Raw genomic sequence first — 72,089 nt, 5'->3', positions numbered from 1 at the left:
CTTGTGAAAAAGTTCCAATTAAAGGTATCTTGTATATAAACATGTGTGAACTTGGCGCCTGACCCGTGAAGATCCAGGGTAGAATATGTCTTCAGCAACCCATGCTTGCCGTAAAAGGCGACTATGCTTGTCGTAAGAGGCGACTAACGGGATCGGGTGATCAGGCTCGCTGACTTGGTTGAAGCATGTCATCGTATCCCAATTGCATGGATTGATCTGTGGAACAAGACCAGCTTCCAATTTGTATCTGCTTGTGAGATTGCTAGTCTTGTTTCTATATTTCCCCGATGATCTTCGTTGGTTATTGAATTACAAATGTTGCAATTTGATACAACTCAGCTAATAAATGTAAATCAATGCATCATGTCATTCCTTCATAGACATTGACCAGCGTCTTCAACGGGTGTACCTGTTGTTAACCACAGCTTCAAAATAGGTTAGCATAGTATTTTGACATCGACTAGGGTAAATAATGTTTCAAAACGCACGACCGGTTAGTCATCCATTTCTCCATTCTATTGTGATAAATATGCTTGGTCTATTCGCTGCCAAAGCTTTGTTATGGAAATGACGTCATCATCTTAACCTTCAAGTTTCCTATAAGTAACGTTTTCACTTTTGCACAATTTTTTCACGCGCTCAATAGTGTAATTTGATTTGATGGCTATTTTAGCATCTTTAAATTTAAAGCTAATGCAGCGAACAGGTTCACAGTATTTATTGTGATAGATTATAGATATGTTACAGTCGGTGTGTAAGATCAGTCAAGGTGTAAAATGACTGAAATTTTCACTTAAGCAAGTTACAAAATGCGACAATATTTCAGCCGTTAAACCATTATTTATATATTTTGTATATTACGATAACGAATTTCAAACATGTTTATGTTCTATTTCATCTCCAGTGACGGAAAAAGATAGGATTAAAAGAAAGCGAAAGTCATTGTATATTTTTTAATTTATTGGCTTCTCTAATCCTGTCATAATTAGTCTTCTGTGATGTTTTTGAGCCATTTTGAACTTCTTAATAACTTTAGTCAATCTGACGGAAATGATCTTTGTAAATTGCCTACACCTTGACTGCAACATATCTACAGAAATAATGGAGGATACTGTTTCTGATGTATCTTATGTTTAAATAACAACACATGCCAGTTCGAGAGAAAGTTCACGACTTATTCTGCCCACACGGATTATTAACTGTTGCATTGTAAGAGACGTTTTTCACTGTTCAAATATCTTTGTTCGTAAAGTCATTGTGAGTGAATGTGTCAGTACGCGTTTTCCTAATAATAATGACTGTATTTATGTCACGCTAGCCCCAATACACTTGATCCATGCTCAACGTACTAACACTATTTCCCCGGTCACTGGATAAGTGTGAAAACGACTTTCATGCTCATCTCCCTGGGGAGTATACAATCCAAGCTGCCCGTGGGGCGCTGGACGGTTAACAGTCATATTACCATTTCATCCTACCGGGTATCCATTTTACTGCGAAGTGAACGGAGGGTAAGCAGACACCTCATATGCTACATGTGTTTTAGTGTGGGGTCGGACAGAAGCCCCAGAAACAATCACCCGAAAACGGTCACCCATCCAACTTTCACCGCGACCGTAAGTAATACAGCCCGTCCCATGTGGATTCCGGGTAATAATTGGTTCCTGGATACCTGTACTTGTCATGAGAGGCGACTAAATGGATCGGTTACTTGGTTTATCGCGTGTCATTATACCCCAATGATGCGGGTCGTAGCTCATAATTTTTAAAAAACTGGATTTGGGTCAGACTCGATTATTTATAACCCACCCTCAAATAGCTGGAAGATTACTAAGGAATACAGCCACATGGCAACTATTTGTTCAATGTACCTTCGTGAGGTGCAATACAACGTTATAGTCAAGTAGCTGTTGTACATTTTCAACAAATGTGGGCGTTTGTTCTTCGTTAACAGTGTGTACACTTGCTGCTTCTTGTATACATGTAGCTGTGACAGGGTACGTGACTGGCACATAGACTGCGTTAGATTCACATTCATCAGACCGTTGACAATACACGGGGAACAACTCCCCACCAGCCAGGTACGTTCATGTACATGCCCTGTACGGTGTGTGTACAACACAATCAGGGTGGCCTGTCTTTTTATGCATAGTTACTTGTTGCGATTCATAGTAAACATGGCTTGTTTATGTGTCTTCCCTTACCTTGATATACATACATACAGTGAATACAGTACATCATAGCACACACACGTGAGTCGTAATATACATCCCAACACACACGTGTAATCATCACAGCACATACACGTGTAATCCTACAATACATCACAGCACACACTAGTAACTTTACGAATACACTACACTACATTCACATTTAGTCTTACAATACATCACACACAAGAGTAACACAACAATATTTATACATTACACACACACACACACAGTCTAACAAATGCATCAAAGCAACAAATCCAATAGGTTTCTGATGTAAATCACCATAATATATGTTGATATCTGATGTAGAAACATCTTACCTTCAGCGTTGGACACGTCGACTCGAGGTGGGGTATTTCCAACATCCGTGTTCGTGTCACGTAACACTTTTGGGGCTGGGTGAGCTTGTTTCAAGGCATACTAATAAACTGTGCAGATCATTCATATGTATGTCATTTAATTCGTATTCAGTCAAGTGTTTTCTAAACACTCTACAGACTTGTATTCTCTCGAAGGTGTATATTTGTTCAGTGCTCTATCTTGAGGTTATATATCTTCTGAATGTTCTTTTTTCCTTTGACACGGATCACTGCGCGTTAGAAAATTTCAAGTGTGAGGCGGTTTATCGTCTCAGGGCCAACGTGACCTGAAGTGTTGGCTAGGTACGCATACAGTACACCGTTAACTCATTAAATGCTGAGTAATAATATCACTTATTTTCCAATGTTATATTTCTTTGCTTCCGAGCATTAACATCTTTTAACATTATTTTAACACGGCGTGTGAATTTAATGTTGAAGTGTATACCGTTAAAAACGGGTATATAGTCCTGACGAAGATCATCATTGAAGCGAACCACGATCAGCGGATCCTGGTAAGGCTAAAGGATACAACTCTGTACGGCGAAAGTCGCCATCTTAAACGACCGGTTATTCCGTGACCCTGTAGAAAGTAGATCAAAAGTTGAGTGGGAGAAAGTATTTCTTACCTTTAACGTAAAGATGGCGCCTTAATATAGATATATGATTTCAGAACAGTCAAACTCTCTCAGCAGTGACGTTAAAATATGGTACTTGTTGTTTCCCTGTCTGGCGCTTGACATTTAGGGTTCTAAAACAAGGAGTGGTCGGCTCGAGGTTAGTATATTGTGTCTGAGTGGGATATTCATGTTAAACTGCGGCATGGCTATGTCAGTGGGTTAAAACTATTAAATCGGCATTAGTCCGGACTAGCACAAGCAGCCACACACACGAATACACACATATACGTGCAATAATCTTGACCGCAACGTTAAACCCCATTTTTACCTCACTTCACGTTACATGTCATGGCCTTTATACATGAGTCGCCCGTTGGGAATCCATGCAGCATCAAGCTCGGTTACTGGTTTGTCTGGTCCAGACTCGATTTTGTACTGTACGCCGACATTTAGCTGGAATATTGCGGAGTGTGTCGTTAAACAACTGACAAAAAAACCATATGTGAGTCAATGTTGTTCAAACGCGCACTGCACTCAATCCAGAAACAGTGAAATTAAACGTCCGGGCTAAGACAGTATACACTTGAAAATTCGATTGGACCAAAATATTACAAACGTCATCAAAAGGTTTCTATGCTGATAACAGTCACCGAAACACAGCAGCATAACATAATGCATAGTACCCTTATCAAATACATCTCCATCCAATAACTATTTCCTTTTTGTTTCATTTAGCCACTATCAAACATGGGTGTATACTTTCTTCTGCCGAGCAGTTTAGTACGAGCTTGAGTTTAGGTTCAACCTCGCTCTCATGTCGCCGTCCTTCAAGTGATCAAGGACATATTCAATGAGTAATAATCAATATTGATATTTATATAATTAACATCGCCCATTTAGATAACAGATTTACATTTGTAGGCAATGTAAAGTGTAATTCCGATATCTTATCACCATACAGATACTGTAACTTCCAGCAAAGTGGAGTATTTAGGACTGGTCTGTTTTGTAGGATTGTGCTTGGAATTTTTGTTGTTGGTTTGATGAATGCGCATAACTGCGTCATTCAAGAAATCTGCCTCATGCCCACTAGGTTCAATGACCTTGGGTATTTTTTCTTTCTTGTTTGCCACCTTCCACATGTTTCCAATTGATATTTTCAGTACTCTTCTGCCAGGCTGGTATGACAATTACGACATTGCTTAGACCTAGAAATTGTCAAGTATATGAAACGTCACACAGTTTATCTTGCAAGAGGAAACACTTTCATTTATTGTTTCCCTGGGGGTCTGATCCCTCATTCATAAGTATGTCTGACCATCTTGTGGACAGGAATAATAAATTTAGCAGGCTTATCTTTTCCCTTGTTTCACACACAGTACTGGCATCATGAAGGCAAGGAGAAAGCTTATACAAATATGTGTAACAGAAGAGTGAGTAAGTATTGTTTTACGCCGCTTTTAGCAATATTCCAGCAATACCACGGCTGGGGGACACCTGTTGGGAATCGAACCCGGATCTTCGTGGCGCCGAGCCAAAGCGTTAACCCCACCCCACTGCCCCGTGTAACAGAAGAACAAGTGGAACAAAAAAGAGGTTTCTTCCCAATTTGACTGGAATCTTGAAATAATTAGTGAACCGCAATTTGGACCGCAGTAGCATGAATGTTATGAATGAATGAGTCGATATGTAACCAAAGTCATGGTCCTGTTGAGACGATTGACAAAACGTTGGAGCATATGAAGTACCTAACTTCATATTCCCAGTAACACTATCAAAGAGATCATCACCCATTACCGTCCGAGAGATAGTCCTCAGATGTATCTTGTGGGATCAATATATTTTAGCATGTTTAAGAATAAACTCACTTTAACGCACTTGGTAAGTCAAAACTGGGCGCCCTGATTACATTTTTAGGTTTGACAGCACCATAACTATACTCGTGTATTTCAGCGATAGATATGATTTGTAACCTAGATGTTATCAAAATAAGCAAAATAGTCCAAAAATAAGTGAGTAAAAATCTAAATACGTTTTTACGGTTTTATTAACCACATTATATGCACTGAAAATTGTTAATAATCTACCTTGCTGCAATGTAACTTAAAACATATTAAAGTATGATGTTCACATGACAATGTCTGTGGCCTGAAAAGCAGCTACAGTTATGTCTTATGACCTCTATAATCCCTGCTGACGCTATCATAATGTTCAATTTCCATCTGCCACACCAAGCGTTTATAAGCATTATACATGTGTTGATAAACCTCACTGACGTAATTAATCAAATAACTAATTGTTATGGGCAAATACCTAACAGGTTTGATTGGCAAATATCTAGCTTGTATATTTTTTTTGTAGATATGAAACATTCTAATTAAATTTGGATACACTGGGCACACATACATAAAGCGAAAACTCAGATGAATTGGTGCCTTGATAAGCAGCAAGAAAGAATCTTGTTTATTTCCGGACCATACTGATCATCGTTTACTCCTACTACATGCATGGTGGGAGGCAAGGCCAAAGGCGCCGCCCAGCATTTTAGTTATCTGATCGGTGCGCAAATAACAGTGTAAAGTCTACCGCGGTGTCAGTGTCGACTGATTGTGTGATAGATGGGAAAATTGTTATTATTAACAGTCCTTTTATTTGCTGATATTACCGACAGTAAGTCAGGTAACTGGAAGATCCACTTACTGTTACATTCCTTATACATGCTAAACAGTAATGTTTGTGGAAATATGTACTAGAAACATGTATAAGACATCTGTTGTGTATTAGATGATGGTTGGGCTCTGAAATGTTATAACGTTAGATCACGAGGGCGAAAGATGAAAGTGTTTCATGACACACGAGGGTTGGGGACACTGGCTGGGTTACACCAAAACATGCAGTTTAAAATCAGTCACTGACATTAGAAATTAGGTAATGTAAACAACATAATAATGCATGAAAACACTCTTCAAGAAAAGAAACGCACAGGTAGTATGTAGTTCATTGAACCTGACTACACAAAAAAATCCAGTATATAAATCGGATATTTGTTATTGGAAAATGTTAGTGGCCTGATATTCGACAAACGGTGCGTCAAAACGCAGCCATTGTCGATTTTCAATGTCATAAACGGCATTGTTTTCACACTTGTTCAAAAATGTCATGGAGGAAACAGTGAAGCAAAATGCACGTGCAAGTTATGGCATTCGTAACTCGTGGTAGTGGCTATAAAAAGGCTAGCATAAGCCAATAATTTGTCATTCAATTGTCAACATTTTTCAAGTTCGAAAATGCCGAGACTCAGCGCAGCCGATCGAAACATCGCCATAGGAGGTATTCGAAGAGGGGAAGTCTTCTGTTGCATGCCACTTCAACGCCCACCCATGAACCATTTGCCGCCTTTGTGACCGATAAACACAGTTCAATTCCACTGCAGACCGTCTGAGAACGGGCCAACCAAGAGTTACCACCCCTGCAAAGGGTCGCTACATTCGACTGTTCTACCTACGTCATCGCAATGCCAGAGCTACGGAGACTGAAGGACGCATTCCTGGTTTGAGAAGGATATCGGACCAGACTGTCAGGAGCCATCTTCGCGAAACTGGAATCCGACCCAGAAGACCAGTTATTGTGCCTGTTTTGCATCAGATACATCGACAGCGAGGCTTGCGTCGGTGCTATAGCTGACAGCCTTGGAATTTGAGAAACTGGGGATGAGTGTGGTTTAGCGATGAATCACGATTTCTTCTTCACCAGCGAGATGGAAGACAACGTGTTTATGGTCGTCGAAATGAGCGTTTCACCCCACATTGTGTACGTGAATTCGACAAATTCGGTGGCGGTAGTGTCATGGTGTTGGGTGCCATATCCTACACCACGTGATCTGACTTGGTTGTGGTTCAGGGAAATTTGACAGCAAATCGCTACATAAATCAAATTTTTCAAACCTCACCTTCTTCCAATCATTGACCACCAAAGGGAGCTGTTTAAACAGGACAACGCTCCACCGCACACAGCTCGTGTCACGGTAGACTAACTTCATAATGCCAACATCAACGTCTTGCCCTGGCCCTCGGGATCTCCAGATCTCAACCCAATCGAACACCTCTGGGATGAACTCGATCGACGTGTACGTCAACGTCAGAACACGCCGCAGACACTCCCACAACTGGCCAACGCGTTACAAGCAGAATGGCGCAGAATTCCGCAGGACAGAATTCGTACACTTATCCAGTCAGTGCCGAGGAGATGCAGAGCCGTGATTGCTGCCCGGGGCGGTCACACGAGTTCAGCGCAACCTTGTGGCCTTGTGTGACATGACAATGAACAGTTTTCAATGCCCTTCAATGACAATGTTTTCAATGCCCATGTACAACGACTATCGAGCTCCAAAATTTCATATTTGTATCTATGATATTATGAAATTAAATATATCGACTTTATTAGGTACAATAAATTTACTAAAAATCTATCTGTGCGTTTCTTTTTTTGACGAATTAACTGTATAGAAGATCATGGTGAAACAAATTGAATTAGCGTTCAATCGGGACAGCTTTCCTGTGCACTTGCGGTGTCCAAGAAGACGATATTGCATGGACACTACAAAGTTGCTTAAATATACTACCTGTGTAAAACATTATGAAACTTAGAACTGAGGAGACAGGTATTACTCGCATTCACACACGGAAGCAAAGTATAGTAGATATAGTAATGAATGAAACTTAAAATGTAACAAACTTTGCGCGTGGCTTCCATGTAGTGACTGTGGAAGCTTTTAGCATTGTTGTGTAGGTAACAAATGAAGAAGTGCCCCCATGGTATATAATATACATACATTGTTTTAAAGTAATTTCAATATATTTGAATAAGCTGATTAATAAGTCCATGGATATGCTTTGTTGCACGTTCATTGTTTTGTTTACATGTTTACATTAAATACTGTTACAGAGTAAGCAGGGATGTGAGCAGGTTTTACCGAAAAAAGCATGTCCCCCCCCCCAAGAAATTTTTAAAACATGTGATTGCATTTTAAGCATTTTGGTGCAGTTTTGGACAACATTCACACCAAGAAATGTAATAAGTCAATGGCAAAAGTCAATAAGTCAAATAAACAAGATGGCAGATGCAGTAAAATTTCTTACATTAGGAAGTTAAATCAGTACTTTTAAAAAATCGGGCATAGCTTTCGCGCACCTGGCTACCTGCCAGGTCTGGAAGCAATACTGCCATAAACTTCAACCCCCATCCCCCAGACACAAGGACAACTGTCACAAGCGTGCAATGTCTGACCCTTTCCCCATGTTGAAGCATATTGAAAAAAACTTACCTTGTACTTACCTTTTGATGAAAAAAACGGAACTCCATTGCAAACATAAGACATTAATACAACATATATCCCCATGACATGGGGTTTTGGACGCTGAAGAAACATTCATAAATGTCTCGCTTATCACATGAACAACTGTAAAACATCTCATTCACTTACAGGCTAAAAGACAACTTTATCTTAAAAACAAGCCATCAGCTGACATTTACAATTTCTGTGTGACGTCACACCCCACGTCATAGTGCAAGTATTCGTGACAGAAAACGTATGATGTCCGAAAACCTATGCTGGTGAAAGCTCTGATCGAAAACAGGACAATTTGCGCCAATTGTCCGGTTTTCGATCATATTTTTTGAGGTTTTTAAAAACAATATGTTACATTTTTACGCGGAAGATGATTTTTTTGCGAGGACTACTGTTTTAAAAAACGCGATTTCCCGCGTTTCCGCGGAGATTTCACATTCCTGAGTAAGTTAAGGTTTTGAAAATGGGATTCCTCCAGACAAGTACTGAAATAACAACTGTCGTTTATTAAACGAAAAGGTTCTTATGAAAAACATTGACTACCAATTTCTTCTCTCACTTTCCAATTTAATTCAGTTCCTTTTTTCAGTCATTCGAAACTGTTAAGAATAACGTTAACATGATGACAAGGTAATGAGCCTTTGCGATCTGTCACATCTATCATTCATTTGATGCTTTCTGATGTTAAGTCATTTCAAATATCCTCCACTAGTTATAAGAAACAGTTAGCAAGCCATTTGCATTCTATCTTAAGCATCTTGGTGAGATGTGTATGCAATCCATACAATAAATTAATATTCATTTATAAATATATTGATGGGTGTGAAGAACTGACCCTCTATTCGTAGTGAATTGTGGGAAAATGTCTGTGTGGGGAGGTGTCCAACCCCTGATATATTCTAAATGACAAGGTACTGAATTAAAAACAATTTTGGTTTGTTCATTTCATGGACTAGCAAATAGGCAATAACATAATGAAATGATATAATCTTCCTGTGGGGTCGTACCGACGTTTATGTTCATAAAGAAAGAACGAGGGTATTTCTTTGACATAAATAATTCAACGCTGACGAAGAGCCAACGCGCAAATACAACCAACTATTCCTGTATCGAAATGAGGTTGTCGAATGTGCAGAGATGTCGTGACTCCAACAAGTTCATGTTGATAGCGGTTTTAAGCTACATGCTTTTGAGGGAAATTGTTCGTGGGAAATAATATACGGTTGGAACAATACAATGACGTTAAATTAATTTTTTAAGGTTATCCTGGGCAGGAAGTGACAGAGTTTTGACGACTTTTCTTTAATTAATTAACATGTAGGGCCTCCATAATTAACATTTGCTCATTCATGTTATACCAACATTTTATGTGGGTTTTTTCTGGAAGTGGATACTTGCCAATGTCAAAGGAACTGACACGACACGTGTTAATAACTGATAAAGCACTTCCAGCACTGTTAAAATTACAAAAAGTATATAAATGTATGAACCATGAGGTAAATACGGTAACGAATGTAATTTGAAGACGAAGGATGTGCACGTGAAAGTGTTAGCGTCACGTGCCTAAGGTGCAGAGGAGAGGGCAAGGTGTATGAAACACCACTCGAGGCCTTCGCGTCACACATGCGAGCTGTCTTTGTCTTTCTTAAAATAAATACATACACAGGTAATCAGTCTTTTGGTGTAATGCTCGTCTGTGTTTGGCCATCGGTTATTACAGTGTTGCCGAATGGCAGGTAAAATCGTATGGAAAATTGCCGCAGGGCATTGAGTGCTGTTTAGCTCGGAGAAGGGTATTGCTTTCTGTCAGTGAGTGATCCCACCGAGTGGTGATCAGGAGTTGAGGTTTGGATTTGGATACACAAGAACACCCAGCGTCCAGATAAGTTATGTTTATATTTTCAAAAAGAAAATTTCGCAGTAGTTTTTCATATAAATTGTTCAAACGTGATATTACAGTATTATTTCGTAACGATTTAATGTGCCAAAAATATTAAAACGTAAGTTTTTGTTACAGAAAGAATACCATAGAGAATACAGAGTGTCGGTGTTTGACACAGAATATAACATTACAGTCGCGTGTCCCCATGAATGATTCTGTAAATAAACCCGCTCGCCTCTCACCAGCGGTAGACATTACCCATGAGTGGAGTATGTTGTCATAGTAAATGTTTTATGTTCGTTTGAACATAAAATTAAAAAGAAATGTGCATTCTTAGAAGTGCCTATATGAATAGCATTAACTTAACATAAACTAAAGTGTCTACATACTCTCAATTCAAGCATGTATTGAAAGACAACCCATTAAAAACATACACATGCTTAATCTAATGTGTTAATTGACATAGATCACCGTTATGCCATACGGTTTATATTCTTACGATAAATACTCTTGACAATACGCGCATACGAAGCATTTTATGTTTTCACCACTCAACACTCAACACCCTATATTCAGAAATACGTTGTTAAAGAATTGACCCAGCCAAGCAAACACACTAAAACATCACTGGTGTATGTGGAAATGTGTTTAGATTGATAAAATATATGTACCAATTTACATGCAATATAAATCCCTTACAGTAGAGCAACTTTTCCTCTGCCAAAAGCGTTTGGTTGGGCTTTGTCAAAACAAACTAAAACATCACATTCGTATAATTGAAAGCGTAAAGATATTTAGAAAAAATATTTCACCTACCTAAATGCCGCTTTATAGTGTCACAATTCGTGGTGTTTAAATCAAACACGTTGCTTAAAGAGAAGCAATGGCGAAAATGAGTGAAATTGACGATTCTTCCCTCTTTAAGATAATATATAGCTATAAGGAAGTCCTTGAGCCAAAATGAATATTTTACCATAAGTTTGTTTTCTCTTTCCCTAATTGTCCTTAGAAAAAGTAGCTTTGTCCATATTGAATTATTAGAAATACTGTTCTTGTAAACCCCTAAAATCAAACCTTTTGCAGCCCAAAGCGGCGTTTACGTTATTTATAATAACTCAGTAGTTTTACATGGGCACACGTACTACTTTGAATTGTTGTACATGTATTATACCATCAATTACCATAATTTATACCATCTTTTTGCTGAACAATATATACTGAGTCAAATTAAAAACTTCACATTTTTTAAAGTAATCCCATATATGATATACACCGGACAAATGTATCAAAGAAGGTATTTTTTTAATCATTAATGTCCAAAGAAGGATATTAATTAACGGTGGTTACCATAATTTGTTCCAAGCACCTACGGTATTCGGTAATAACATCAACAGTTTAAATCATAAGTCAGAAGCACGAGAATCTGATGGCACACAAGTTCAGTAGCGTGTATGGCCACCATGTGCGTTGACAACTGCCACACAACGCCTCCGCATGGACCTTGTGATGCTTGTGAACACATGATTGGGAAGACGACGCCATTGTTGCTGCAAAATGGTGCCAAGATCTTGCAAATTCTGTGGTAGGTTCTGGAGAGTGCGCAGACTTCTGCCAAGAGCATCCCAGACGTGTTCGATGGGATTGAGGTCGGGAGTCCTTGACGGCCAGTCCATGACGTTGACTCCCGCATTCTGAAGGAAATTCCTTGTCAAAACTGCTGTGTGGGGTCTGGCATTGTCGTGATCAAAGCGGGTCCATGTGCTGCCATAAAAGGCAGAAGTTCTGGTGCCAGTACCTGGTCGCGGTAAGCAGCAGCGTTGAGGTTGCCACGGATGACAAGAAGCCTGGAACGTGCATTGCCACAGAAAGCACCCCACACCATGACACTTCCGTCTCGAAATCTGTCAACTTCCTGTACACAACACTGGGCGTAACGTTCATGACGGCGCCTCCACACCCTCGCCCTACCATCAGCAAATCGGAGATTAAATCGGGATTTATCACTGAAGACGACTTGATTCCAATTCCTCTGAGTCCATCGTAAGTGTCGCTGTGCCCGCAATTGACGTTGACTGTGTAATTGAGTCAGAATCGGCCCGCAGTATGGCCGTCGTGCTTGAAGGTGAGCAGTTCTCAGACGGTTTCGAACAGTTTGCGCACTCAGTCTACCCTTAAACAGTTCATTTCTGGTTGATGTAGCCGTCAAAATTCGGTTACGGAGGTGACGTAAGACAATCTGACGATCCTCTGCATGTGACCTCACACGTGGTCGACCTGGCCGAGGGCGATCAGCGGTGGTACCCGTTTGCTGTAGACGCGTCTGTAAATCATAAACAGTCCGTCGACTACAACCCATCGTCCTTGCGACTTCAGCTACGGACGCTCCCGTCTGCAACATGCCGATGGCACGTTCACGTTGCACATTTGAAAGGCGTGGCATGACAAATGGCCGTAAAGACTGTTTTTCTTGTGTTTTTCTTTTTTTGTTAATGACTGCTAACAAGTATGGCTGAAAACACGTGCGGTATTGTGGCCACGTGACCAGTCGCACGTGAAAAACAACTTTTGCCACTATGGTGCTGTGCACATGATTTTAATCGATTCACCTGCATAAAAACGGGTGTTATCTGAAGACAATACGTGGCCATTACTGTTTAAATACACAATAAGGGCCCACCATGATAACTGGTCAAAATGTTAAAATTTTAGAATTGTGAAGTTTTTAATTTGGTTCAGTATAGTTGTGTACGTACAAAATGAATAAACTTCAACATATTTTATAAATGAGATCAATGATCATGATATTTACCAGTGTAAATTGGTCAAAATAGTTTGTTATATATACATAAAACACCTCGTTCTTCACTCTAATAACACAAACATACATGATGACATTTGTTTCGGTCCGTAAAAAGAACAGATACATGTTTTGGTCGTAATTTGTTACTTTACCAACATCAGTCATGAATATTGTGACCTTATTATTATTATTTTATTATTCTTCAAGCAAATCCATGAAACTCAGGATATGATTTAGAAATCACCTAACAGAGGTCACTGGTTTAATGGTTTGGGTGTGTCCCGTTCACCTAATCTGTGTACCGATAACACTAATCGTTCTAGATCTACTTGATCTACACACGTCTCGCATGTAACAGTCGTATGTGACTTATTTTTTGCCAACACCTGGTGTCATCACTGCTTATCAGTCATCCATTAATATGCACTTCTATCCTTGATACAAAGAATGTTACAAATAAAGACAAACAAAGGATTACACAGAAAGTCGTTCTGTATTATCAGCCATAGAACTACAATACCATTCCATATTCTCCAACATACTACAATACCATTCCATATTCTCCAACATACTACAATACCATTCCATATTCTCCAACATACTACAATACCATTCCATATTCTCCAACATACTACAATACCATTCCATATTCTCCAACATAATGCAATATCATTCCATAATTTCCAACATCAAAAGCCATGAATACTACCGTTTATATAATACCATCAACTGTTCCACTTTGAAATAGGCTTCTCTGAAATATCAATATATATATATAGTGTGTGTCTGCTTGTACTACAGTCCGTTTGACTCCAAATGAGAACGATGAATTGAACGCATCCAAGATTATTGCGCTTATATAGCGACGCGCATGCACGTGTGTGTGTGTGTGTGTGTGTGTGTGTGTGTGTGTGTGTGTGTCTGCTTGTACTACAGTCCGTTTGACTCCAAATGAGAACGATGAATTGAACGCATCCAAGATTATTGCGCTTATATAGCGACGCGCATGCACGTGTGTGTGTGTGTGTGTGTGTGTGTGTGTGTGTGTGTGTGTGTGGCTGCTTGTACTACAGTCCGTTTGACTCCAAATGAGAACGATGAATTGCAAAATAACTCGAAATCCAGAAAAGTGTAAGAAACATCAATACGGTACTTGACCATGAATACCCTGTACCCAACAAAATCTGAATTTTGTTTATTTTAAGACCCATGACGGATGAAGTTCTTTAAGAAACTATCATGTAATTTTGTATAGAAATGTGTACATGACACGTAGGGGGTCAAACCGTGGAAGGAACAGCGCAAGCACGGTCTGCACGTGCTACAGTGACCGTGTTCATTCAATGACAAGATGCGCTACTCAGCAGATGTTAAACAGTTGATGTTGAATGTGTATGATTTCTTTAGAAGTGAAGCAGAAAGAGCAAAGCCTTTTTATGTAATTAATACATTTTGGAAACGAGCTTCAAAAGCTCTTGGTATGTCCCCTCAAAAACTTTAAAATGTTGTTAGTCGACGAGATACAAATATATAGGCCAAGGAGGTAGGGAACATGTCAAAACCACGCAAGGTTGATAAATTAGACAGTTTTCAGAGGGATCAAGTCAGACGTGCAATCGTTAAACTGCACTCAGGAAATAAGTACCTGTCCCTAAGAATTTTGAAGAAACACCTTGAAACTGACCATGATTTACGTGTTACAAAGAACAAACTATGGCAGCTGTTGCATACATTTGGTTACAAATACAAAAAGATAACTGGAGAAAATAGGGCTGTGTTGTGTGAACGGTCTGACATTGTCCGTCTCCGAAATCATTACCTTCGTACCATCAAGCAGAAACGTGAAGAAGGATATGAGCCCGTCTTCTTAGATGAGACATGGGTAAATGCGTCACACACAGCCAGCAGTCAGTGGGTACCCAGTGGTGACTGTAAGGAGTCTGGTAGAAAGTTACCAATGGGAAAGGGTGAAAGACTCATAGTTCTCCATGCTGGTTCTGATAGTCAGGGTTTTCTCCCAGACTGTAACCTCGTCTTTAGAGCCAAGGCCAAAGACAACAGGGACTACCACACAGAAATGAAAGGCAATGTATTTCTGGAGTGGGTGAAAGATAAATTAGTCCCCGCTTTGCCTACCAAGTCTCTCATTGTCATGGACAATGCACCGTATCATAGTGTGCAGGATCCAGAAAGCAAGACTCCAACCTCTAATAACCGTAAAGGAGACATGGTTACTTGGCTGCAACGGAGGAACATTACCTTTCCTTCTCGAGCGACGAAACCACAGCTCTATGAAATCATCAAAACTATGAAACCTGACCCTGTGTATAAAGTTGACAGTTACATCAAGGGTCAGGGTCACGCTGTCTTACGACTGCCACCTTATCACTGCGACCTGAATCCAATCGAGTTGGTATGGGGCATCGTCAAGGGTGACGTTGGACGATCGAACACAACGTTCAAATTACGAGACGTTGAACAACTCTTGGTCGGGTAACAGTAGGAACATAGAGGCATTGCGTGGCCACAGTCGTTGACGAGATAGAGCCACGTTATTGGTCACGAGATGGACAACGGCCAGCAACAGTCCAACCTATAATAGTGGCAGTCGGTTCAGGCACCAGCAGTTCCGACGACGAGATCTATGGCATGAGCGAGTCAGATTGCGACTGAAATTATCATGATACGGCCCCTCTAACGCTCTGTCATTTCCCCTACCACAGAACGTGCAGTCCATGCGTCCTTGCGTTGTGCCTTCCACGGTTTGACCCCCTACGTGTCATGTGCACATTTCTATACAAAATTACATGATAGTTTCTTAAAGAACTTCATCCGTCATGGGTCTTAAAATAAACAAAATTCAGATTTTGTTGGGTACAGGGTATTCATGGTCAAGTACCGTATTGATGTTTCTTACACTTTTCTGGATTTCGAGTTATTTTGCAATTCATCGTTCTCATTTGGAGTCAAACAGACTGTAGTCCGGACTGATGCCGATTTATAGTGCGAGCACACGGACATATCATGCCGCAGTTTAACATGGATACCCCACTCAGACACAGTATACTGACTCCGGCCGACCAGTCCTTGTTTTAGCCCTTTAATGCCGAGCACTAGACAAGTACCATCTTTTAACGTCTTTTGGTATGACGCGGCCGGGGATCGAACCCCGGACCTTACGCTCTCCGGGCGGACGCTCTACCACTAGACCACGGAGGCGATCATCTCCAGCAAGCTGTTTTTACAAAACATTTTCTATCCGACCACTGGTGGTATCATGTCAACGTCCATGGAGAGGGAACGTGTGTGGACTTTCCTGTGAGAGCCTGGCCGCGTGTGAGGATGACTTCCACCTGGGTGGTCTGTGATGGTCGTGTACTGCTCGTGAAGACCCCCGTGGAGACCTACAGTTTGCTGTGCTCACTCGAGCTTGTGATGTAGCCTTCATTTCGAAGTGAAAATAAACTCAAAACAACTCCTGACGTTTTGTATATAGTGTATATAGTTTTTCCACAGTGTATATAACAGTTACTTAAATTGTTTGTTCAAAAAGTCTGACAACATTACGTATGCACAGAACTTGAAGTTTGTGGCTCGGTGTCCCCTAAATTGAAAAGTAAATATAAATCTGGCAGAAAAAGAGGAACTTTTTATGTGTGAAAAACACTATTTTACTGTATTTTCAGGTGAGCTACTGTGCGTTCAAGGGGGTGGTAACGCTACAGTTACTGAGTTTTTAGGCGATAGTGTAGAGCAGGAATCACACTGCCAAGAAGTTTGGCACACACTCTCTAGTCAGGGGCCTACACCTCTACACCTAGCTAAATCTGATACAACACTGTCGTTTCTTCTGGGATTCGGTTTAACACCTACAACAACCACCAGCGGTTCAAAAAGCAGTTTAATCAGTTTACCGGTGTCAACTCCAAAACATTATTCCAACTTGCCAGAATCGAAATTACCTTCAACAAGTGTCTTTTGCCTTTTAGGCGATGTTATGAGCAAGAGCCCTATCTAAGACATACCATGTATATTTCAATGGCGCTAAATAGATATGCAGTAATTTAGTATCGTTATTCGCTGTGCAGAATTTCGACACTTAGTTTCGCCGGGATCCGCTAATTTTGAGTTCGAATCCCAGATTCGCCCTGATTATGATCCGGTTTGTCAGCACCTTACCCGTATTCGGGGATTCACCAAAGTTTCAATTTGTTCCGTCATATTATTTCTGTAATCTTGATGGACTTTATCAAGAGATATGTTTTCTGTCATGGATTCCATATGCAATATCTTTCCCTTTTCTATTTAAAAGTATATCTATTATATATTTTATATTCACAGTTATTGAAGTAAGTCGACAATAGATTTATTGATGCGGGACATGTCGTATTCTCGATGATGTGACGACTGAAGAAGAAATTATAAAAGCTGCAAAGAAACTTTAATAGAATTTAATAAGGCTTCAGGACTAGATTTTGTTGATAATAATGATATCACAGATAGCATTCGAGTACTTGTCCCACTAGTAGAACATGGATATAACGAACTATAAGGGACCAGAGAAATCAGTTCGTTGTATACATTGTTCGTTATAAATGTTTTCGCTCGGAAAGGACCGCCATCTCGGATAAAACAAACCCAATACACGTAATTGCAGCATTGCCCGCCATGATAGCATGTGCTAGTGAAGTGACACTTTGACATAATCTCGTGAAATTTATGTTTGTCTTACAGACAAGATTGGTCCAGTTACAGGTAAGATAAGCATAAATCAAGTTCAACAAGTTTGAATCGTCACCGCTGATTGTTTTGATTCGCCGCTGATTGCGTATAGCCAATTGTCAGTGACACTTGACACTGAGTGAGATTTGTCAGTTCGCTATACACATCACTAATTAGTGATATTTGGACTTGTCGGGGATCAGATATCAGTTCGCTGTATACGTTAGTTCGTCAAGAAGGTCATCTCGGCTTGGACACTCTGCTAAACACCCTGAAGCCCCCAAACATATCACTTTCGGCGCTAACCATAACTTAGAGGTCAAACCATACATCAAGAAAGTAAAGCAATGTTCAAATTGCCTACAATATAATCACACCGCTAACCAATGTACTAAATAACTAAATGCAAAAACTGTGCCCAAACGGACTGCCCAGGCATATGCACACCCTGGTGCATTCACTGCAAATCCATAAAACACTCATCACTCTCGAACCAATGCCCCCACAGACTATCACTCACCCAACAGGCCAACAAACATATAGACATAAACACGGCCAAAATCCAAAACAAAAAACCCACACCGCAAGCATACAAACCACTACTACCAACACCCCCCCCCCCCCCCCCCCCCCAAACAACAACACTCACGCACGCAAAACAGTATACCCAGTCTCCGTATGGGACCAAAATCAGCGAGACGCATACATCGCAAATGAAACAAACACCCCACAAACCCACACTCTCACCCTCCCCGGCTCTCACCCAACAATTACCACATCTACACCCGCAAGCAAAACCCAACGCACAACGACCACCACACAACCAGCACCAACACAAGCCATCACAGCCACAAGGGCAACAACACCCCAAAACCTACAAGCACCCTCCGAACATCCAGTCAACAGGGAAACTACAGAAACCACTCAGACTCTCGCACCCAAACCCAGCATGCAACCCACCACCGAACAGAGTGACCAAACTAAAGATAACTTAACCGAAGAGGACGAGTACACATCCTCAGAGGAAATAAACGATCTTACCTTGTCAGCCCCAAAAACCAAAAGCCATAGAAAAAAACTCACCCAAAACGTAGCAAGCAAAAAACTAAACAACTTAGTCCTCCTACTAGCTTACATGTTAAAGCAGTCTAATCCAGAAGCCAGCTCCAAAGCCTTCTTTGGTGTAGCACATAAACTAAAACTCGTCACCACCTCTTTCGACCGTTTCAGCAGCAACCTTAATAACCTACTAAAGTAAATACCTAAACCAAGCCTAAACCAAACATAAATCCACCCAGTTTCCCAATGGAAGGCCTAAACATTTTTCAATGGAATGCCAATGGCCTCGCCGGCCATGGTTCTGAACTTAAAGCTAAATTCAAAATAGATAAAGGTCCCCATGTAGTTTGTATTAAAGAAACCAAATTCTCACATAAAACTAAATTCAACCTACCAAATTATAACGCAGTGAGAACCGACAGGTCCAAAACCATCCCAGGCAGAACAGGAGGAGGTCTAATCATCTACGTTAGAGAGGATATAAACTACGAGGAAGTTAAAGTAAACACTCCTAATCTAGAAGCTAATGGAATCCAAGTCACCATCAATAACCAAAAAATAAAAATCATTAACATCTATCACTCAACACTAAAACCAATTAAAGATACAGACCTAGATATCCTTTACCAATTAGGAAATAAATCAACCATCTTCCTAGGAGACTTCAATGCCCATCATCGTACCTGGGGCATTGCAGATAAACTAGACAACCATGGACAACTAATATCAGAGTGGATCGAAAAAAATGACCTAATACTATTAAACAATAACCAACCAACTAGATACGACAAAATCCACCACACCATGTCGGCTATCGACTTAACAATATGTACGCCAGACTTAGCACAAAGTCTGATGTGGGACGTCCACCCAGTACCTCTAGGCAGCGACCACTTTCCCATAAATATAACCCTAGGAAATATAAAAATATCAAATCAAACCCCTAAACAGGAACCTAAATTTCAGTACAAAAACGCCAACTGGGACCAATTCCAAGAGTTATGCAACGAAGCTAATCTAAACGATTTAGAAACAACAGACCCCGAAACATTCTGTCAAAACCTAACTAACTTCATAATCAACGCAGCCAAATCCGCAATCCCCTTCAAATCATCCAACCCAGGAAAACCCACTGTCCCTTGGTGGAATGAGGAAATAGAGCTAACTAGACTAAAACGCAAATCAGCTTTCAACAGAGCTAAACGAGACCCCTCTCATCTCAAAACAGCTCATGAACTTAACCACCAAGTCCAAAACCTAGTTAAAACTGCTAAAACCAAAAACTGGAAAAAAATTTGTGAGGAGCTAAACCACCACACCGATGCTAGGAAGGTGTGGCGCAAAATTCACGCCATCCGAGGCATCAAACGGCACAAAAAAAGCCCCAATATAAACAACTCAACTAACCCCACCCAAAAGGCCAACAACCTAGCCAAACACTTCTCTAAAGTTAGTAGCAACAGTAACTTCAGTCAGAAATTCCAAGATAAACTAAATAAAGAAATAAAATTCTCCAAAGAAATCAGACAAGACAACCTAGAAATAAATCAACCTTACGCCATAGAAGAACCAAATCATGTACTAAACAATAGAAAAAAAGGAACAGCCCCTGGCCTAGACCTCACCTCTTACCAAATAATCAAACACTTACCTACCAAACTACTCCAAACTTTACTTAAACTATACAACCTAGTTTACCTAAACGGACAGGTCCCATCCTCATGGAAGGAAGCTCTAGTAATCCCAATACCTAAACCAAATAAACCAGCAGATCAGGCAAACTCCTATAGGCCCATATCCCTAACCTCAAATCTCTGCAAAATAATGGAACTTATGACTAAAAATAGGCTACAGCACTACCTAGACCAAAACAACATCATAAACCCTGACCAAAGCGGCTTCACTCCTGGCCGTGGGTATAGACCATACGCTATCGGACCAGTGTCCCCTAGAAAATGGCACTCCCCAGGCCAGCATTCTCAGCCGAACCCTCTTCAATATAATGATAAATGATCTATTCGAGGGCTCATCCCCTAAACTAAACACTTCAAAATTCGCGGATGATGGAGCCCTATGGATCCGCACTAAAAGCATTAAAATGGCAGAAAACTTAATCCAAAAATCTCTAAATAAAATACAACAATGGACAGACAAATGGGGCTTCTCCCTTAACTCAGATAAAACAACAGGAGTAGTATTCAAACACAAAAACATGAAACCTGCCTACCAAATCCTCCAGCTAAACAACCAAACAATCAAATTCCAAAAACAAACCAAATTCTTAGGACTTATTTTCGATCAACACCTCACCTGGGAGGCTCACGTCCAAAACCTAAAAACTAGATGCAGCAAAGACCTTAACACATTAAGATGTCTCACCGGCACTAACTGGGGAGCCTCCAAAGACACCCTCCTCTCACTATATACAACACTAATTAGATCAAAACTAGACTACGGCTGCGCCATATATACTACCCATCAAAAGTTTAGACTCACTGAAACCACTCACTATATCTCGTAAGAAAATCGTATTTGTGAAAGCTACCAATAAAAAATAATAAAATCATTCATTTAGGTCTTCATGTCCTTGTTCACAAGGACGTGTGCATTGATGATTAGTGAACCAGAATGCCGTATTGGCTAGTACCATACAAAAGTGAAATTGCAAAATTTAATAACGGGTATGACCACCCCTGGCTCTAACACAGACATTGCATCGACGTTGCATACCACGAAAGAACAGTTCAATCTGCCGCTGGGGAATGTTTGCCACTCCTCAAACAATGCATTGCGAAGTTGGCGAAGGTTAGCAGGGGGAGGAACTCTGGCATAAACACGCCGTCCCAGCAGATCCCAAACATGCTCAGTGGGGTTCATATCGGGCGATAATGCTCGCTAATCCATTCGATTCACCCCATTTTGTTGTAAACAAGCTGACACGATGCGAGCTCTGTGAGGCCTGGCATTATCATCTTGGAAAACCGCGTGACCTGGCATGGCCCTTAAGAATGGAAGCACAATAGGAATGATGATCTCGTCCCTGTATCTCTGGCCAGTCAGATTTCCATCCTGTACCAGTAAATCAGTTCTTCCAGTCAGGGTGATACCTCCCCAGACGATAACGGATCCACCTCCAAATCGATCATGCTCCACAACAGCAACGTCAGCGTACCGCTCTCCCTGCCGTCCATAGACTGGGATCCGACCATCGTTGAAATGCAGATTGAACCTTGATTCGTCGGAGAAGAGTACCCTTGCCCATCTGCGGGGACCCCAGCGTAAATGTCCATTTCCCCAATGCAGTCTGTTCTGACGGTGGCGTGGTGTAAGAGGGGGTCTTACAACTAGACGACGTGCCCGCAGTCCGTAGTGACGTAATCGGCGGCGTATTGTTGATGCAGATACACGTCGTCCTGTAGCTTGTTGGAAAGCATTATTGGCTGCTGTGGCTGTAATGTTTCTGCCCCTGAGAAACAGCAAAAAGACGCATCGGTCATCTTGCTCTGATGTTACCCTTGACCTACCCGACCTGGGTCGATCCTGGACGGAGTTGGTCTGTTGAAAGCGTACCCAGAGGTTGGAAACTGCCTATTGGGATACGCCAAGACGTCTGGCAACATACCGTTGTGATCTGCCATCTTGTAGCAGTGCCAAGGCTTGGTGTCGTTGCTCAATACGGAGACTTCTCCCTCTACCCATGCTTGCATCAAAGAAGAATTTCTCCACTAACTCAGAGGAGCCAACTGCAATCCTTATAAAGATGAATTGCACGAGTATCCCGCGTCAAATTGCTGATAAAACACGTGTATTATCGTGCATGTGAACACCTGCGTTTTGGTGCGAATTTTGTATTAAAATGTGCGACATTTCACAGAGTTTTATCAATTAATGAACAAAAAACTCTAATCTTTTCACCGTTACAGATTTGGTTTTACGCCACAACAGTTCATGTGTTAACAGTACCTGTGAAAAGTTTAGAATATTTGGCATTATCTGGTTTGAAACAGTTGAGTATAGTGAGTGGCTACATTTACACTGGTGAGTCTAAACTTTTGATGGGTAGTATACAATACCCTAAACAACTCTCTATCTAAAACACTTGACTCAATACAATACCAAGCCCTTAAACTAATTACACGCACCCAACATGGCACCTCCTACACCTCACTTCAGGCCCTTACAGGAGAAATGCCACTAAATCTACGCAGGGAACATCCAAGCCTTAATTTCTGGGCCGCGTCCCAAACAAACCCTCTCATCGAAAATCTAATTAACCAAAACATTAGCCCAAGAAACCAAGCTCTAGCTCGCAAACACCCCTTACTCACCCCAATATCCCAAAGAATAACTAACTACCTCAATGAACACCAAACTCAAAATCTTAAACAAAACTGCAAAAAATCAAATATCTTCACCCCTAAACTCAAAATACCCCAAATAGACACAACGCTAACTAACCAAATAAATAAACAAACCGACCCAAACATAGCTAAAACCACCACACTTTCATACATACACGAAAATTGGCCAAATTGGTGTCACATATACACTGACGGATCTTCAGACCCGATCTCCATCCACACAGGTTTCGGAGTCCATACCACGCAACCAGTTATATCCGCACAATCTTACCGACTCCCTAACAACCAATCTATATTCACGGCCGAACTTATGGGCATGGCCTCAGCCCTGCATAACCAACAATCAAAAAACAAACAAAAAATCCTAATTCTCACTGACTCGCTTAGTGGGCTACAAGCCCTCCAAAACAAAAATACAAAAAAACGACCTAAATTAATAAACCAAATACTTAAAAGCTCCAACGACCTAACAAAAGCAGGCAAACAAATAACCTTCTTGTGGATCCCCGCCCACGTAGGAATTTACGGCAACGAAAGCGCCGATAAAGCAGCTAAATTATCTCTCAAAATACCAGAAATAAGCCTAAACCTACCAATCTCAAAATCAGAAATTAAAAGTGTAAACAAACAAAAAATAACCAAAAAATGGCATAATCAATACCAAAAAACTCAAATAGCCAAATCAAATAACCAAAAAATGGCATAATCAATACCAAAAAACTCAAATAGCCAAATCCAAAAAGTGCTCAGAAAACCACTAGCCAAACCTAAAATCCTACACCCCTCTAAAAAAATTGACAGATTAATTACAAAACTCCAAACAGGACACACGAACCTAAATAACCACCTAAAACAACTTAAAAGACACACCACAGGCAACTGCCCCCACTGCAAACAACCTGAAACCACAGAACACGCACTGATCCACTGCACCCACTACCAAACACATAGAACCACACCACAAACCAACCTCAATCTAAATAAGGTTCCTACTCTAGATGAAATACTAAACCCTCAAAATAAACTAGAAAACTTCAAGGCCCTAGGCGTATTCCTAATCAAAACAGGCCTAATTAAGCGCATCTGAAAACTAATTAATAAACCAATCCAAAATCTAATAAACATACAAACACCCACCTCACCCGGCTCCCTTAGTTCCCTCCTCCACCCACCTCGGCATTTATTCCAAATTTTAAAATTTCCAAAAATCGATACAAGCAACCCCTAAAAGCCCCCTCTTGGGTTGCACACACCACTTTCACCCTTCTCGGAATACACTAAATGGTCTGGCCAGGCCCGTGTGCGAAATACGCTGCAGTCGGAAAGCGCACGTTAAATCTTCTATATCAGTCAGTCAGTTGGGCACTCGCCCCGTGCAGACGTGTCCTTCCTTGCTCGCAACCCAAGCTATCACCATGAGGGATATCGCTCTATCTCTACCTAGGGAGCTAGTCGCCATCCTGGAGCCCTTGCTGGCTTACAGGGTCGGGGACTAGCTCCCTAGGTAGAGATAGAGCGATATCCCTCATGGTGATAGCTTGGGTTGCGAGCAAGGAAGGACACGTCTGCACGGGGCGAGTGCCCAACTGACTGACTGATATAGAAGATTTAACGTGCGCTAGTCGCCATCCTGGAGCCCTTGCTGGCTTACAGGGTCGGGGACTACTCCCTACGGACTTCGTACAAGTCCAACTCCTCCACCCTCTCCATCTCCTTCGACTTAGGTCAAAGGAAAAGGCCTCTGGTCAAAGCTCCGGCCAAAACCAAGCCTAAGGAGAAAAAGACCCCTGCCCCTGCTGCACCACGCCCGGTACAGAAGACCAGGCCGCCCACAGTGAAGAAGGCTCCACCATTCGCCCCCATGGAGATCCAGGAGAGCCTTCCCACCACCCCTCGAACCCCCTTCAGCGGCACTGGAACTCGCTCCCCTCGAATCCAGAGGGGAGGAGCCCTTTCGCACGCCGGAAGGGACAGGACACGGAAGAAAGAAGAGAAAGAGGAAAAGCATCTTCTCCCCCGACTCTCCCCCTCTTCCATCACCACCAAGCAGGAACTCGGAGACCCAGACCGCCACACCACCAGGCCCGTCCCACAACTCCAGCCAAGTCCAGACTGACCCAGTCCCGGAACAAGAGAGTGAGGTTGACGACCGTCTCCTCCTTGCACAACAGGCACAGCACATCCTGGAACAGCACGAGGTCCTCCCTAACCCCTGCTACCAGCATGACAACGCCCACGCCCACCCTTGGTGCTGGTGCAGTTCTGGGGTCAGGAGCGGTTTGAGCATGAGATTCACAGCTTCCAGGATCTCTCGGACTTCCTGGTCGACTGTGAACTCCCAGTCCCACCGCTCTTCAGCACCAACGCCGCCGCCCGCCTCACCAACTCACTGTTTAGAGCTCTTCCTCCTGGAGAGCTCGACCTAGCCAGGAGGCTCCTGGCGGGGCACAAACAGTAGCTTCCTCGCCACTCCAGCTCGCCAGCCGACGCCGTGCCTTCCCACACTTGACCACTAACCAAACCCAAAATTCTCCATCCATCGAAAAAAATCGACAGAGTAATCACTAAACTCCAAACAGGACACACCAACCTAAATAACCACCTAAATTTTTTTTAAAAACACACTACAGGTAACTGCCCACACTGCAAACAACCAGAAACCCCAGAACACGCACTCATCCACTGCACACACTACCTAACACATCGAACCGCATTACAAACCACCCTCAATCTAAACAAGGCTCTAACTCTAGAAGCAATACTAAACCCACAAAATAAACTAGAAAACTTCAAGGCCTTAGGCGTATTCTTAATAAAAACGGAACTAATAAAACGCATCTAAAAACACAATAACCTACCAAATCAAAATCACATAAACCAACAAACATCCACCATACCCAGCTCCCTTAGTTCTCCTCCCCAATCCCATCGGCATCTGTTCCAAATCTCAAAATTCCCAAATTCTATATAAGCAACCCCTAAAACCCCCCTCTTGGGTTGCACAGACCACCTTCGCCCCTTTCGGAAACACATTAAAAGGCCTGGCCGGGCCCGCGTGCGAAACACGCATCAGTCGGAAAGCGCACGTTAAATCTCCAAAGTAACTAACTAACTCCACTCCACCACCACTCACCACAACACACGCTCTCCAACTCTCCAACACAACACCCAAACAACATGACTGACACCCGCAACGTCACAGTCGCAGACATTCCAGCTCCTTACTCACCCACGCCTGCGGAAGCGCACAACACTTCCGGGAGGTCACTCGAAAACATCGTCCCGACCGAGTATGGCGAAAACACGAAACACACCACCCCGACCAAACCAGCTAACTCGCCACCTCAAAACACCAAAAAAACGCAAACTCGACACATCCACTCCACCTCCATCGCCCACACCCTCCCCGGCCGCCTTCCTCACCACATTCGCCCTCTACTTCTTCTCAGCAGGCTCAAGCACCACTCTCTCACTAGAACTTTCTGCAGATAAAATAGGACTTTGGTTTAATTAAAAGAGAAAAAATAAATTACAACAATATTAAAAAAGCCAACAAAGGATACCAGATTATCTTCCCTAACCGAGAATCTTACAACGCAGCAAATAAAATAACTCAAATATTCCACGTCACGGTAATCAAACAAACACCTAATTGGCAACAATATACACGAGGCGTAATTAGGGTTAACCCAAGGGAAATAACTGAGGACTTACAATTATACTCTCTAGAAGCTAACATAAACCAAGACCATAACCCTCAACCCCTAATCACCAACACGCGTAGAATAACACTGCAAACACGAAAACGTCGGGGTTTTTCGTATATGGTCATTGGACGGAAAAACGACGTTATTTGGACGTTTTCAAACCATCGTTTTTCCGTCCAAATAACGTCGTTATTTGACATCGGAATTTACTGGGAGAGATCGATAGCGTTAAGCTCCTCCCTTTCTTGATTGACATTGTCAATCAAGCAACAGCGTCTACCGGTGTTTCTACTTCTCAGATTTCATTGGTCAGTCCCCGCGTGTTAGATTACAGGCCCGCGTTTGACGCTGCACTCGAAGCGCTTAGCGGAAGTACTGAAATCAATCGTTCTGCGCATGCGGATTACTTAATGCCTTGACCAAATTTTCCGTTCTGTGCATGCGCGATTTCGCGTATTGTTTCCTAGATTTAATGTCACCACTATTTGACAATATTTCATAAACACAGTCACGTAAAGGTTCGGAATCGTAACGAGTAACTCCATTTAAATTGAAGAGGATCCCCAGTGATATGGGAGATTCCAAGATGAAACTATTCTATGGCTATCTAGGCTGCCACCCAAACCGATCTAAACGGGACCCGATAGCTTATTGTATGCTATATAGTCATATTGAAGTGGACAAGAACTATACATTGTATTCCGGCCGATTGTTCTTGCAAGTCAGGAAAATGGACTTAAAAGGGGAGTTGTTGAATGTAATTATTTTAATTATTAAATGTTGCCTATACACTAATCTGGACGAACTTCTCATTGTTCTGTTTATGTCATCCTATATACTATTAGTATGTTACCGTTCTAAAGTAAACCTTTCACATAACATTATATTGTTCATAGTATCAAAGTTTAATCAACAATATCAAGAGCAGCGATTTAAACCACTGAAACACCCAAACACAAGGCTGTTATCAAGCGCTAGTGCAGACGTGATGCATCGTAAAAACTGTATCGTGATGTCTTCAGAAATTCAATTATACTACGAGATAGTACGGCTAACGCTGACTCGCCGGTGGAACAAAGACAATATCGCTAATACAGATATAACGTATTTGAATGTTAATACTAAAGACAAACAATCATTATTTTTGCAGTGACGATATAACACGTATACACGTTTATTGTTAACTTTCATCAGTTTTGCTCTTCATTTTAATAACTTTGTTTTCACATATATATGTAGCAATACCCGACAAGCATGTCATATATAATTATGGGGCAGTTTTCAATCTTGTACTGACTTACTCTGGTGTTAATGAGCGAAGTTTATTCGCTTGTGTGTAAAACCCCGTTTTTCTGGTAATCCTATTATTACTTAGTTTATTTCTATCTAATGACACCCTGTTCTCTGGATCATGGCTCCGTGACTATCCATAACAGTTAAGATGAACATTCAGTTCAAGTAAATGAATGAGTTTGTTTTGACGCTACAGTCAGTCCAAAAACCAGTGATGTTAGGTTTGATAACACACTTCTACCAGGTCGAACATCGTGGATCCTCATTTTCTGCCTAAAGAGAATCATAGTTCATATGCTAATCCATCTGCGAATACCCTCCCACTCAAGATGACCTTACATGTTGCTAAATCTATCATCTATCCCCCAATCTCCCCCCCCCCCCCCCCCCGCCTCCACCCCCAACACGCACGCACGCAAACACGCACGCGCGCGCGCACACACACACACACACACACACACACACACACACACACACACACACACACACACACACACACACACACACACACACACACACACAACTGACCTAAATAACCTCGACAGGAAATACTGCTGATAGCCTCTCGTCAACTCAGCCGCGCGGACAAGTGAAATCGTATGAAATTTGGCTATTTTAGGTCCTATCTCTTTTTTGATTACCCAATAAAGTCAATTCATAGTTACACGGTTGTGAAGAAGCTTACAACTTTATAAGACTTATTCATCTCATTCCAAAAAAGCTACTCGCGCTCTCACAAAGTTGTAGTTATTATGTCACTGTTTTATTTCTTTAAAAATATATTACATGTTCAACAATAACAATTAAGATGAACATTCAATTTCCGATATATAAGTAAATGAATAAGTGTGTTTTACGCCACAATCAGTCAAAGACCAACGTTGTCCGGTCTGATGACACACAATCTACCAGGTAGCACATGGTGTACACCCTATTCCCATTGAAGTCTCCACTGTGGGTATTCCTGGGGACGAAAAGGCCCCATGTACCTAGGAATTTCATCAATACATTCATGCGCGGCATTCTCTGCCTAAAGAAGATCATTTAGTTACGCACGCACGCACGCACGCACGCACGCACGCACGCACGCGCCCACACATATTTGGATTTACCAACCCCTGAATTGAGAAGACGTGCGTTACGAAGCTCCTCCAAGTCATCATCAATATCCGTATATGTCTGTGATATCATTACCCATCCAAAGCCGAATATACATTTATTGTGTTTCCTTGACAACAAATGTTATAATTGGGATAACACTTTCTGAGTAAAGTACAGATTCTCGTACTTTCTTGGGTTGAGTCCCGTCCGGGATTTGAACCCACACTGTGAGTGAGGCACCCAATCGCCAGAACACAAAGTTTGCGATCTAACCCAGCCACCGAACCAAAAATGTTAGTCCAGATGACGTATACTTTGTGTACTCCTCTGACAAGAGAAAAATGGCACGGCTTCTATGACCGAAAACTTTGAACCAACAATGCCTTTAAGAAAGTGGTCAACAGTAACACACATTATATTTGGATACCACTTTCTCAGTAAACTACATATTTTTAGGGTGGAGATAATAGACGTTGATGGTTGATTATCAATGGACAAATTAAAGCCAAAACTTAACTTATGAATGATTGGTAATGGGAAATGGACAATGGGCAAACGGGAGGCGGGGTAATCAGCGCCATGCCAGTTATCTGTTGGCTTCCCTTGTTGCGTTCCCTTCTTTGCTATCTTTTTACTTTTGTTGTTCTTACAGGTACAAATATATGTTCTCTGCCTCATAGCATTTAATAATATGCACCTAATGAAGGAGAAAGTATATATTCCGAAACGCAGTGTTCCTCCGTTGACAACCATAAATAGCTTTCCTTGTGTGTATCAGTTCTTAATGCCCTTCAAAGACTCAATCTAGCTTTGTTTTTAAATGTGGTGATATTTGCGTAGAATATAATATGGTCATGCCTATATACATTTGGGTCTTTGTCTACATAAGCATTTAGACATACAATTTAGAGCTAAGGACATTGCTAATTCTGAAGGCATGAAGTACACGTCATAGCAAGCTGTGATCTTTATTCATACTTCAGATATTCGTAATGGAGATCTGTAACTGAAGTTTACCGTAATCTTCCGCAACTCTCACCTCCTGACCAGTTGAACGTCTTAGTGCATTCAGATGCCATTGTAAAATTCCAGGCTGCCCCTCTTTCTGTGATGTTTTGACGGATGAAATCTATTGCGTTATAATAATCTCTGTTTGCTGATATATAATATGTACATGTTGTAAAATATTTACGATATGTTAAACGTGTAATTCGATGCATATGCAATGCAATGTGAACATAAGTGCGGATGCACGAAGGCGGTTATAGTCATAGTTATACTGCGATGGATGTAGGGGAATGGTAGGGGGGTGTATGTATGAAAGCACAAATACCGATACATGAGGGCGGATATAGTTATAGTTCGATGGATGTTGGGGAATGGTGGGAGGATGGATTATGTATGAAAGCATGCGCATGGATCCATGATGGCTGACGTAGACACAATGGTGGGGAAAGAAGAATGTGATGTGTGTGTGCGTGTGTGCGTGTGTGCGTGCGTGCGTGCGTGCGTGCGTGCGTGCGTTGTGATACGAGGGTTGTGATACGAGGGTTGGCGAACATGTTGTCAGATGACTGTGTGAGTAAGTTAAGTGGTTGAGGATGTGGCAGGTATGAGTATTGATACATGCAGACTTGGGGTTGGGGGGCTGGGTGTGCCTGTACTGAGGTCTTTTGTTTCACTCACTTATAGTGTTTTCTTTCACCCAAATACTGTTTTACGCATTTTAATGACTGAAACTGTAGTGACTGAAAGGTCATACTGGCCGGGCATTCAACATATCTACCCCAACTACATACGTAGCCATTTTTATGGTGTACAATTCTTCTTCTACACACACACACACACACACACACACACACACACACACACACACACACACACACACACACACACACACACACACACACACACACACACACACACACACACATTAATTGTTTTATTAAATGTATCTTCGAGAGTCAGTAAAAAACTAGAAATAACTGCCTTTGTTCGGTAAACCTCACCAGAGACCATATAATATGTCGGTTTGGACTTGGCTGGTGTTGAGGGAGGGGTGTTACGGCGGTCTGTGTTTCCGTGGTCTTACTTGTAGGTGGTGATGGGAGGGGTGGGGGTGGGGGTGGGGATGGGGGGGGGGGGGGGGGTGGAGGGGGGTCAGGGGAGGAGATACTTTTCCTCTTTCTCTTCTTCCTTCCGTGTCCTGTCCCTACAGGCGTGCGAAAGGGCTCCTCCCCTCTGGATTCGAGGGGAGCGAGTTCCAATGCTGCTGTTGGGGGCGGAGGGGTGGTGGGTAGGCTCTCCTGGATCAGCATAGCGGCGACTGGTGGAGCCTCCTTCACTTTGGGCGGCCTGGCCTTCTGTACCGGGCGTGGTGCAGCAGGGATAGGGGCCGCGGTGGTTTTCTCCTTAGGCTTGGTCTTGGCCGGAGCTTTGACCAGAGGCCTTTTCCTTTGACCTAAGTCAAAGGAGATGGAGAGGGTGGAGGAGTTGGACTTGTAGGAAGTCCTGAGGGAGTAGTCCCTAACCCTGAAAGCCAGCAAGGGCTCCAGGATGGCAACTAGCTCCCTCGGTAGCGACAGAGCGATGTCTCTCATAGTTGAGCGTGGGTAGCGAGCTTGGAAGGACACGTCTGCACGGGGCGAGTGTCCAAGCCGAGATGACTGTGTATTGACTGTGTGTATTCTTTGATTAGAATGCTTCTCACCGACCTTGGCGTGTAGGGGTGTGATGTCCTGGGCAGGAAACGACAGTGTTTTGACTACTCTTCTTTCATTAATTAACGTGTTGGGCATCCCTAATTAACCTTTACTAATTCGTGTTAAACCAACACAGGATGTTTTCTGGAAGTGGATATTCGCGAATGTCAAAGGACTGACACGACACGTGTTAATAACTGTCCAAGCACTTCTCAAGTTCCTAAGATTCTTTATATCTAAAGATTAGTATTATATCTTATTATATACCACTTTATTGTCTCATATTTCAGTAGTTAAAGAAAACACAGTGCTCAAAGTGAAGCCTTTTTCACTCTACATTCTCAACATAGTCTCTATCAGAAGTGTTTGGCGTGTGTTGGGTCCGACTTGGCCCGGGCTGTCAAAATGCACTTTAAACACATAGAAGTATAATCAAATGTGTTTACATCTATAGATCGGTTTTATATCTACCTATATACCATTTTATAATGTATCAGTACATCGTCTTTAAAGAAAACAAGGTGCTCAAAGTGAAGCCCTTTTCCCTCTACATCCTAGACATAGTCTCTATGAGAAGTGTTTGGCTTGTGTTGGGTCCGACTTGGCCCGGGCTGTCAAAATGCACTTTAAACACACAAATGTATCATCAAATGTCTTTAAATCTATAGACTAGCATTATATCTACCTATATACAACTTTATAGTGTCTCAGTTCGCTGTATTTAAAGAAAACAAGGTGCTCAAAGTGAAGCCCTTTTCCCTCTACATTCTCAACATAGTCTCTATGAGAAGTGTTTGGCTTGTGTTGGGTCCGACTTGGCCCGGGCTGTCAAAATCAACTTTAAACTCACGGTTGTATCATCAAATGTGTTTATATCTATACCTTGTTTTCTTTAAATACGATGTACTCTGACGGGAACATAAACATCATAATGATAATGATGATAATAGTTGTTTATGATGAGGATGATCACCATATTTTAACGTCTGTGTTGTGATTAACAAGGAGGCCTTTCATGATTGAATTTAATCGCGCACTATTGCACATATTTATTTATCTGAAGATCCTCTTGTGAAGCATGTCAATACTGAAAACAAGTCATTCAATGGATTTTCCTAAACGACCCATTGATGCAGTACTGAATATCAATGTTAATGTTTATTTTGTTGATGGTGCTGGACGGTACAGAAATGAGTGTCAATCAAGCGAAGTGCCATATCAAATCGACCTAGAACCAGTCACTTGCTACTCGAAAACGCCAATGTGTGATTTTGTGTCAAAGTTGATGTCCAGCTTGACACAAACACAGTATCTTTGGCATGGTTCGATCCTCTTGTTACCGTAATGTGTGGTTTTGACTCCGAGACCATCAATGGTACGACCCAGAATATGCAGAGGGCGTCGTGGGAAATGATAATTACATATAAAATTCTTTGGAATACGCCCACATACAGAGTCAGACGTATCCAAGCGAACAAACCTGATATGGTCCTTTTTGATAAGTCCAATGAAAGCATTGTATGACCGATTTATCTGCTTCTTTTGAAACTAATGAGATTCAGGAGAAACAAGGCAAAGACAGTATGAGGACCGTACTAACGAAATGTCAAGCTAGCTTCCCAAGTTGTTATACTCGCCATTCATGACAAGAAAAATCCCGTTTCCTGACGCTTAAAATAGTGTTTATATTAATTAAAATGCACACATTTCCAAATATTCGAAATATTCCAGTGTCCATACCGCCCACTATCCTTGAAGGATAATGATGACGTAGATGACAAAAGCGACAACGACAACAACGATGTGCTGGATTGACTTTCAGAAAGCAAAGATTCTGTCTGTTTGGGAATGTTTGGACATGTTGTAGAAATTTTCGTCAGTGTCCACATCGTCCACTATCCTGGAAGGTGTATCTTGCCACATATGTTTGCGGGTAGAGACACAAAACCAAATAAAGACATGACACATGTGTATGCATACAATTTGGAATAATATGGACAGTTTAAATCCTAGACACATTCCACATTAAGCCATGTTAGATCATGTTTACACTGCTGTTTTATGTATGAGAACACAAGAAAGTACGGATTTGTCAGTCATTCAAATCTCGGGTTCAGCAAAAGTTTTCGTATCTATTTTTAGTAAAAATCGTTAGGAGTTTTGCGATAAGGGTGTTAGTTGTCAATTTTAGGTGCTTAAAATGCACTTTAATGAATCCTTGGAGTCTGTAACCCTGAGAAACGTTGTAATGTTATTAATACAAAAATCAGTAAAAGATAAAGCACATATTTTGTGACCGGAACTAGCATGTTCGAGGTAAAGCTTACGTTTTGTGTACCATCAAAAGCATGCCAGTGATGACATTTCTTCAAAACATGACAAAATCTCTATCATCCACAACATGAGAGATATTGACCACGACCGCCTCACCATAAAAATACATATAGATTTGGACCTGTGAAGATCAGGGTTAGAACAGATCTTCAGCAACCAATGCTTGTATTCAAAGGTGACTATGGTTGTCGTTAGATGCGACTAACGGGATCGGGTTGGTTGACAGGCTCGCTGACTTGGTTGATTGGATGCATATAATCTTATCCCAATTGTTTGGATTGATGCTCGTGATGTCAATCACTGGATTGTCAGGTCCAGACTTGATTATTTGCATGACCTCCGTCATATAGCTGGCATATTGCTGAGTGTGGCGTTAAACAAAAAACAAACAAACAAACAAAACATATAAATTTAACCGCTTATTTCAAATTCAAGATAAAAATACATAGCGCCAATTCGAACTCCCAATCTGACTTTACAATAGAACTGTGTACCATGATATCGAAGTTTGAATTTGCCACCGTGACAGCTTTAAGAAATCTTAATTAGAATTTTACTTAACTGTAAACAATTCTCCTCAATACAGTTTGAGGAATCCGTAATGAAGTCAAAGAAAGTGATCATTTGCAACATTGTCAAACTTAGTTTCATCCACAGAAACCACGGACCTTTTTCGAAAAAATAAAATTCAACTCAATCCTTCACTTGTTTTTCTGTCACAATGTTTATTGATTATTACCTGCGAAATACATTTCAATTAGTCATCGAGATACATGTCAATTAGCCACACCTTACACCTGTTGTATTCTGAATTGATCGTCTATGCAATCGTATTTCTATGGATCTTTAATACACAGTCTGTTACCCAGTTTTATTTCGCTTATCGACTTTCTACATAGGTGAACAGGGACATTTATTTTACATGCAAACAACATGTTATTCAGGAAAATACAATTACATGATAGGGGTTTGTTAACACACAAATAATTATTTATTCAAACACCTCTTCTTTTAAAAAACATGTATATTAACACACACAAATGGTTTTTACAAACAATAGTTGATTTTATGCTTCCAAACAAACCACACGCAAGCTATTGTTGAATTTTAAAATATAGCCAAGGTAAATGTATCCACAATCATATATCACAAATATCGTTCTGTTCTATATAAATGTAACAAGTGAACTAACCATTTCAGTGGATCTCAACATGGACAAAACTGTTGGAGATGTTCAATGAGTGAATGTTTATTTAATGAAGTAAAAACGTAGATTCTTTCTTTTGGTAAATACATGTAGCTGTACATCTTATAGATGTTCCAAGACAAAATAATATAATATCTACCTGTATACCACTTTATAGTGTCTCAGATCGCGGTATGTAAAGAAAACTTGATGTTAGCCCTTTTCCCTCTACATTGATGATACAGCTGTGTGATTAAAGTTGATTTTGACAGCCCGGGCCAAGTCGGACCTACCACAAGCCAAACACTTTTGATAGAGACTATGTTGAGAATCTAGAGGGGAAAGGGCTTCACTTTGAGCACCTTGTTTTCTTTAAATACGATGTACTGTGACATTATAAAGTGTTTTATAGGTAGATACAATACTAAGCTACAGAAATTAACACATTTGATGATACATCTGTGTGTATAATTGATTTTGACAACCCGGGACAAGTCGGACCGAGCACCACTTCTGATAGAGACTATGTTGAGAATGTAGAGGGAAAAGGGCTTCACTTTGAGCACCTTGTTTTCTTTAAAAAACGGGATCTGAGACACTATAAAGAGATATTTAGGTAGATATAATACTAATCTATAGGTGTGAATCCATTTCATGTTACATCTGTGAGGTTTAAGTTGATTTGGACAGCCCGGGCCAAGTCGGACCGAACACTTGTGAGACTGTTGAGAGTATGGGGAGAAGAGGTCTACTTTAACCAACGTGTCTGCTTTATACACGATGAACAGTGACATTATTAAGTGGTATTTACATAGATATAGTACTATCCTATAAATATAAACACTATGCCGACAGATGGAAATTTGTATCGCGAGAGCTAGAAGTATTTGATACGTTTCAAATCTTATTTCGTTTAACGATTGCTCTTTTACATGTTACCTAGATCAGCGACGCTTACACACAGCTCCACTTTCTGGATTTCAAGCGATTTACTCCGAAATACCTAATTATGTTTCACGTTTTTGGTTGGTGATTGTCCATTAATGTCATGTGTGTATGTTGCATCAATAATATGTAGGTATGATCGCCGATAATGAAGTAATTAGCCAATAACACTTTGGCCCATCTTGGCCCGGCCCGGCCCGACTTTTAGGCAATGCCCTCGTCAATTGTCTAATACGGTCAAGAGTAAGATCTTCCGGAAGACCACTGCACTGGAGGTATGTGGATTATTGAGGAGGTACTACGTGTTTGGAACTGGGAGTTGAACACTAAGCACTTTTAGAGAAGAGCTCACAATAAAACGTTATGGACTCGCGGACGGACTTGTGTTTTCATTTCAAGACGTACATTTATCAGGTTGAACTTCCTAACTGTAACAATAACTGAACTTTACGCCTTTTATACACATTTGTGATGGGGCGACAATGCGACAACGAGACAATGTCCCTTCCATAGTAATCCGTGCAAATAAAACTGAGTAATGAAATAGAAGTCTGACATGCCAGTTAAAAGATAGAGTGTTGCAGCTTCTGATTTCATAGATCTTCAAGAAGGGTTATCAATAATGGGATGGGTGATGAGTTCAACTGCATACGCTGTGATTAACAATAATGCTCCGAGTCAATACATTTTGTCAAATGTATGACATGTATTACGTGAATGAACATATTGTTTATACTCGTCCATGTTTTTGACGGACAGAATAATTTACATGCTCGGTAAAACTGAGGACGGGCATCATTGTGTGTTTCCGTGCTTTGTTCAGGTGAACAATTGACTTGTCCTTGCATGTGTTTGTGACGGGTGCCACTTGTGTGGCAGGATACGCTCACCTTTTCCCGAACACCCATTGGATGACCTGAACCACTTCGGATTTTTATCCCACATCAGTCTGATACACCATGATATAACTGAAATACTGATATACTGTACAGTTGAAAATGATGTTTAATGCGATTACCGTAGTGTGTTACTGCAACTGTTCATATTTTGTGCAGTGATGTTATGTAATATGTAAAAGAAAGTATATTCAATTAGCCAATTGATTGAATAGAATATACTTGCGTCAGTGTATTTTATTAACGCCCCAAATCGTAATTTAAACACATAAAATAACAGATCACGCATGGTGCCTTGACTTACTACTAGATTTAATGGGCCACCCCGGAATAAAATAGTTCCCCCCAAAGCGAGGAACATATGTTTTAGTATGTTTACAAGAAATATATTCCAAACAATATCCTCATTAGATGAGAAGATCTTTTACAGAATTACCTCAGTAAGTCAATTACAATGACAGAGCGTCGTAATACATTTACATCAAGTACAATACGTCAAAATGGCCGACACGATAAACGTGACGGGAGATATTTTCGGAGTTGTTAATTAACCTGTGGCTATTTCAAGCCTTTGGCATCACTGATCAATTGGCCGATCATTGAAAGGTGATTGTGAAGATGTGTCAAATAGATACTAAGGTAAATTCATAGATTTCTGTAAATTGTCACTGCGACAGTTTGGATTTTTTTTCGTGTTTTTTCTCTCTGGGATGGGTTGTAGCGAGGGCTTGCAACCTAGCTTCTGTATGAATTCGTACCAGGGAATTCCAAGGGTTTTCCCCAGGAATGTGGAAGTAGTCAGTGTTTACGCCTTTTCAAGAATACAGTCACGTGAAGAACGTCATGAGACCGACCTCGCGTCCAAGTCGTATATCTTGTAAACTTCACATTAAAAAAATAGTTATTGTTATAACCAAATGAAACACAACCCATTATCCGATAGGGGTAACTGTACATAGCCGTTACCACAATAAACTTAGTAACATTGTTTGGTTTGACTTCTTGGCGCGTGTCTGAATTCCATTAACATGTAACATATCCTAAAACTGGTTTTTCAGCAAATCTCGCTGCACTGCGCGCGAGAGATACTAGAGCAAGGCATGCCAGAAATACGAAACCTAAAGCTTCCGAAAGGAAGCCTTGGACATCACGTGCGTCGCGGGACTAGCGCCATCTGATTGGCCGTTAACAGTTGTACAAGGCGGAGCAAAAAGCATCGGTTTTTCCGTCCATTTTACGCTTGAAAAACTCGACCCTTTTCTGGACACTTTCTAGACGCTGACCAATTAATCAATTTTAATGAATTTTTAGTCGTTTTTCCGTCCAATGACCATATACGGAAAAAAACGACGTTTTCGTGTTTGCAGTGTAACCTCAACCAGAAACGGAAAAACGGTCCCAACCTCCATTGTCATAATCAACTTAAAAAAAACCCGCTAAATTCCCTGAAGCCCCCAAACACATATCCTTCGGAGCCCACACCACCTTAGAAGTCAAACCCTATATTAAGCAGGTTAAGCAATGTTCAAAGTGTCTCAAATACAACCACACTGCCTCCCAATGCACATACCCTAAAACTAAATGTAAAAAATGCGCACAAACAGACTGCCTAGGCACATGCACACCCTGGTGCATCCACTGCAAATCCATCCAACACACTTTACTTTCAAACCAATGCCCACATAGACACACACTCACCCAGCAGGCCAACAAACACATAAACATAGACACGGCTAAAATCCAAACACGAAAATTTGCTACACCCGCATCCAAACCACTCCTCCCTACACCACACCCAAACACCATCCCACAAACAAACACCACACCCATAACCGACAGCTCTGTCTGGGGCCCCTACCGAGAAACTGCACCCACCTCACACACACACACAAGCAGCCACTCAACCAACCACGAAGCCTCCCACATCTCACATAGCGAAAACATCAACCCCCGTATGTAAAACAAACCACAAAACGACCGCAACAACACGACCCTTATCCAAGCACCCTACAGCCCACATGGCAACACACACTCCCCCACAAGCAAGCACAACAACAAAACACAAACACTAAGAAATCATCAGGTACACCCATCCCGCAAACACCTACACAACCCTCCACATCACATGCCTCCCCCATGGAAACTCAAACAGCTAACCCTAATCTAACCGATGACGAAGATTTCTCCACTACTGAGGAAACAATAGAAACTACTCCAACTAAAACAAACCAAACTTCCCAACCAGACAACACCCAAAACCTAAATAACCTCACCTTACTCCTGGCATACATGCATAGTCAAAACTCACCAAAAGTTAGCATGAAATCTTTCCACAAAGTAGCTTTCAATCTAAACTTAACCAATCTACCCTTCTTCCTCTTTAACCTAGGTCTAAAAGAAGTCACCGAATAAAATTGAAACTAAAAACTAAATCACCAATCACCCGAACCCAATAATAGAAGGACTAAATATTTTTCAGTGGAACGCCAACGGACTCACCTCCCACGGCCATGAACTAAAAACTAAATTTAAACTAAATAAAGGCCCTCACATTGCTTGTATCCAGGAAACCAAATTCTCAAAAAAATCCAAATTCACACTACCGAACTACAACTCAGTTAGAACTGACAGAGCAAAACCCAAAGCAAGAAGAGCCGCAGGAGGACTAATCATATTTATCAGGGAAGATATAAATTACGAAGAAATAAAAATAGACACGCCAAACCTAGAAGCCAACGGCATTAAAATCACATTAAATAACCGAAACATAAACATAATAAATATTTACCACTGGGCGGAACAAAAAGTCCAACCTGAGGATCTAAACAAACTACTCCAAATAAGCGATAAATCTACTATATTCCTAGGAGACTTTAACGCTCACCATCCTACATGGAGCATAGATGATAAAATAGATAATCATGGCAAATTAATCTCCGAATGGATAGAAATAAACGATCTAGTACTCCTAAATAGAAACCAACCCACGAGGTACGATAAGATAAACCAAAAAATGTCGGCTATCGACCTAACCATATGCACCGCAGATCTAGCTCAAAGTACTCAATGGGAAGTGCACGACGTCCCGCTAGGTAGTGACCACTTCCCCATAAACATAACTATAGGAAATACAAACGTACCAATCCAAACAGAAAACCAAGAACCAAAATTCCATTACAATAAAGCTAACTGGGACCAATTCCAAGATATCTGCAACGAAGCTAACTTAAACGAAATAGAAAAAAATGATCCAGAAACCTATTGTAAAAACCTAACAGACTATGTAATAAACACAGCCAAAACCTCCATCCCCTTCAAAACATCTAAGACAGGCAACCGACCGTACCATGGTGGAATGAGGAAATAGAACAGACTGGACGAAAACGTAAATCAGCCTTCAATAAAGCAAAACGCGACTACAAACATCTAAACATAGCCCACGAACTAAACCACCAGGTTAAAAAACTAGTCCAAATAGCCAAAAGTAGAAACTGGAAAAAATTCTGCGAAGGTATAAATAACCGTACAGATGCCAAAACGGTCTGGCGCAAAATCCACGCCATTAGAGGCTTAAAACGACATAAAAAACACACCCAGCATTAACAACTCAACCAACCCCGCCCAAAAAGCAAATAATCTCGCCAACCACTTTTCGGCAGTTAGCAGTAACACCAACTTCAGCCAAAAATTCCAAGACAAACTTAAAACAGAAAACAAACCCACAAAAGAACCAAACAATTGCAATCTGGAAATAAACAAACCCTACACAATGGAGGAGCTCCTCTACGTAATCCAAAACAGGAAAAAGGGCACAGGCCCAGGATTAGACCTAACTTCTTACCAAATAATTAAAAAACTCCCCCTAAAACTACTCCAGGCACTACTCAAACTATACAATCTTATCTACCTAAACGGACAGGTTCCTACTCCCTGGAAACAGGCCCTGGTCATACCAATCCCTAAACCTAATAAACCAGCGAATCAAGCTAACTCATATAGACCAATATCCCTAACTTCAAACTTATGTAAAGTAATGGAATCAATGGCTAAAAATAGATTACAACACTACCTAACCCAAAATAACATCATAAACCTAGATCAAAGCGGTTTCACTCCTGGCCGCTCAACCCTAAATAACCTCGCCCGACTAGAGCAAGATATTAAGACAGGACAACTAAATAAACAATATACCACAGGCACCTTCTTAGACTTCTCTAACATGGTATGGCATGACGGGCTAATACAAAAACTTTAAAAAATAGGACTCAAAGGTCAGATAATAAACTACATCCAGGACTTCCTAAACAATCGTAAAATAACCGTGGGTATAGACCAAACACTATCGGACCAATGTCCCCTAGAAAATGGCACTCCCCAGGGCAGTATCCTCAGCCCCACCCTCTTCAATATAATGATAAACGATCTATTCGAGGGCCTTTCCCCTAAAGTAAACACATCAAAATTCGCGGATGATGGAGCCATCTGGATCCGCACTAAAAGCATTAAAATCTCACCTGGGATGCTCACATCCAAAACCTAACAACTAAATGCAGTAAAGACCTAAACACCCTAAGATGCCTAACTGGCTCTAACTAGGGAGCCTCCAAAGATACCCTCCTCTCTCTCTACATATCACTAATTAGATCAAAACTAGACTACGGCTGCGCCATATACAACACCCTAAACAACTCTCTATCTAAAACACTTGACTCAATACAATATCAGGCTCTCAAGCTAATTACACGCACCCAACATGGCACCTCCTACACTACACTTCAGCCCTTAACAGGAGAAATGCCACTAAGTCTACGCAGGGAACAGCTAAGCTTAAATTTCTGGGCCGCGTCCTAATCAAACCCTCTCATCCAAATCTTAATAAACCAAAATATCAGCCCCAAAAACCAAGCTCTAGCTCGTAAACACCCCTTACTTACCCCAATATCCCAAAGAATAACAAACTACCTAAATGAACACCAAATTAAACATCTTAAACAAAACTGCAAACAATCAAATATCTTCACCCCTAAACTTAAAATACCCAAAATAGACACAACACTAGCTAGCCAAATAAATAAACAAACAAACCCAAAAATAGCTAAAACCACCACACTAGCATACATACACGAAAATCGGCCAAATTGGTGTCAAATTTACACGGACGGATCTTGAGATCCGACCTCCAAACACACAGGTTTCGGAGTCCATACCACACAACCAACTAAAACCACACAATTCTTCCGACTCCCAAACAACCAATCAATATTCACGGCAGAACCAATGGGCATGGCCTCAGCCCTCCATAATCAAGAATCCAAAAAACACAAAAGAAATCCTAATACTTACCGACTCCCTAAGTGGACTGCAAGCCCTCCAAAACAAAAATACCAAAAACCGACCTAAATTAATAAATCAAATACTTAAAAGCTCCAACGACCTAACTAAGGCAGGCAAACGAATAACCTGTGGATACCCGCCCACGTAGGAATATACGGTAATGAAAACGCCAATAAGGCAGCTAAACTATCACTCAAAATCCCAGAAATAAGCTTAAACTTACCCATCTCAAAATCAGAAATTAAAAGCGTAAACAAGCAAAAAATCACCAAAAAATGGCATTACCTATATCTAAACTCAAATAGCCAAATCAAAAAAGTACTCAGCAAACCACTAACCAAACCAAAAATTCTCCATCCATCAAATAAAATCGACAGAGTAATCACTAAACTCCAAACAGGACACACCAACCTAAATAACCAACTAAAAAAAAATTAAAACACATACTACAGGTAACTGCCCACACTGCAAACAACTAGAAACCCAAGAACACGCACTCATCCACTGCACACACTACCTAACACATCGAACCGCATTACAAACCACCCTCAATCTAAACAAGGCTCTCACTCTATAAGAAGCAATACTAAACCCACAAAATAAACTAGAAAACTTAAAGGCCTTAGGCGTATTCTTAATAAAAACGGAACTAATAAAACGCATCTAAAAACACAATAACCTACCAAATCAAAATCACATAAACATACAAACATCCACCATACCCAGCTCCCTTAGTTCTCCTCCCCAACCCCATCGGCATCTATTCCAAATCTCAAAATTCCCAAATTGTATATAAGCAACCCCTAAAGCCCCCTCTTGGGTTGCACACACCACTTTCGCCCCTTTCGGAAAGACATTAAATGGCCTGGCCGGGCCCGTGTGCGAAATACGCATCAGTCGGAAAGCGCACTTCAATTCTCTTAAATCTCCTAAGTGAGTGAGTGAGTGAGTGAGTGAGTGAGTGGGTGAGTGGGTGAGTGGGTGGGTGGGTGGGTGGGTGGGTGGGTGAGTGAGTGATAGTTCGCACATTTTATATGATAATATAGAAAAGACAAATCGGGGATTTTGTAACAGTTCGTTGTATCCATTTGTTCGCTCGATCCGTGTTCCACTATATTCGGAGTTTTTAAATCTTGTGCTTTCATTTGGTGCAATCCATGATACGTGGCAGACAGGAATCGTAATATAATAGCTGAAAAGATAGTATTTGGATTAAGTTTTGTTTTAGTGTTTCGATAAACTCCACCAAATTTTAGAGCCTCGGGAATTATCATTGTTTAATCTATATTTTTGCAGTAGTTTTGATTTGCAATTCCGATGGACAGTTTCTCTTTTTTTGTGTACACTTTTATGTCTTCGGTTGCGTTTACGCATTAAACGACGGATCTCATTTTCCATATTTCTTACAAAGTATTGAAGTGATTTCTTTAACTGCATCATCTACGCAATTGCGATTAATTTAATAGTTCTAGTAATTACCATTGAGATCTGCTGATATCCCATCAACATCAATTAGTTTGATTTATTTAAATATGTTTATGCAAAACATTTTGGCTTACTGATGCGACCATCCAAGACAAATCTGTATTTCATTTTGGTAGTAAATGTGACGATATACCCTTCAACTATCAATAAAAGCGACAAATGTGCTAACGGTTGGCAAAGTCTAGATGTAGGAAAAGTCGAGATTTCTGGGATGTCAGGGTATCCACGGAGGGAGAAATAACGAAGTCAACTTCCCGTCCCGGTGAATTGTCAGAGATCAGAGCCCCTTAAACTTCTCCCATCAGTCATTCTATTTCAGAAGCACACTAACATTACAAATAATTTCCAAAGACAGTTTGAATTAAATGAGTTATAAGAAACTACTTATTTAATAATCTGTGTCAAAGCCGTTAAAAAATATGTAAAAACCGCACTGTCACTTAGATGCGGGGAGCCTAGTAGTAGATGCATTTATTTATCTTTTGTCAGGCCGAAGACTCAGTTTAACGCACCGTATGAATACAAATCGAACATGTAATCTTGTGTCCCCCGTAGTGATATTTCAGGAATATGTCCTTACGTGGTATATAAACATACCCACTCAACGAATCATAAAATATATTAAAAATGTATATGACAAATAGTTTAAATAAGAGTGTAAAGATTGGAAGGTTCAGTGCGGTATTGCGATTGATATTTACAGACATGGCTGTACATGTACAATGTATGGTGATTGAAATGTAAGCTTAAAACACTTTACTAATGACGTCTGTTTGTTATAGGTTATCAGCCCAAAACCTAAATACCTTAACAAATGAAAGTGTTTCAATATAAAATCCATTCAGAGGCCTCCATTCCGTTACCATAGTAACTAACGTTCTCAGAACCTATGGGATTGTGGTCGGGGGTGACACATTTACATTTTGATCGAAATCGGATAGTATCTACATTTCAACCAATCAGAGGACTCCGACTCGTCGTTTTAGGTTATTCAGATGGCAGCGGAAATCAGATTACCTTGTTGAGTATCATAAGATACACCTTTGTACTACTTAGATAGAAATCGTTTAAAATGATCGGAAGTCATAACCCTTATATATAACCTGCATACAGCAACCAGATGGTTGTTGTAGAGACAACTAGAGACATACAGACAATTTGTAATGATCCTGTGAAGTTTCACGATTGTCGATAAATATTATTTTATAGTGATAACTCTAAATAAAAATATATTATCTGTCACTTCAACCCTTATTGTAAAAATAATTACAGTGAGGGTTAATTTGCAACATTTCATGTAAACATTTTTACATTGAGGGTTAGCCTATGTAAAATTAATTCAACAATAAGAGTTGATACGCACTCTCAATGTCTAAATGTTTACATTAAGAGTAATGTTTACATTAAGGGCTCTACCAAACAAAGCAGGGGAAATGGGCGTCGGCTGTAGCCAGGATATCCCAGATATGTCCAAGAGCACAATCTCCAGCCTTTGGTATCAATAACAGATATATATGACACGTCAACGCCAGAGAAGAACCAGTCTCGATTATCCGACGAAACAAGTCCCATTTGGTGTGAAATGATCATGTTGAATCATAATATGAACTAATATGAATGGATCACTGAAAATCATTGATGACACTAGGTGTTAGCCATAAGGACAAGCATGTCCTGCTATGTAGCACCACTCACACAATTTGCACAAACAAATAAGAGTTTGTTGCCTGAGCCAAAACATGGTACATCACATGACAAACCTGGGACAACTAGTATTATTCTTTCGAAGAGAGAAATTTTACAAAAAACCACTAGTGACTTTTGACGGATATACGATGGAAGTTGTAAGAGAATACAAATATCTGGGGACTATCATTGACAACAAACTGACATTTTCACGAATACGGAAGCCAATAAGTGCCAATCACGTCTTCACTTTTTCAGAAATCTGAAACCTTTTTACGTTCACTATTCTGTCATATCATTGTGTTATGAAAGTTATATTAAGTCTGTTTTAATCTCGTGTATTTAGGCCGAGCTTGGCTTAGTGAGCCATACGTAAGGTAATGACTATTAATTGATGCGAGGGTTTGTTACCAATGAGAATTAAAAAAGCTGTGATCATGTGCATGCATGTCATATCGGAAACAGATGTGGAGTAAGGACTTTGAAAAAGGGTAAATCGTTGCAAATGATATCCAAGTCACGAAGTGGCTTGAGCGTTGGCGCAGTTAACACGTCAGGTGTCTGAACAAATTAACCGTGCACAATGAGAACGAGAACTTTCTTTCCCCAAACGTTGGCGAAGGCAACATAAGGGCTTAATGGGTATAAGGCCGCTTTGTATGGGTATATAATAGCGCAGTATTTGAATGTAAGTGTTCTCAGCTGTGATGAACCAGATAACATCATTTATTACATGTTTATATGGTACAAGATGATGTGTTGGCTGCATAAAGTCTCCATGGCGAGCTGAGTTTATATGATGTTTCGGTTGTGCACAGATAAATGATTGGAGACCCTTGAGAGATCGCTCATGTGCAGCGAAGGAGGGTTGGTTGCACAAAAGTTTTCAACCGAGATCTCTTGCAAATATTATACTTGTTTGTACATCGTACATAGTGTTTATCAGAATAGTATTTTTGTGTGTACATAATAAAGGTATATTTGGCGTGTGTGATGAACAAGTAATTATTATACAAGGTGATGTGTGTGATGATGAAAAGAGTGTTAGAAGATGAAGAATACACCTCGTTCAGATTTGGTACATCGGACAGTTACGTTTGATGCTGTATGAATGTGGTGTATGAGATCCCTTTCTGACTAAAACCAACAGAACTATTTTTGAATTTTAATGTACAATAACGTCACCACATAATGTGTTTTCGGAAAACATCAATTGCACTCCTTGCCATCGATGTGCATGATGTCAATCTCTGGATTGTCTGGTCCTGATTATTTACTGACCGCCTTCATATAGCTGGAATAGTGCGGCGTTAAACAATCAACAAACACACACACAAACCTCCCATAACAGTTGGTTCATCCTTTATGTGTTCGTGGCGTGTGGGCTGTTCACGCGTCTTCAGCTCCAGCAACAAGACATTGTGTATTCAGGGCTGTAAACAAACGAATCTGGATCAGGCTAACCAGTGATTGTTAACATTATAACGATCCACGCTGTCAGTGTCGTACAACCTTGCGTACTATTTGGTCGTTTGATAATGCAGTGGCTAAAAATAAAAACCATAATGTACATTCCATATATAACGTGCGAGAAACTATTGTCCGGAGTCATTACATTTAACATACTACAACTCCTGACTAACAGGGATAATTCCTTCCAACGTTTGATAGGAAAACGATTTGCTATGCTGGAACTACATAATCTAAATATTATTGACCTATTTGTAGATCAGGTTCCATTGTCATTGTGTTTTGAAGTCATTGGACCGAAGTTACTGATCATATACTTTGTTATTTTTGTCAGTGCCAATTATAATCTGTAAAACCTATCACAAATAGGACAATTGATCATGTGCTGAGTGTTCTGATAAACTGAGGGGCAAAAGAAAGTATACCGAGTTTTGACAAATTTGCAACTATTTGACCTCTACCGTGTTTGAAATGTTGTTAATTCGTGCCGACAAAAAGCAAATGTCTTCTTTTTCAAAAACAAGATGTCTAACATATCCATTAGCAATAGCAACTGTGTATTATGCGGAAACATTTTTTTAATTTGAAAAAGTTGTAAATCAAATTCTATTTTACAAAAAAATAAAGCCATTTAGACATATTCCTAGAGTGCTGACTTAGCGCCAGTACATTTTATTTTTGGAAGTAATATCGGTAGCGTAAGATAATTTCAATTTTTAATCAAACATATGATAAAATCAACTTAGAGGTGTAGTTTCCTTTGCTTCTCAGTTTATATATATTTACATCTGGATCACTTGCAACGGAGAGTGATGCAGGTAGGCACAATCACAAACAAATTCATTTTTTAATTTAAATTTTATTTAAACCCACTAAAATGCTACAAAAGCATGAAATGAACATGTCATGTGAGAGTGTTGCAAGTATTCTACCATTAGTTCTTACGAGATATTTATATTGTCTAAAATCTTACGGATATTGGTAGCTAGCTCAAAAGGGGTGCAGCCTTTCAGAAAAAGAACATCTTTCATTTCTGAACGTTACCTTAAGGATCTCAAAACTGTTAGTTCGTCAGTTACAGTGTTCATGATTCCATTTCTATTCCCAGACGATTCAAGCGAGTCTTTGAATTGCTCGAGGTTAGAGTGTGTAGCATATCCTGTGAAACCACAGAACGTGGACTGTGAACACATGAGTAGCATCACATAACACAGCCAATCCAGCTCCAAAACAAGAGAGCTTGGATGCGATTCCATCAATGTATGCCATTCGGGATAACACTACTCCAGTGACAAAAATCGTTCCACCAAGAAAGATTGTCACGCGGTCTTTTTGGAATCATAGTACTTGCTGTCCTCATCCAGAGCATCAGTCATTTTAGTCAAAGCGTTCTCCAAGTTTTACATTTCTGCAATGTTGATGTTCCTTAAGACATTCATGACGCAGCCGAACTGAACCTTTGAAACACAAATGGCAGAAAATATATTTCAACGCTAAGAAACATATTGCACGTCAATAATAGAGTATTTTGTATCACCACGATTAGGCCCCGCAGATCTCCTCAAGCTCAGAAATGGTTGATCGTATATATCTTGCAGTTGCCGATAATCCATGCACATCCTTTATTCCCTGTTTCACGAAATCCGATAGGTTGAAACCAATTGAACCCACGGTTAACGCCCCATTCACCAGAATCTGCAATGCGGATGAACCAGTTACCACCCTAGCAAATTCAAGATGTATTATTAATATGGAACTCAAAATCGTAACAACTCTCCGTCTACCCCTTGCCACGCTTCTCGTTTATCAATGTCTGTTCTCCTATTTAGTTCCTCTGCATAATCATTCAGGTTGTTCTGTGCAAGTTGTAAATGCGTAGCTAGTGAAGTGTCATAGCGACTGATTTACGACAACCATTGTCTGAGGTACATTTGATTCCAAAGGCTAATTACCCTGTAGCCGTCACATGTGCATGTCTCCATTAACCTAATTGTCATTATGTATTAGGCGCTAATCACCGTTGTTAATCCTCACCAACATTTCATTGTATATATTGTCAGACAGCCAGCCTGGGCTACTACTATATCACTTCCCGTTAATTATTGTTATTTATAGTATGGCATTTATTGCCTTAATTGTTCATCACCCTCAGTAGTCCTATGTCCAGAGCAATGTTATAATATGTGTTACAATTACACTGTTAGTCAACTTTGGTATTCCGAGTGCTGGTCTAGGGATGACCTCAAGCAGGATGTGCCGCTCGTAGGAAACGCCCTGAGGTGAGCTGGAGCTCCGCTCACCTCATGTATGCCTGAGCTGGAAGGTCCGCTCATCGCTGTGTTTGTGTTGTCAGAGCAGGTATTCCACTCATTGTGTACTTGTTGTTTATTGTTTACATGTTGTGCATGAAACGTTCCGGGACAGTGATGTCGATTTTGTCCTTGATTCCCCCAAGAGCTAATTCCCCGTCAACATGCGCGTTGACAGAAGACTGTTCAGTAATATGGATGGCTGCTCCAGAAACTCCACCCGCAAGTCCGAGCACTGCACCTGCTATGGCTACTGGAGGTGCAACCAGGAACCCAGTGAGTGTAAATAAACCACCAGCTGTGCAAATGCCTGCACTTTTCCTTTTAGTTTGCTGATAATATTTATAGTCTTCATCAAGCCTGTCTGCCAAACGTTTCAATCATCGTCTTACTTCAGGAAATATTCTTCGTCCTGGTTCACTGATTTTGCTGGAGAAGAAGAAAAGACGTTTAAATCCTGTTCTACTGTTTCTCTTGCAAACACTGTACAATTACAGATGCAGGCGCTTATTTTACACTATCAGTAACTAAGTTTCTAGCTAATATTTGAATCTGGCCGCATTGCATTGCAATGAAAGCGTTTGGAAAATAATTCGAAATAAAATATAGAGATGTGTGCCATATGAGGTAACATTTATAGCCTGCTATATTTGACCTGGTATGTTGACGCTCATGGTGACAATTGATTATCCTACAACTAAGGCGTGAAATATATATACTTCATCTGAAAACTGTCTGATGTCATCATTAGTGCGGCAAGTTAGGGTTTCATCGGACCCTCAGTTTCAGGATGCAATAGAGCATAGAGAGAATTTTGCGACGTGAACAAAATGATTTGCAATCAAAGGTTAATGTAAATAATATAGCAAACCGTCATGAGGATATATGTTCAACCGCCTCACTTCAAACTACTCATATCTTTACGATATTTGTGAGAGAATTGCCGTCTTAAGTGCAAACAAGTTTTCTTGGTGACGGCGATATATTACTATTCTTGGTTTCTTTGTTAGACTATAGCTTGGTCCCCAGCAAACTCTGCCGGATGGCAATCTCCCATTTAGCTATGGATGAAACATCTTTAGCTTTCTATGTGCACAGGTAATAACTTTGTCCTGCACCATGACTGTGGAATGTTTATTTAATGGAAAACAAATAATCTAGAATCGCATAAAAAGTAAGTCTAGCCAGCTCTAGCTAGCTCCATTCCACAGCATAGGGATTTTTTAATTCGAGTCAAGAAGGGTATTGTGTAATATAAGATTTCAGAGACTAAGTGTTAGTGTAGTAATAACTCTTCAACATTGTTAATCAGTTTATGTCACTATATTTTTTTCACTAAGAGGTTCCACAACAGTGCATTAAAATGGATCAAGACCAATAGTGTCGAAAGAATGTAACCATAGTAATCAACATTGTTATCGCTAAGAATGCCATATTTTATTCACTGTGAATCTTTCTTGTCTCATAGAAAAATAATTTTTCATCGATTGATAAACATGATATTAATCTACATAAGAAATGTATGTGAAAGTATATCTGAAAAAAGATGTGCTTTCCGACAATGATTATGCTTTCTCTGTTTCTTGGTGCAGATATTCACAACGTAACTGCATAAACTGATAATGATACTTGGGAATTAATCATAACTGTCGTTTTGCTGTTAAATATATTATTTAAAGAAACATCTTTTGTACTAGACACATATACGCCCTACTGCGCGTATATTATGATTTTTGTCTTCATAGGCATTTTATTACATGCTTTCATTGCATGTGCTAAAGTATTGTTAATACTTATTTTCCTTTTGTAATGTCTTCAGAATCAATTATGGAGGAGGGGGCACGGGTGGCCCAGTCGTCTAAGGCGCCGCGTTCGCTGTGCAGAGTTGCATCGCTTGGACACGCCAGAACCGTATGATTGTGGTTTCGATCCTGGTTCGCCCAGATTATGTTTCTAGGTTTGTCAGCACCCCACCCGTGCTCGTGGGTTTCACCGAAATGGTAAACGTCTGAGACCTGCATCACTTCGGGCTGTCCTCCCACGTTAAGCTGACACGCCGCAATATAACTGGAATACTGTTAAAAGCGGCGTTAAAACCAACTCACTCAATCATGGAGGAAATAAAGACATGCATTCATTGTTCCGGTTCAATAACATCAATTCCAAATTGAAAATACTACTTTCAAACCAGTGCAACTTTGTCATGTGCCTCCAACAGGATCAATTAGAAATTTGTCGGTTTAAGTGCATCACTTTAAGTTTGGAAAGCATGTAAACAGCAAAACAACAAATAGAAAATCCTCAGCCGCCAACTGGTTCAACAAAAAGTTATATACCCACACTTACGGTTAAACGACATAACTTTGAGAGGATGAAGGGTAATGGATGCTACATGTTATATGCAGCGCGGCTTTAAAAAGAGAAGTCCGATGCCTCTAACATATAAGTTTTTATTTAATATGCACTTCTTGTTGAATATCACTTCCTAGTGACCTAGTACCGTGACCTAGTACCGATCTCATGATTGTCCATGCAATAGTATTTAAACATTTTAATACTTCACTACAAAATACTAACAGAGGCAGTCCACATTCCTAACTTCCTGGTTAGCTGGCTTCCTCATCCAGTGTTCCCTGTCCATCACGATGCTACAGTTTTATCCTTCTGTTATTATTTAACCTAGCGATGTTTACACTTCAAACACGAAAGCGTCGTTTTTCTCCGTATATGGTCATTGGACGGAAAAACGACTAAAAATTCATTAAAATTGATTAACTGGTGAGCGTCAAGAAAGTGTCTGGAAAAGCGTCGAGTTTTTCAAGTGTAAAATGGACGGGAAATCGATGCTTTTGGTCCGCCCTGCACAACTGTTAACGGCCAATCAGATGGCGCTGGTCCCCTGACGCACGTGATGTCAAAGGCTTCCTTTAGGGAGCAGTAGGTTTCGTATATCTGGCATGCCTTGCTCTAGCATCTGTCGCGCGCAGTGCAGCGAGATTTGCTGAAAATTAATTTCAGGATATGAAACATGTTAATGGAATTCAGACACGTGCAAAGAAGTCAAAACAAACCATGTTACTAAGTTTATTGTGAAAACATATCCCTCCGCTTTGCACAGTTATCTCTATCGGACACCGGGTTGTGTTTCATTTGGTTATAACAGTAAATATTGTTTTAGTGTGAAGTTATACGATGTACGGCTTTTTTCTTTGGATGAGAGGTAGGTCACATGTCTGCGAAACTGAAGTTCATGTTCATGTTCATCTTGACGTCCATACGTGTGTCACGGAATTGTATTTTTGAAATGACGTAAACACTGACGGACTATACCTTAGAGAAATCCATGAGAATCCCCTAGCACTAATTACATACAGAAGCGTCGTTTCTCATCATTTTTAGCCTTTTGCTTTGAACTTAGCGTTTTAGCATACATTGGGATACGTCGATGAGTTTGAATGCATGCCCGTTCAAGGGGATCCTCGGTACAACCCATCCTAGAGAACAAACGAAGAAAAGCACATCCAAACTTGCGCTGTGACGGTATACAGCAATCTATGAATGTACCTTAGTATCTATTTGACACATCGTTACAATCGCCTTTCAATGATCGGTCAACTGATAAGTCATAACTAACACTTGAAATGGCCACAGGTTCATGAACAACTTCGCAAATCTCCCCCGTCACGTTTATCATGTCGATCATTTTGACGTCTTGTACTTTATGTAAATGTATTACGACGCTCTGTCGTTGTTATTGACTTGTAGTTCTTAACAGACCTTCCTCATCCAATGGGGATATTATAGGAATACATTTCTAGGAAACAAACTAAAACAGATGTTCCTGAAAAGTAAGTTGAGGATACATGGCTGTCCGTGTAGACAAGAAGTCTAGATCTAGCGCTACATCCTGCGAGGCATAAAATAATGATAGAAAAATTATAAGAATTGACTTTCACTTTATGAACGCTCTGACCTTCATACAGTTTGGCCCTTACTCTATGAAGGTTCTACTTTCGTCAACAGTGCATTTCGCCTACAGGGTTATCAAAACAACTTTATTCATAACGTTTTGCATCAGTGCGTCGTCTACATCCGCCTACAGTGCATTTCGCTTTCAGTGTTATCAAAACAACCTTATGCTCCAGTGATTTATGTTAATAAAAGCTTAACCCCTTCAGTTACATTGCGAACTAAAAATAGAGTACAATACCCCCAAAAACGAAGACAAGTCCCATAATACTGAGTGGGTTATGAGGGACACAATGTCGTTAACAGCATAAAATGTTATTGTTAATATTGACAAATACATTCCTCAAGACACATTTCAGCCTCTGTGTGGATCGCAGCTCATGATATCAATCACTAGATTGTCTGGTTCAGACTCGATTATTTACAGACGCCGTCATAAAGCTGGAATATTGCTTAGTGCGATGTTAAACAACATACAAACAAACTCCAATGAAGTTCACATTGCACAGAAAACCATCAAAATCCAGTCGATAGATTGTGGTACATTTGCCAGTACAACCTGTGTTTACACATTGACTTAATGTCTATTTTCGTTTTATGTTATCTTGAAATAAGAAAGTCTGTTACATAATTAACTTGATTGTCGCGTTTGGCAATTCTAGAGTTTGGTGTGATCAGAGGTCTAGTGTTACTGAACAACAATTGGAATCCACTCAGGAGGCCGTGTAGTTTCTTTTATAAATCCCTTATAACTATATAGCTATTTGTTGTTTTAGATCACTTGAATTTTAATTATATAAATATCTTGATATTGATAACTGAGTCTAACCGTGTCCTCTACTCAATGTTATTACAAGATATTTAATTCTTGACTTTCTTTCACATAACACACCACATCACTATTTCTAGGCGAAAGTAGACCGAATCATACTGAGCTGCAAAGGCATGCCTTTGTTTAGTAATAACTACGTTGTAGATATGATTGAAGCAAGAAAGATAAATACTTAAATGCAATCAAATTTCAGAAACTCGATTGCAGTTTTGTATCTTGAAACTCGTATAATTACAAGATGAGTCGAATTATTTGTGCTAATGTTCTTATTTCTCTCTTTTTTTAAACATTATATATGCGTAGTCTGCTAGTCATCTTGTGGATTACATAACATCACTACACATAATTTTGACAGTTGCAGTAACGCAAAGTACCGCGAGAGAGTTAAACAATACTTTGAACAGTATTTCAATTACATCACGTCGTATCAGATTGATGGACAAAAACCCGATGCGGTTCAGGCCTTAATAACGGGTGTTAATGAAAAGGTGAGCGTATCCTCCAACATAGCTGGGACCCGTCACAAACACCTGCGAGGACAAGTCAATTGTTCACCTGAACAAAATACGGAAACACAATGAATCTAGTCCTTACTATTGCCGAGCATTTAAAGCACTTTGTCCGTCAAGGAAATGGACGTGTATCAATAATATGTTCCTACAGGTAATACTTATTAATTTGGCAAAATGTATTGACTCAGAGCATATTGTTAATCAGAACGTTTAGACACTGACATTAGCATGCAGTTGAACTCATCGCCCATCCCATTATTGATAATGCTTCCTTCTTTACACTTTATCTTTCAATAGGCATGTTAGGCTTCTTTCATAACTCGGGGGTGTCAAAATTAACCAAAATTAACACAATGCGACATTTTGCCCATTTGTCCCATTATTGTCGCATTATTGTCGCTCTTTGAATAATCTAGATATGCACACAAAAGCAAGTCTAGACAGCTTCAGCTAGCTCTATTCCAATGGAATCCTAAACGAGAAGGTTGATACGACTGACCCAAACAACTACAGGCGTTTTGTAGTAAGCAGCTGCTTGGGTCAACTATTTTGCAACTTCATAAATGAAAGAAAAATGGAACACATTGAAAAAACTCTTTTACAAGAACACTGTCAGTCTGGATTTAGAAGGGGATACCGAACATCAGCTAATGTATTTGTTCATTAAACATATATATATTCTACAAAAAGTAAAAAGAAAAGAATATACAGTTGCTTTGTAGACTTTCAAAATGCCTTTATTTCGTTGACAGATCATCAGTTGAGGAAATGTATTAAAAATAATATCATCACTATATCTCTTATGAAGTGAAAATTGATAGGGGGATTTCACAGTCCTTTAACACCAACTTTGGGGTAAGGATGCATTTTGTCTCCCACATTATTCAATATATTCCGCAATGATCTTCCACATCATATTTAGGAGATAAACATACTGTGTTTTCAATGTAGAGCTAGGTTACCTGTAGATTTAACCCCGCTAAATTGAATTTGGAACCGAACGCGCAGCGTGAGGTTTCAAATGTTAAATTTAGCGCGGTTAAATCTACAGGTAACCTAGCTCTACATTGAAAACACAGTATGTTTATCTCCATTCTACCATGACTAAATAAAACGCGAACTCTTTGGTGTTAGCAAATATACTGAGTGAAGCGGCATGGGTTGAGTTCAGTGTTTTGAGTGGGTTATCGATCTGAATTGCGGAATCACCGAACAAAATATGGTGCTGTATATACGCAAGCAGTTTGTTTACACCGTAATACTTCGCTCGAACATATGACAGGCATTGAAAGTATATAATCACGGCAAACTTGGTAAGCTAACATGAGGTGGGCATCCCTAAAGAAAACAAAGCAAGCTTTGCAAGGCTTTCGCTCTACATCGCACGTCACCATTATGACGTCATATCGCTCATTGTGACGCAAACGATATGACGTCACAGTCGTATATAGAAAAGCGCCAAAATTCCAAGCTCTCTGTTGTCTCCAAAACGTAAATACATTCCCTTTGCTGATTTCTGTCGTATTTTTCTGCACGAAATGTATTGCCACACATCCTTTGAATAGTGTAGTAACCGCATCTGTGCATTTTGTAACCTGTAATTGTAGATATAATTATTTAAATGTGCCTACCGACAATGACTGAAAATTGTACTATTCTATCAATTTTAGCTTCCGGGGTGATGCGGCCGTCAAACCAGCTGTTTCAATCAGAGGGTTTTTTTGTGATTTAATAGCCTCTGATTGACCAATCAGAATCGAGTAAATTCCAAATTCATGGTAGAATATAATATAACAATTATTATTATTCAAATATTCGTCATTTGTTGTTTCCCGATGACTCAAAACAAAGAGAAAAACTACAAGCGTTACTTGATGGTCTAAGTGTATTTTGAGCAACAAATAACCTAAAGAGAAATGGTGGCAAAACAAATTTTGGTGATACAAAAATACTAGTTACGGCTAGATATAATTACTTATAGATATAGATAAAATTACTTAGGAATTACATTTGAAACAAATGGTAAACTTAAAAATAGTGCTAAACCTCTCCTGAAAAAGGCCCTAAGGCCTACCACAAGCTTCAGTCTCCATTCTTAACCAAGATATACCTTCAGCTCTTGCATGCAAATATTTCAAAACATTAATCGAGCCAGTAATCCTATATAACAGTGTAATCTTGGGTAAAGGGTCAATCCTCCTGAACAACTCTGATTCATTCATTGATCCTCGAGAAACTGCAGCTCAGATTTTGAAAACCCATGACTGAAGGATTTGCGAAGCATGTTTACCGCCAACTGGGCGACGACAGATATTATGCAAATCTTTTCATGTTCTAATTTAAAGTGCTCAAGTGATTTGATGCACTTCGCTAGGCGAGGCCCTTGCGCCTGCACACGTACAATAACAGCAGTCGTTGTGAATAGGTAACACTCTGACGGTTCTCAGGTTTCCTTTTCAATCTGTCGTGTTCATCCTGCATCTCCAATACAATAAACCTCTCCTACCTTTACCTTTGTATACATGAAAACATCATAGGGGCGTGGGAAGAAATCTCGAAGGTGATGACACAGCGAATTATATATTGTCCTAAATTAACATATAGCAATGAGGGTCACTGACGGTGGTATTCTTTTCCATCTTCCGGACACTCTAATGTTTACACTATTTTGTGACATTCATGTACAGAACTTCTTTTGTTAAATTATATTGCGAGATAATCGTGTTGTGGACTTTTGATAAAAAGTGTTGTGTACAAAAAAGACAAGAACGCGAGTTTTTGCCTTCTCGCCTTCTCGCATTCTCGCACTTATGGTATATTCAGCTCGTTTCCAAAGGTCGAGATCGCGAGAATGTTCCTTACAGTATTCCATAATTTCCAGATATGTCACGCGTCAACAACTTGACTGGCTGTCGAATGCGAGACGCTTTTTCAAGTAGACAAACAAATGTCAGACCTTAGTGAGTATACAACATAAGCTGCCTTGTCAAGCGCTAGAAGGTTAACCGTCATATTAACCGTTAACATATACATGTAAAGAAAATATTTGATCACATGCCATTGCAAATTGCAGTTGAAGGTATTTTATTTCACATCACAACTCTAACATACATTCACATACAGCAATAAGATCGAATACATCATAAAACATGGCGAAGGTACTTTATGTCAAGTGAAGTAATACTTATAGACTAAAAAGAACTAATAATATCAAGTACGTTGAAACTAACCTAACCAGATTATGGGGTAAATATTTTTCAGATTTAGCCAAACCCTACCATTCCGAAGGATTTGATGATGTATTTAAAGAAGATATAACTAATAAGGTACAGATATTTAAACAAGTACGAGAGAGGCCTGACGAGGAATTGGAAAAAAGAATTTACATGTCACGAGATAAGAGAGGCCGTCAAATCCCTCAGCAGGAATAAATCCCCAGGTCCGGATAAAAGATTACAAATGAACATATTATCTATGCAGGAGAACATCTTATTTATTCCTTACGTATACTTTTTAATCATATGATGAAACTACAATATGTACCCTATGATTATAGACTTGGTATGGTCATACCAATATATAAGGGGAAGAATGACCATCGAAATTATAGAGGTATTACTCTCACATCATGTCTCTGTAAGCTCTTTGAAAATATACTGCTCAAACGTATAGAAGACAAACTATGTAGGCTTAACCCAGACTTTCCTGATATGCTACAGTTTGGCTTTAGAAAAGAACATGGAGCTATTATGTCAGTATTTACTTTGATCGAAGGCATTCAGTATTACATACAAAGGGACTCTGCAGTCGATGCAGCTTTCTTAGATAATGAAAAAGCATTCGATAGGATATGGCACGATAGATTATTTTACAAACTACATAAACTGGGCATTAGAGGTAATACATGGAAATTACTACATCATTGTTATACAAATAGTTATGCTTATATTTCCTACCAAGGTGAACAATCAGACAGATATATGGTTCATCAAGGTGTTGGCCAAGGCAGAGTAACCTCTGCTTGTTTTTTTCTTGTTTTTATAAATGACCTCATTACAGCCCTTAGACAAGCACAATTTGGCATTCGTGCATATGGTATGGATATTCATGCAGTCTTGCTTGCCGACGATACTACACTAATTAAGGCATCACCGAGAGGCTTACAAACATCCCTTGATATGGTACATACATATGCCTCAAGGTGGCGCCTAACATATAATCCATCAAAAAGTGCAATAATTGTGTTCACCAAAGCAAAACGCAAGAGGTATAACTGTCATTGTAAACTTGGAAATATACACATCACTACAACTGACTCTACGGTGTATGGTGGAATACTTCTAACATACAAACTATCCTGTAAAACAAGAATTGAAAAGTACTGTCAGAAAGCAAGACAAAATATTAACTCCCTAAGATCTTTAGGATTTAATAGTTATGATCTTCATCCAATTTCAAGCGTGAAAATATGGCTCAGAATGATACTCAAAACCAGCCTTTATGGATGTGAATTACTCTATGACATCAAGGGTCAACGTGCTGCTCTGTTGGAAGGCACGCAAAGATATTTTGCACGCATTGTACAGGGTCTTTATAAAAGATCTCCTTCAGAATCTACTATGTCGAACCTTTGATAATGCAAACTTTTATTTCTTGGTCGTTTATGCAATCTGAACTATAATAACTTTGCAAAAGATATTTTTTGCGCGTCCATTGCAAGCCCTGTCTATTCAAAGACAATCTGTGGAGAACTTAAATCAACACTTGATAAATACAATCTGTGTCCCTACCTTCGTACATCTACTCAGTACGGTACTTTCCCTCCAAAATTGAAATGGAGAAATCGTGTTAACGACACTATATGCAAATACGAAGAACAATCATGGCTCAATGTATCAAATAACGCAAGCATGTCCCGTTGTAAGAGAATTCATACGAAATTAACATACCATGTACTTTGGCAATTAGATTTTCTGTACCGGGAATATCGACCTGCTTTACAAATCTTAGTGAAAGTCTCATCACGCAGTAAACTTTGAACAAAAAGTTCGAAAGAGTGCATGCTCTGTAATAGGCATGCGTTCGACTATGAAAGCCACATTATTTTACTCTGATCAAACAAATTTTAAGCAAGAGTCGTGTGACGCTCTTTGAAATCTTGGTAGAAAGCGCTTGCTCGATCTTACCTCAAAAGTTGTGAAGCCAAGACACTGGAAAAGAGGCTGGAAAATTATTCGACATCAAGGGAAAGTTTATTATATTGCAAAGTTGAAGTCATCCCTCTTTTTTTGTCACATGACACATGCATATGAAGCCATGTATTTGATGCACTATGACTAATTAAAACTTACATGAGATATGTATATTCATGTGTTATTCCTTTTTGAACACAATGTTCCTTCTACTCAGAGTATAGTCAGACTTGTTAAAAGGCTTCGCATCTTTGCCAATCGTATAGGGTTTCAACTTGAATCGTTTCATCATTTCTATTATATATGGTGCTTCTGGGTTTTGGAAAAGTTTGTCCCATTCAATAATTACCATGCGCACGTCAACCACATTGAAGAACGCCTCAGCACCCTTCATCACCTGTACTTCGTGGTCCTCACAGTCAAGTTTCAAAACAGCGGACTTGATATCAAACATCTCCAAAAGATCGTTCATCTGAATGGTGGTTATCGCGTCGCTGCTTTGATTGAGGTTAGTTTTCTTCTCAATACGAGTATGGGCAATACTACCCTTGTAAATCTTAAAGGCGATGGGTTGCCTTACATCAGACATTGCGTTGTGTATGACAAACATCTGTCCAGCAAACCCACCTTTTACCACACCTCGGCACAGGCGTTTGGTGTTGACATCATACGGTTCAACGGAGATGACCCTGTTCCCTAGTTTAGCTGCAGCGAGACTGAATGTTCCAATATTTCCCCCGACATCGATGAAAACGTGTTCTTTATTTTCTTTCAGTATTTCAAAAGAAGTGTACATGACATCCGGCTCCCAAACGCCAACTTTCTTCAGAGTGTTCGAAACAACGATATCGTCCTTGATGGCGTGGATAAAGATGCGCGTATTTCCAGCAGGTGTTTTTAGAGTCGCCTCATCATACACCTCATCCTCCGTACACATACTGTCGTCTGCTACCCATGACCCGTTCGTTCTTTTGTACGCAATTCCGTGCCAGGAAGGCATCTTCTTAAACGGCTGTGATTGAGGCAACGGTTCGGCCCTCACCTCAACTGGAAGATGCACCTCATTCACCGCCCCTTTGATGTCCAAAGACAGCTTACGAATGGAGGTTTGAATGTCACCAAGTTTCCCGTCCAGGTCAGACTTTGATCCGTTGAAACAAACAATTGCGTAAACAGCTGCAACTGTTATTGTTAACACAAGCACACGTCCGGAATACGATCGAATAATTTGCGATGGCATTTTGTTTCAAGCATTAATACTCTGCAAACATAAGATTACACGTAATAACTGGACCAGAAATGCTCCGTGCTTCAGCCTGATGTGCTTGGGACCGTGTGTGAATCAGTGCACAATGGGATTGCCTAAAAGTCGGGCCGGGCCGGGCCAAGACGGGCCAAAGTGTTATTGGCTAATTACTTAATTATCGGCGATCATATCTACATATTATTGATGCAACATACACACATGACACTACTGAACAATCACCAATCCAAAACGTGCAGCATAATTAAGTAATTCGGAGTAAATCACTTAAAAACTAGAAAGTGGAGCTGTGTGTTAGCGTCGCTGATCTAGGTAACATGTAAAAGAGCAATCGTTAAACGAAATAGGATTTGACACGTATCAAATACTTCTAGCTATCGTCATACGAATTTCCATCTGTCGGCATAGCGTTTATATTATAGGAACGTACTATATCTAAGTAAATACCACTTTATAACGTCACTGTTCATCGTATTTAAAGCAGACACGTTGGTTAAAGTAGACCTCTTCTCCCTCTACTCTCGACAGTCACACAGTTCGCTCCGACTTGGCCCGGGCTGTCAAAATCAACTTTAAACAGACAGATTTATCTTCAAATGTGATTACCTCTATAGATTAGTGTTATATCTACATATACACCACTTTATAATGTTACAGATCGCAGTATTTATAGACAACAAGGGGCTCAAAGTGAAGCCCTTTTCCCTCTACATTCTCAACATAGTCTCTATCAGAAGTGTTTGGCTTGTGTTGGGTCCGACTTGGCCCGGGCGGTCAAAATCAACTTTAAACACACAGATGTATCTACAAATGTGATTAAATCTATAGATTAGTATTATATCTACCTATACACCAATTTATAATGTCCAGGTGTATCGCATTTAAAGAAATCTGCGCCCTTAAAGTGAAGCATTTTTACTTTATTTTCTTTTAAAAAAAACAAGTCAGAAATGTTCGGTCCGACCTGGCCCGGGCTGTTAAAATCAACTTAAACCTCATAGATGTATCTTCAAATGTGATTAAATCTATAGATTAGTATTATATCTACTTATACACCACTTTATAATGTCACAGATTGCAGTATTTATAGACAACAAGGGGCTCGAAAGTGAAGCCCTTTTCCCTCTACATTCTCAACATAGTCTCTATCAGAAGTGTTTGGCTTGTGTTGGGTCCGACTTGGCCCGGGCGGTCAAAATCAACTTTAAACACACAGATGTATCTTCAAATGTGACTAAATCTATAGATTAGTGTTATATCTACCTATACACCAATTTATAATGTCACAGATCGCAGTATTTATAGAAGACATGGGGCTTAAAGTGAAGCCCTTTTCCCCTCTACATTCTCAACATAGTCTCTATCAGAAGTGTTTGGCTTGTGTTGGGTCCGACTTGGCCCGGGCGGTCAAAATCAACTTTAAACACACAGATGTATCTTCAAATGTGACTTAATCTATAGATTAGTGTTATATCTACCTATACACCAATTTATAATGTCCAGGTGTATCGCATTTAAAGAAATCTGCGCCCTTAAAGTGAAGCATTTTTACTGTATTTTCTTTAAAAAATCCAAGTCAGAAATGTTCGGTCCGACCTGGCCCGGGCTGTTAAAATCAACTTAAACCTCACAGATGTATCATTAAATGGATTCACATCTATAGATTAGTATTATATCTACCTATACACCACTTTATAATGTCACAGATTGCAGTATTTATAGACAACAAGGGGCTCGAAAGTGAAGCCCTTTTCCCTCTACATTCTCAACATAGTCTCTATCAGAAGTGTTTGGCTTGTGTTGGGTCCGACTTGGCCCGGGCGGTCAAAATCAACTTTAAACACACAGATGTATCTTCAAATGTGATTAAATCTATAGATTAGTGTTATATCTACCTATACACCAATTTATAATGTCCAGGTGTGTCGCATTTAAAGAAATCTGCGCCCTTAAAGTGAAGCATTTTACTTTATTTTCTTTAAAAAATCCAAGTCAGAAATGTTCGGTCCGACCTGGCCCGGGCTGTTAAAATCAACTTAAACCTCACAGATGTATCATCAAATGGATTCACATCTATAGATTAGTATTATATCTACCTATACATCACTTTATAATGTCACAGATTGCAGTATTTATAGACAACAAGGGGCTCGAAAGTGAAGCCCTTTTCCCTCTACATTCTCAACATAGTCTCTATCAGAAGTGTTTGGCTTGTGTTGGGTCCGACTTGGCCCGGGCGGTCAAAATCAACTTTAAACACACAGATGTATCTTCAAATGTGATTAAATCTATAGATTAGTGTTATATATACCTATACACCAATTTATAATGTCCAGGTGTGTCGCATTTAAAGAAATCTGCGCCCTTAAAGTGAAGCATTTTTACTTTATTTTCTTTAAAAAATCCAAGTCAGAAATGTTCGGTCCGACCTGGCCCGGGCTGTTAAAATCAACTTAAACCTCACAGATGTATCATCAAATGGATTCACATCTATAGATTAGTATTATATCTACCTATACATCACTTTAAAATGTCACAGATTGCAGTATTTATAGACAACAAGGGGCTCGAAAGTGAAGCCCTTTTCCCTCTACATTCTCAACATAGTCTCTATCAGAAGTGTTTGGCTTGTGTTGGGTCCGACTTGGCCCGGGCGGTCAAAATCAACTTTAAACACACAGATGTATCTTCAAATGTGATTAAATCTATAGATTAGTGTTATATCTACCTATACACCAATTTATAATGTCCAGGTGTGTCGCATTTAAAGAAATCTGCGCCCTTAAAGTGAAGCATTTTTACTTTATTTTCTTTAAAAAGTCCAAGTCAGAAATGTTCGGTCCGACCTGGCCCGGGCTGTTAAAATCAACTTAAACCTCACAGATGTATCATCAAATGGATTCACATCTATAGATTAGTATTATATCTACCTATACATCACTTTATAATGTCACAGATTGCAGTATTTATAGACAACAAGGGGCTCGAAAGTGAAGCCCTTTTCCCTCTACATTCTCAACATAGTCTCTATCAGAAGTGTTTGGCTTGTGTTGGGTCCGACTTGGCCCGGGCGGTCAAAATCAACTTTAAACACACAGATGTAACTTCAAATGTGATTAAATCTATAGATTAGTGTTATATCTACCTATACACCAATTTATAATGTCACAGATCGCAGTATTTATGGAAAACATGGGGCTTAAAGTGAAGCCCTTTTCCCTCTACATTCTCAACATAGTCTCTATCAGAAGTGTTTGGCTTGTATTGGGTCCGACTTGGCCCGGGCGGTCAAAATCAACTTTAAACACACAGATGTATCTTCAAATGTGATTAAATCTATAGATTAGTGTTATATATACCTATACACCAATTTATAATGTCCAGGTGTGTCGCATTTAAAGAAATCTGCGCCCTTAAAGTGAAGCATTTTTACTTTATTTTCTTTAAAAAATCCAAGTCAGAAATGTTCGGTCCGACCTGGCCCGGGCTGTTAAAATCAACTTAAACCTCACAGATGTATCATCAAATGGATTCACATCTATAGATTAGTATTATATCTACCTATACATCACTTTATAATGTCACAGATTGCAGTATTTATAGACAACAAGGGGCTCGAAAGTGAAGCCCTTTTCCCTCTACATTCTCAACATAGTCTCTATCAGAAGTGTTTGGCTTGTGTTGGGTCCGACTTGGCCCGGGCGGTCAAAATCAACTTTAAACACACAGATGTAACTTCAAATGTGATTAAATCTATAGATTAGTGTTATATCTACCTATACACCAATTTATAATGTCACAGATCGCAGTATTTATGGAAAACATGGGGCTTAAAGTGAAGCCCTTTTCCCTCTACATTCTCAACATAGTCTCTATCAGAAGTGTTTGGCTTGTATTGGGCTCGACTTGGCCCGGGCGGTCAAAATCAACTTTAAACACACAGATGTATCTTCAAATGTGATTAAATCTATAGATTAGTGTTATATATACCTATACACCAATTTATAATGTCCAGGTGTGTCGCATTTAAAGAAATCTGCGCCCTTAAAGTGAAGCATTTTTACTTTATTTTCTTTAAAAAATCCAAGTCAGAAATGTTCGGTCCGACCTGGCCCGGGCTGTTAAAATCAACTTAAACCTCACAGATGTATCATCAAATGGATTCACATCTATAGATTAGTATTATATCTACCTATACATCACTTTATAATGTCACAGATTGCAGTATTTATAGACAACAAGGGGCTCGAAAGTGAAGCCCTTTTCCCTCTACATTCTCAACATAGTCTCTATCAGAAGTGTTTGGCTTGTGTTGGGTCCGACTTGGCCCGGGCGGTCAAAATCAACTTTAAACACACAGATGTAACTTCAAATGTGATTAAATCTATAGATTAGTGTTATATCTACCTATACACCAATTTATAATGTCACAGATCGCAGTATTTATGGAAAACATGGGGCTTAAAGTGAAGCCCTTTTCCCTCTACATTCTCAACATAGTCTCTATCAGAAGTGTTTGGCTTGTATTGGGTCCGACTTGGCCCGGGCGGTCAAAATCAACTTTAAACACACAGATGTATCTTCAAATGTGATTAAATCTATAGATTAGTGTTATATATACCTATACACCAATTTATAATGTCCAGGTGTGTCGCATTTAAAGAAATCTGCGCCCTTAAAGTGAAGCATTTTTACTTTATTTTCTTTAAAAAATCCAAGTCAGAAATGTTCGGTCCGACCTGGCCCGGGCTGTTAAAATCAACTTAAACCTCACAGATGTATCATCAAATGGATTCACATCTATAGATTAGTATTATATCTACCTATACATCACTTTATAATGTCACAGATTGCAGTATTTATAGACAACAAGGGGCTCGAAAGTGAAGCCCTTTTCCCTCTACATTCTCAACATAGTCTCTATCAGAAGTGTTTGGCTTGTGTTGGGTCCGACTTGGCCCGGGCGGTCAAAATCAACTTTAAACACACAGATGTAACTTCAAATGTGATTAAATCTATAGATTAGTGTTATATCTACCTATACAACAATTTATAATGTCCAGGTGTATCGCATTTAAAGAAATCTGCGCCCTTAAAGTGAAGCATTTTTACTGTATTTTCTTTAAAAAATCCAAGTCAGAAATGTTCGGTCCGACCTGGCACGGGCTGTTAAAATCAACTTAAACCTCATAGACGTATCATCAAATGGATTCACATCTATAGATTAGTATTATATCTACTTATACACCACTTTATAATGTCACAGATTGCAGTATTTATAGACAACAAGGGGCTCAAAGTGAAGCCCTTTTCCCTCTACATTCTCAACATAGTCTCTATCAGAAGTGTTTGGCTTGTGTTGGGTCCGACTTGGCCCGGGCGGTCAAAATCAACTTTAAACACACAGATGTATCTTCAAATGTGACTTAATCTATAGATTAGTGTTATATCTACCTATACACCAATTTATAATGTCCAGGTGTATCGCATTAAAAGAAATCTGCGCCGTTAAAGTGAAGCATTTTTACTGTATTTTCTTTAAAAAATCCAAGTCAGAAATGTTCGGTCCGACCTGGCCCGGGCTGTTAAAATCAACTTTAAACACACAGATGTATCTTCAAATGTGACTAAATCTATAGATTAGTGTTATATCTACCTATACAACAATTTATAATGTCCAGGTGTATCGCATTTAAAGAAATCTGCGCCCTTAAAGTGAAGCATTTTTACTTTATTTTCTTTAAAAAATCCAAGTCAGAAATGTTCGGTCCGACCTGGCCCGGGCTGTTAAAATCAACTTAAACCTCACAGATGTATCATCAAATGGATTCACATCTATAGATTAGTATTATATCTACCTATACATCACTTTATAATGTCACAGATTGCAGTATTTATAGACAACAAGGGGCTCGAAAGTGAAGCCCTTTTCCCTCTACATTCTCAACATAGTCTCTATCAGAAGTGTTTGGCTTGTGTTGGGTCCGACTTGGCCCGGGCGGTCAAAATCAACTTTAAACACACAGATGTAACTTCAAATGTGATTAAATCTATAGATTAGTGTTATATCTACCTATACACCAATTTATAATGTCACAGATCGCAGTATTTATGGAAAACATGGGGCTTAAAGTGAAGCCCTTTTCCCTCTACATTCTCAACATAGTCTCTATCAGAAGTGTTTGGCTTGTATTGGGCTCGACTTGGCCCGGGCGGTCAAAATCAACTTTAAACACACAGATGTATCTTCAAATGTGATTAAATCTATAGATTAGTGTTATATATACCTATACACCAATTTATAATGTCCAGGTGTGTCGCATTTAAAGAAATCTGCGCCCTTAAAGTGAAGCATTTTTACTTTATTTTCTTTAAAAAATCCAAGTCAGAAATGTTCGGTCCGACCTGGCCCGGGCTGTTAAAATCAACTTAAACCTCACAGATGTATCATCAAATGGATTCACATCTATAGATTAGTATTATATCTACCTATACATCACTTTATAATGTCACAGATTGCAGTATTTATAGACAACAAGGGGCTCGAAAGTGAAGCCCTTTTCCCTCTACATTCTCAACATAGTCTCTATCAGAAGTGTTTGGCTTGTGTTGGGTCCGACTTGGCCCGGGCGGTCAAAATCAACTTTAAACACACAGATGTAACTTCAAATGTGATTAAATCTATAGATTAGTGTTATATCTACCTATACACCAATTTATAATGTCACAGATCGCAGTATTTATGGAAAACATGGGGCTTAAAGTGAAGCCCTTTTCCCTCTACATTCTCAACATAGTCTCTATCAGAAGTGTTTGGCTTGTATTGGGTCCGACTTGGCCCGGGCGGTCAAAATCAACTTTAAACACACAGATGTATCTTCAAATGTGATTAAATCTATAGATTAGTGTTATATATACCTATACACCAATTTATAATGTCCAGGTGTGTCGCATTTAAAGAAATCTGCGCCCTTAAAGTGAAGCATTTTTACTTTATTTTCTTTAAAAAATCCAAGTCAGAAATGTTCGGTCCGACCTGGCCCGGGCTGTTAAAATCAACTTAAACCTCACAGATGTATCATCAAATGGATTCACATCTATAGATTAGTATTATATCTACCTATACATCACTTTATAATGTCACAGATTGCAGTATTTATAGACAACAAGGGGCTCGAAAGTGAAGCCCTTTTCCCTCTACATTCTCAACATAGTCTCTATCAGAAGTGTTTGGCTTGTGTTGGGTCCGACTTGGCCCGGGCGGTCAAAATCAACTTTAAACACACAGATGTAACTTCAAATGTGATTAAATCTATAGATTAGTGTTATATCTACCTATACAACAATTTATAATGTCCAGGTGTATCGCATTTAAAGAAATCTGCGCCCTTAAAGTGAAGCATTTTTACTGTATTTTCTTTAAAAAATCCAAGTCAGAAATGTTCGGTCCGACCTGGCACGGGCTGTTAAAATCAACTTAAACCTCATAGACGTATCATCAAATGGATTCACATCTATAGATTAGTATTATATCTACTTATACACCACTTTATAATGTCACAGATTGCAGTATTTATAGACAACAAGGGGCTCAAAGTGAAGCCCTTTTCCCTCTACATTCTCAACATAGTCTCTATCAGAAGTGTTTGGCTTGTGTTGGGTCCGACTTGGCCCGGGCGGTCAAAATCAACTTTAAACACACAGATGTATCTTCAAATGTGACTTAATCTATAGATTAGTGTTATATCTACCTATACACCAATTTATAATGTCCAGGTGTATCGCATTAAAAGAAATCTGCGCCGTTAAAGTGAAGCATTTTTACTGTATTTTCTTTAAAAAATCCAAGTCAGAAATGTTCGGTCCGACCTGGCCCGGGCTGTTAAAATCAACTTTAAACACACAGATGTATCTTCAAATGTGACTAAATCTATAGATTAGTGTTATATCTACCTATACAACAATTTATAATGTCCAGGTGTATCGCATTTAAAGAAATCTGCGCCCTTAAAGTGAAGCATTTTTACTGTATTTTCTTTAAAAAATCCAAGTCAGAAATGTTCGGTCCGACCTGGCACGGGCTGTTAAAATCAACTTAAACCTCACAGACGTATCATCAAATGGATTCACATCTATAGATTAGTATTATATCTACTTATACACCACTTTATAATGTCACAGATTGCAGTATTTATAGACAACAAGGGGCTCAAAGTGAAGCCCTTTTCCCTCTACATTCTCAACATAGTCTCTATCAGAAGTGTTTGGCTTGTGTTGGGTCCGACTTGGCCCGGGCGGTCAAAATCAACTTTAAACACACAGATGTAACTTCAAATGTGATTAAATCTATAGATTAGTGTTATATCTACATATACACCAATTTATAATGTCACAGATCGCAGTATTTATAGAAAACATGGGGCTTAAAGTGAAGCCCTTTTCCCCTCTACATTCTCAACATAGTCTCTATCAGAAGTGTTTGGCTTGTGTTGGGTCCGACTTGGCCCGGGCGGTCAAAATCAACTTTAAACACACAGATGTATCTTCAAATGTGACTTAATCTATAGATTAGTGTTATATCTACCTATACAACAATTTATAATGTCCAGGTGTATCGCATTTAAAGAAATCTGCGCCCTTAAAGTGAAGCATTTTTACTGTATTTTCTTAAAAAAATCCAAGTCAGAAATGTTCGGTCCGACCTGGCCCGGGCTGTTAAAATCAACTTTAAACACACAGATGTATCTTCAAATGTGACTAAATCTATAGATTAGTGTTATATCTACCTATACAACAATTTATAATGTCCAGGTGTATCGCATTTAAAGAAATCTGCGCCCTTAAAGTGAAGCATTTTTACTGTATTTTCTTAAAAAAATCCAAGTCAGAAATGTTCGGTCCGACCTGGCCCGGGCTGTTAAAATCAACTTAAACCTCACAGATGTATCAAATGTATTAACATGTATACAAAGTGAAGCATTGTTTCGCCTGAGCCAAAATTCACCATAACCTTATAGATTTAAACGTTGTATATGTCATTTTAACTGTAACCTTTTGATTGAAATCCTATTCTTTTGAAAAGGAAAATAACTTACACGTTTAGAGGCCTCCCAATCGTAAATCCTTGGTAGAAAACGATTGACAAGGTAGACGTTACCCATAAAGTTGTGTCTACCTTGTCATCCGTGAACTTCAACAAAGAGAAACAAATGTTTCAACTGTTAGATGCATGGACGTAACACATCCTTCGATCATTGTAGTGGTCAGTTTACTGACCCGGTGTGTTGACATTTGTCATCAGCAGGTTGTCAGTTACTGACCATACCAAACCACACCACGTGTTTGTGTCTACGTAAACATACCAATTGTGTTTTTTAGATCACAAACCCCTACGTATGAAATGAGTCCTTTATAATTGAAAGAAACGCCGGAAAGGATTATTCCAAATAATTAGAAACTGGCAGGCTGCGTAGACGGGGCGTAGTTGTTGGCATCTAATTGTGTCACTATTAGTACGATGCATGTACTACATGCCATTCCACTTCCCGTTATTAGTTATACAATATTTATAATTCCAAAATAAGTGAGTAAATGCTTTTGACTTCCCCATTCTCGAGATTAATCTAAGCTTGTATACCTTGTTTGATCTCATTGTAGAGTAAGTTTTGCAGCTATGTTGCTGAATAAATTGTAACTTAAGCTGTTTATTCCAACAACAGATAACGCGTGTTGAAGTCTTGGCATGTTTATATGGTGTCATAAGCTATGATCTTTAGTCAAACGTGTTTTGAATTTATAAGAAATGTAAAAAAACACTATCTCAAGACTCACACATGTTCCTTTTTTATGCTGATTCAGAAAACGCAACATTCATATTCATATTTATTGTAATGTGAATTTTAAACATGTGTTTTAACTTTCTCAATTATGTTTTGCCATTTTACGCAATATTTGTTCTTACATCAGGTGTAGACACTTACGGTTTCTTTCCCGAACGCAAACTAAACTGTAATTAGAAATATACCGATGCGGGTTGAGAATGCATTTACAAAACTGATTCACATGTACTCATAAAACATACGCATAATATTTCCAATTGAGAATTATTCGTAACGTACTACTGGTTAACACATGTGAACACATCTCAATGTTGAAGATTATCGTGAACTGTTAGTATTTGTACTTACATCTGAGGTACCACTTAGGGACCAGGTTTTCGTACCTATATGCACATGTACATCTTTTTTTGCAAGAAAAACACTTCCTGCACCCGAACTTGAGTTGATAACATTAATGTTTGGTTTCACAGTTCAAGCATCGTCTCACAATGCGCTAATTTGATTATTCGATTATACTGGAGAAACGTTTTTGCCTTACTTCAAGTCTTGTGTCTCATCGATCCTTCTCATTGCGTCCGTATATGCACGTTAAGTGTGGAATTAATCCAAATTACACCTGTACCCAGCTTGCTTAATTGCCCCTTGCTTAATTGCAATCAAGTAGGTGTTG

At 39.7% G+C, this 72,089-nt stretch overlaps 2 protein-coding genes across 4 annotated transcripts in view; both read right to left on the bottom strand.

Annotated features, from left to right (window-relative positions):
- Positions 1-2,804, bottom strand: part of LOC124111801 — a 9,210-nt gene extending 6,406 nt beyond the window's left edge. The window contains exon 1 of one of the 2 annotated variants that reach the window (XM_046471627.2): positions 2,496-2,804. In XM_046471627.2, the coding sequence (XP_046327583.2) occupies positions 2,496-2,578 (83 nt within the window). In that variant the 5' untranslated portion in view covers positions 2,579-2,804. The remainder of the gene's footprint in view (positions 1-2,495) is intronic. The other variant, XM_046471628.2, reaches the window with a different exon arrangement.
- Positions 2,805-49,877: 47,073 nt separating this feature from the next.
- LOC125382061 lies at positions 49,878-61,646 on the bottom strand. Of its 2 annotated transcripts, none has more exons than XR_007222249.1 (2): positions 60,311-61,646; positions 49,878-50,240 (listed from the first exon to the last, which is right to left on the bottom strand). XR_007222249.1 is itself a non-coding variant. In XM_048399871.1 (2 exons), exon 1 carries the CDS (start codon positions 61,554-61,556, stop codon positions 60,498-60,500), a length of 1,059 nt encoding a protein of 352 aa, XP_048255828.1. In that variant the 5' UTR covers positions 61,557-61,646; the 3' UTR covers positions 49,878-50,240; positions 60,476-60,497. The 2 variants fall into 2 exon arrangements, 1 of the variants encoding a protein (XP_048255828.1); XM_048399871.1 differs by having other exon boundaries at positions 60,476-61,646.
- Between the last annotated feature and the right edge of the window lie 10,443 nt (positions 61,647-72,089).

This window comes from Haliotis rufescens, unplaced genomic scaffold, assembly GCF_023055435.1.
Source record: "Haliotis rufescens isolate VD_foot unplaced genomic scaffold, xgHalRufe1.0.p SCAF_2, whole genome shotgun sequence".
NCBI classification, from domain to species: Eukaryota; Metazoa; Mollusca; class Gastropoda; order Lepetellida; family Haliotidae; genus Haliotis; species Haliotis rufescens.
Note: the sequence above shows the minus strand (reverse complement) of the source record. Positions and strands in the feature narration are given on the sequence as shown.

Excerpts from the sequence above, each read along its gene's own strand:
- LOC125382061 (XM_048399871.1), bottom strand. The coding sequence starts at position 61,556 with ATGCCATCGCAAATTATTCGATCGTATTCCGGACGTGTGCTTGTGTTA.